Consider the following 72,089-nt stretch of genomic DNA (forward strand, 5'->3'; position numbering starts at 1 on the left):
GTACATTCAGATTTGCTTATCTAACTGTTGCAGTCGCTTAGCAACTTAAGAACTTCAATCAAAATTGAGTGAAGTCTGAGCTGCGTCAGCAATTATGCGTGGGATAGTGCTCTGATGGGAACATTGACAGTGGCGTGATATTTAGGGTGAATTGTTTATGTCTACCAAAGGGGGACAGTTTGATCTTGACCAATGTCGATGTTATCACCAGGCTCTTTGTTTACAATATTAAAAGTGTTTATACTTGTGCTTATGCTTATGTGCTAAGTTATTTTAAAGGGTGGGTGCGACTATGGATATGTCACTCCCCCAACCATTAGAAAAGTGCCTGTCCTCAGGTTTAACATTTTCTTCTTTTACAATTGGTGTATCTCCTAATATTTTTATATTTTATTATTAATTTCTTAGGTATGCTTTTGAACTTATATGTCAAATACAATTAATATGATTACAAATATGGTTATTGTAATTATCTGAAATACATTGTTAAATTTTGTATGTTATTTATAATAAGTTTCGTTTGTACAAACGAAAGTGGTTTTAATTTTATAACATCATTGCTTACGTAAATGCGTTGAGTATAATCTAACATTTTGTTTGAAATTGAAATTTCATTAATTTGCAGTGAGCAATTCTATTTTTATTCCGTTATTTATACAATTATGATTTAATATGGTTTTTGGTAAATTCCAAGTTAAAATTATATATGGTTCTACGTAGTTAGTTTGAAAATTTAGCAAAATTTTAGTATAACTACATTCTGATGTTATTTGGTTTAAAATTCCTGTCAAACATTCATTATTAATTGATTTTTTTGTTTCTTTGCTATAAACTTTTTTGTCTTTAGTAAAATATTTTTCATGAGCTATTTCTGTCAAAATATTATTATTATCATCCGGGTATGGAATTATTTCGAATACCGGCCTTTTTATTATTTCGAGGAATATGGGATATTATCAGTATTTCGTTTGTATCTGATTTAAACCAAGTGGAATTTTTTGTATTCAACAATTTCTCAGATTTCTCTGCCTAATCTTGTGAGCTGCATTCCCATCTCAATGTCTTCTATATATTCTGTAAAGTGTTGTAAGTTAAATATAAGGATATCTAATTTCTTTCCTTTTTGTTTCTCTTGATCTAGTTCGTTCATGATTTCTATTTCTTTGTTTATAGCTTCTATTATGTGATTTAATTCGTTAACCTGAACGCTGATTTCTGCTAAGCTGCTTATTTTTTGTGCATTTTCTGTTATGTCTTCTTGATCTAATGTTCCAAATAAGTATTTACTATGTTAACTAAACCTCCTTTTATTTCTCTGGTTAATTTTTCTACTAAATATTCGATTTGTATTAGGTTAATAAATTCTTTACTTTGTTCAATTAAATTGTTAAACGTTTCTTCGATTTTTGTTATATTAACCGTTAAAGAGTGGAATTCGTAATCTGTCGGAATGTCTATGGTTCCTGTTTTAAATATGAGATATCCGTTATGGGCTTTGATAGGATTAATTTCAATCCTTAGTGCTCTTATATGGCTTAAAGTTATTGATAGTAATATTATAATAATTAGTTTAAGCTGGTGCTTCTATATTTTGATCGCTGTCTGTTGTTGACCTGTAATTGTTATATTTGCTTTGATTAGTCTTCTTTTTCTTTTTGAATTTGATTTTATAATGTGTTATTTTCCTGCCTCTGTTGTTTCCTCAAAATGTTTGTCGTCCATTTGTCTTAGTTCTCCTGTTTTCTTGAACGGGGTTGTCGTCTTTGATTTAACTAATGGTGAATGTTTGTATCTAGTGTCAATTTCATAATTTGTTCGTTTTTTGTTGAGGTTATTTATTACTTTTTCTTTATTAGCTTGAGTGTCATACTCTGGTGTACCTGCGTATATGAATATATCCGCTGGTGTTCTGTTAGTCGTTTTGTGCTTTGTTTTATGATTGTACGTGTAGAGTATAGTTTGAGTCGCTGTTAATGATTCTCAATTTTTCGTTAACTGTCTTATGAAATCGTTCTACGTCGGATATACCATTTTTAATAGTGGTTATATTAATATTTACAGCTTCTGATTTTATTTGGTTGATCACTTGTAATATAACTCGTTTGGTTTCCAACCAGTCTCTACTTTTTATTTCTATTAATGATGCAAATTTTGAATAGATATCAATGCATGATAAAAATTGTTTATCTCCTACTATGTAAAAATCCATTACATATCTTTCTCAGAAATTAGCGATTTCCGGAGTTATTTCGAAAGTTGGTGAGTTTTCTGATTGTCTTCGGACTTATTGTGCTGTTTATTATGTGCGTGATAATTCTGATTCGTGTTGGAATAACCACTTGAACGGGTGGTTGGGTTAACATTTTGCTGATAATTTCCCATGTTCCTACGATTGTTATTTTGATTTCCCTGAACATTATTATTTTTATGGTTTTCACTAACGCTATTTTCATATAATCCCTCTCTTTGAGCTACTTGCTTTAGCTTTTGTGGCGACGTAATGTCGTATCTGGCTTACATCATGAAAAGCTTATCTGGTTATTTTTTTTGTAATTACATCTTTGATTGTGTTATTCATAGCACTTGTATAAAGTGTCGTATTGCTAGGTATATTTTCTAATGATAACTTAGTTAATATAACAAAAGATTTATTTTCGAGATCCTCGATGAAATTACGAACGTTTCCTTGGTAATTCGTGTTGTATAAGGAAGGAGTTCTTCAAATGGTATCTGCACTTTATATTCTTCAATCAATGCGTTTCTCAGCTCCTGAAAAGTGTTGGCTGCTGTCCTTTGTAAAATTCTCTGAGGATCTCCTGTGACTTGCAATTCGATGGCTCGATGCTGTGTTGTCTAACATCTCGGGTTGGATAAAGGTGTAGGATGTAATCGATCCTTTTAATGAAAGCGTTTAGATGATCCGTTGATCCGGCAAAGCACCTGTCTTAGTTGTGAAAGGGCCTGGTTAAGGTGTTGTTCTGATAATTCCATGGTCATCTTGGTGTAATACACGTTAGATGATTTTCTTTGTTTTAAATAGTTTTGAGTTTGTAGGTTTGAACTTTATTGTTCTTTGATTTTGCACTTTTATTTTAGATTATAGTTTGTGATGGATTATTGTTTAAATGTTTTTTTTTTTTTGTGTGTGTGTCTTAAAAAGACCCAGTAATAACGTATTGCAGGGATCAAAAGATATGCAAAGCCAGTCGTTATTAACTGTAGTAGCTTTATTGCGCAAAGGGTCAATGTTATTAGACTACTAGTGACCCGAAGATTCTTGTGCGGATACGTATTCGAGAAAATGTTTATTACACTCCGACAACACTTTCGATCGCGATTGTGCGTTAGATTTGGGAATTAATCATCCTTAAGCGATCTTTCCTTTTTCCCGACGAATCCTACCGGCTGCGCCAATTGAGTTTTACACGTTAAGTTACTATAAAAAAAAATATTTCAATTTATTATTTTCACTAACGGCTACTTTTGTTGAGTACATTCAGATTTGCTTCCCGAATATGAACTGATTTATCTAACTGTTGCGGTCGCTTAGCTAACTTCGCTTTGAGAGAGTTTGAGTCAAAATTGAGTGAAGTTTGATCTGCGTCAGCAATTATGCGTGGGATAGTGCTCTGATGGGAACATTGACAGTGGCGTGATATTTAGGGTGAATTGTTTATGTCTACCAAAGGGGGAAAGTTTGATCTTGACCTATGTCGATGTTATCGCCAGGCTCTTTGTTTACAATACTAGAAATGTTTATACTTGTGCTTATGCTAATGTGCTAAGTTGTGGTAAAGGGTGGGTGCGACTATGGATATGTCACTAAATATATATATATGTATTATTATATAATGTATTATTTAATGTATTATTATATAATTAACAATTTAAATAAAAAAATTCGCAATCAAAAATTAATTACAAATACGGTAAAAAAATATCTATATTTTAAATATTTATCTAATGATTCTTTTGATTTATGTAAATTAATAATTAATAATAATAAATACTATAAATTATTATATATTTATATATTTATATATTTATATTTTGTTGATAATATATTATAAAATATATATCTAGAAACTTTAAATATTTATAAACAAAAACATATTAAATTAAATTTACTACTAAAATGTATTATTTAATTAGAATAAATATAATAATAAAAAATTCAAATATTTTTTAAAAAATATTAGTAAACTACAACAAAAAAAATAGACGGGATTTTATTGTAAATGAATTGCCTGATAAGAAGGATTACCTTGATAGGGTAAATTATGTAGAATTCTACATTCATTGATTGGTTTTATTATTATTTGTAGAAAGATTTTATATTAAATAGAATTAAACTATTACTAAAAGTATCAAAAACTTTAGTGCATCGTACACCATACAAAATATAAAAAATTAAGCTAATTAAGCTACTGGGTTCGTACCCCAATTATAAAGGTTTTAATTCTTTTCATTTTAATTTTTAATAATTCTTCAAAAATTTTATTTATTACAATAATAATTATTGGAACAATAAGTACAGTAACCTCTAATTCTTGGTTAGGACCATGAATAGGTTTAGGAATTAATTTATTATCTTTTATTCCCCCAAAAAGAGATAAAAATAATTTTAAATCAACTGATGCTGTTTTGAGGAGATGCACCCCATTTCGGCCCCCTTTATGTTTTATAAATTTTAATAAAAAACAAAGGAGCCTTTAGACTACTTTTAATGCGTGATTTAATTCTCTAACTTTCAACAATAACTATCGATAGATTAGTGATGAGCAATTTACAAAGGTATTTTATGGTGGTATAAAAATAATAGTATGTGACTTTAATATCGTGATTTGAGAAGTGAAGATATGTTGTAATTCAGATATAATATTATTCAGAGGGCGATCCGCTACGAACATGCTCGCCCCATTGGAAGATACAAGCTTTCAACCGATGTGGTCTCGACTGGCAGAGCGGCGATGTTGGCAATGGCTCTCTTGTGTACGAATGACTGCTACTCTCAGAATGCCGTGGTCACCCGTGTTGATGCCGTCGACTCGACCAAGCGACCACCTGAGTGGTGGTGCATTGTCCTCCTTGAGCAGCATGTGACATATTCGCTGCCAACGGCTGAGGCGACCTATGCTTAGGTGAGTTATGTCTGGCTCGTCGATAGTTGCATTGGCTTTGCCCCAGATGAAGTGCCCAGGCGTGAGTATCTCCAAGTCATTCGGGTTTTCTGTAATAAAACAGAGCGGTCTTGAGTTCAGCATTGCGGATATTTGACAGATGAGGGTTCGGAATTCGTGGAATGAGAGAAGAGAATTTCCAACGAACGGGGCGGAATGAATTACCAGTTAATTCCCAGAGCTAGGCAGTTGCGAACAATCATTCCGCTGGGGATCGCTTATAAACAGGTCGCGCAGTTCCTTCACCTCATTACGAGCACCCACGAAATTTGTGGAGTTGTCTGTCCATTTTGTATGCGGTTTCCCTCGAAGGCTGATGAATCTCTTCAAGGCAGCGATAAACGATGACGTGGACAGGTCCTGCAAAGCATATCAAAATTAAGATGTAGCATTTCGTTGGTGAGCGATTTCTGACCTCTGATTAGAAAGGACCGCAAAAGTCGATGCCAGTTACGTGAAACGTCGGCTTGGCTGCACACGCTCAGCTGGTAGCGGGGCCATGACTTTAGGTCGCAGCGCACGCACCTGTTGATATTTGAGACAGCCTTGAGACCTCCGATGGGCCAGTATCGCTGGCGGAGTGTTGCTAGAAGGAATTGCGGACCAAATGATATGTGATCATACCTGCGGTGACTGGGCGGCGTTTAGGCAACAATAACGGATGCCTTGCTTCATATTCCAAGTTTGAGTTCTGAAGGCGCCCGCCGATGCGCAAGAGTTCCTCAGCGTCCAACAGTGGGCGCAATGAACGAAGTTTGCTTCTTGTTGGAAGCGGCCTTCGGCGAAGTGCGTAAGTTGAATGTTTTTTATAAGTAAATGCGTTCCGCACTTGATATCATCTGGAGTGAGTGGACCTTTTGATCTCGTCGAATCAGATCTTTCTAGCGCTATAAATCGATACACATATGCGAAAGTGCGCTGTAACTTGGCAAATGTGTTGTTGCATTTACAAGATGCCGATAGGTCCGTCTTCGTTGATAGTACCAGCACTTTTTGGCGTTGTTCTGGAAGCTTAAAGGGATAGGCGGCCTGTAAGAATGGGGGTCCATTATGCCATAGCTGTGCATTATGCATTATGCCACGTGATAAAATGTCCGCACGGTTCAGCTGAGAGGGCACATGATGCCCGGTCATACCCTTTGACCGCTCCTGTATTTGTAATACCCTGTTGGCTACAAAGACGTTAAACTTTGAAGGTGAATCACGAATCCATGCAAGCGCTACTGTTGAGTCGGTCCAGCAATGATATCTGAATTCGAACTGATTGCACTTGGCAATGTTTCCTATGAGCTCTGATAATAAAAGTGCAGCTGCCACCTCAAGCTTTGGGATTGTCCGCGTCTTTAATGGAGCGACCCTTGATTTATACCCCTTTCATTTCGGATCTGACAAATTCGCAAGCACCATAAGCGGCTGTGCTGGCGTCGCAAAATCCATGCAGCTTATACGTAGCCAGCGGTATCAATACAAAACGGGAGAATTTCAAGCTGCTGACAAATGAGAGTTGCGATATGAGTTTGATCCATTCGAGGTACAGCGACTGCGACAGGCATTCGTCCCAATTGACCCTTTCCTTCCACAGTGCTTGGAGAAATACCTTTAACCTGGTAACGATGGGCGCGATCAATCCGAGCGGATCGTAAAATCTCGCTATCATGGATAATATGCTCCGCTTTGTGACTGATCCTTCGGGTACGATCTCCGCAAAGTTGAAAAGCAGGCTATCAGAGATAGGGCTGCAAGCTAAAGCAAGCGCCTTTGCAATGTTGGTGCCATCCTTGAACTCCATTAGCTTCTCACAATCGGATTCGCTTTCTACTTTTAATGCATCTGGCTCGTTTGAGTACCACTTTCTGATTAGAAAGCGACCTTTAGACAGTAGCAGTTATACTTGCTGTCGGATCTGAATGGCTTCTTCTGCAGAGCACCCTCCAGAAATTAAATTGTCTACGTAGAAGTCGAGACAAAATATCTTTGCAGCTAGTGGAAAGGTAGGCTCTTCATCGTGGGCCAGCTGCTGCATCGCTCGAATTGCTAGAAACGCAGCGGGTTTGGTTCCATACGTTACTGTATCCAGGGTGTACGTCCGCTTTCATTTTTTTCACGCCATAAGATGCATTACAGAAATTGATCTGGATGCGTTATTCGGACACAGCTGTACATCCTACAGATGTCACCGCACATGGCAACCTTTAAAAAACGAAAATGAATTAGAATGTTGAATAATTTGGGTTGAATTGCCTATTGGCCTGTATGCAAAAGATCATTCAGAGATGCGCCTGATGTGGATTTGGCTGATCCATCAAAAACGACGCGCAATATGGTGGTTGAGATTCTGGTCAGGTATGATCTCATATATCTTTTCTACGCAGTGGTGGGGTAAATATAATTGTGGGACAAGCTGCTGCTTGGAAGCCAAAGACATTTGGCCCAAGTCGATGTATTCGCACATGAATGCAGAGTGGCTCTCCTTCAGCTAGTGATTTATGTCCAATTTGTTTTCGAGCGACTAGAAACGTCATAGAGCACGTTGATATGAGTCTCCTAGCGTGTCGAAGCTGAGCTTTGCTGGAAGCCTAACTGGGCAGTGACTTTAGTCGCGTGGAGCCTTGCAGAAATAGCGTCTTCATCAGAGAGCGCAGGGGCTGTACCGCAGCAATTGTCGACTTCCCAGAATCGTTTTACAATATCTGACAGTGGATTCTCCCATGGATTAGGTTCCTTGTAAAGGGCTGAAAGGGATGTGTGTTTGTTGTGTACGCGAGAGAGCCCGCCAGACGCAATCCATCCGAGCTTGGTCTTTTAGAGCGTTGGTAGGTTATCCGCCATTCGAATTTGGCCGATGCAAATGAGATCGAAAAATAGTCCGGCACCAAGTAATAAATCTATTCTTTGATACGTGAAAAACGTTGGATCCGCGAGCGAATTAGTTTTTGGGGATATTCCACCCAGAGATGCCTAACCCAAAGTGGGGTTGATAATCCGTTATACTGCGAGTAACGGCTGCTGAAAATGATGTGCTGAAGCTCCTGTCACGTGACTGCGCTGATATGTCAGTGGACATGTTAGAAGATAGGGTTGATTCGCCTATACCAGATACTGATACGGCAGCATGATGAATTTTGAGTTGGAGCTGCTTTACTACTAGATTTTTGTAGCCTTGACTGGCTGATATCAAACTCGGCCTTCATGCTCTCCGCAGATTCTTTACGCACCATCGGATCGGCTGAAGAATTCGTTCATTGCTAATAATTGGCGTTGAACAGAAGCGCATTTGGCTTTACAAAAGTCTTTTTCACTTGTCGAATTTTCCATTCTGTTGTTGACGAGGTAATGTTCGGTTGGTACGTTTTGTTGATTGCTCACTGTACTCCGGCCTGTCACAAAAATTCACTTATAGAGAAGAGCTATGCCCTTGACCACTGCGAATATCACAGAGTGAGCAGTGCGAGAATGCGATTACCGTCTTATGTGTGCAGCGGCTTGTGTATGTGTATGTAGCGAGATCAATTAAGGCGGCACTTGCATTCACATTCATATGTATGTATGTAAGTATATAGGTATCTGCTCGACGGCTTCTTTTCTAAGCAAACGGTTATGCTTGTATGCACCAAACAGCTTGATTATATTAGCCGATCTGCTAAATAACACGATAAGATCGTTAGAGAGATGCGCGCACTCGAGCCGGTGTGCGGTGTGTACATGAGTTTAGTGCCTATTCTGCAGCAGCAAAAGAGCGATGAACAACGAATGAAAGATTTGCGGCAAGACGAGAAGCAAGAAAGAAATATCACGTCGGGGTTTTGTTTGTTTTGAGGAGATGCTAGTTTTCACCCCACTTCGGCCCCTCTTATGTTTTATAAATTTCAAAAAAAATCAAAGGAGCCTTTAGATTGCTTGTAATGCGTGATTGACTTCCCGAACTTTCAACAATAACTATCGATAGATTAGTAATGAGTTATTAACAATGGTATTTTATGGTGTTTTCAAAATAATAGTATGTGACTTCAATATCGTGATTTGAGAAGTAAAGATATGTTGCAATTCAGATAAAATATTATTCAGAGGGCTTTCTACTGCGAACAGAAGCTTCTTTAAAATATTTTTTAACCTAAGCTTTAGCCTCAACTGTTTTATTATTTTCAGTAATTTTATTAATATTAAACAATAGAATAACAATTGAAATTAATAATTCATTTACTTCAATAATTATTTTATCAACTTTATTATTAACCATTAAGAGGTTCTAGTCGGGAGCTCCCGACCAAGGGATACCCTGAACCCTCTTCTTCCAACATCAAGTGCATATATAAGGTGCGTAACGAAATTATACGAAACTTTTTATTTCTTAACTTTTTTTTGTTTGAGTAATCTTAGAAGTATAGTAATGCTTTATTTTCGAAAATGTATATGAAAGCAACATTATATAATAACATAGGCATTTAAATGTTCATAGGTTTTAAAATATTTGAAAAAATAAGAAAAATTACACTTTTCGAGTGTAACGATATTATACGAAAACTCGTTTTTTTAGCTTATAAAACCATTTGAAGTAGAAACAGAAAACATAACATACGACTACAAGCAAAACTCAATATTTAAATAATTAAAATCAAGAGAAATCTGTACTATTTATAACAATTTGAATTTCATATATAATATCACAAGTTGGAAGAATGGAAATAGCTTAATTCAGTTTGTAAACTGTGAAATTGAATTGTTAGAATAAACATTTTCCAACGAAAAAATTAAATACTATGACAGGTTTTATTATCCAACCAAATTTTGAAAATTTAAAAGAAACAACAGAGCTAAGATTCGAAAAAAAATAACATATGGGTTATTCACTATATTTTTTATTAATCTTTGTAGCTGCAATCATTTTGATATGTTTATACTTAAAGGGGAAGAATTACGGCCTTGACGGCACCACCCCATTCACACCAATATAATGTCGAGTTCAAACCAGTTGAGCTTGTAAGCCCTGTATCCGCTGGACTAAAATCCAATTTAATGTAAGCACAATCCAACTCTTGAAGATCTAAGTGTTATAAAATATTTTGACACATAAATGCGACGCAACTTCTTTGGAAATAGATTCCATTATTAATTCAGTTAAATCGCCACAACAGCTTCACTAATGGTGACCACTTTTTATAAACAATTCCTAATCAATCAGCCCAGAGCCTCGCAGAATTTCTGTTAAGTGGCTATGGCGAAACATAAAACAAAGCCTCAGTTGCTCTCTGCAGCTTCTCTGCTTGGCGCTCTCTATAAACAATAGCCCCAAATCACCAACTGAGCCTTTGCACTCTTTTGTCTTAGAATTATAATTCACTTTTAAGAAAACCACAAATCTAACCAGTACGAATAAACGCAAAATTAAAAGTTAAATTCGAGTGTAGTATTATTTCTTGGTATACATCTAAAAAATATATAATTCACGAGTGCACAATAATATAAACATAGAACATAGAAACATAGAATATGAACATAGAACACGACTGTGTTTGCTGCATATATACCGGGATGAATTTCCTGGTTCGGAATAAGAATGTTATTTTTATTTGAAGCTAGCTCGATTTTTCGGACTACTTCGGATGTCGGATGTTAGCGGAGCTGTAAGTTATGAGCAGATCTTTTGAAGGTGTCAAATCTAATTGACAATTATATTTTTTAATAAAATCTATGCCTAAAATTCCATCACACGGTACAGAAAAAATTCAAACGACAATATGGAAGTTGTGGGGAATTAAATATTTAGTTGCTTGTATTTCTAAAGATGTTAGTCCTTTGGATTGAATCAATGCTTAATTGATTTGAATATTAACTTGATTATTAACGTCTATATCATTGAAAGGGTCGGAACTTTCTTTGAACAAAGATATATCTGCACCAGTATATATCAAAAATATTAGTTCCTTGCCTTTATTTACATTTTCGAATGTTACGAATATATTTTCATTAAGATTAACCGAATGAACCTTTTTAAACCCTGAACCCATTGAAAATGGAAAGAAAGGCCATATTGTATTTGTGTAAAAGCAAATGTATGTAGCAGACAGAAGGAAGCATCTCCGACCCCATAAAATATATATATTCTTAATCAGCATCAATAGCCGAGTCGATCTAGCCGTGTCCGTCTGCCAGTCCGTCCGTCCGTATGTATGAACGCAAGGATCTCAGAACCTATAAGAGTTAGAGAAATTTTAGAAATTTTAGAAGTAGGTGCTCCTAGTGCCTGCGCAGATCGAGTTTGTTTCCGATAATCAATAACTTACTCCGTGTCTAAGCAAACGATAAAAATCGATATCGACATCCTGTTTTTTGAGCAAATTGGGTAAATAAGAAGAGCTAGAATAATCAAACATGTAGCTTCTAAAGTATTATATATATGTTAAGTATTTTTCATTTTACACATATCTCCACCTCCCCGCTTACACTACACAGCTATAAATCAAGTTAATAACTCAACATTTATTGCCAACCAATTTAAGCCACAATTCAAATGTAATTGAATTTTTCAGAATAAGCAAATATTCTATGGTACAATAGGATATACTGTAGAAAATTTCATAAAGTTCACCAAAGTTATATGCGACTACGCTATTGGATGAGGAGCAGCTTCAGGATTTTCTGTATACTTATACACACACACATTCATGCGCGTCTGCTTCGCATTCTGACAGCATGGTAATTTCGGTTTTTTCGTCTTTTTTCTGTAATGCTATTTAAGTTCCTTTTTATCATAAGCACTTAATTATTGGTATGGCTGTTGAGTAGAGTCGACAGCAAGTAATGCAGGCAGTTTCGAGTTTAGGCCGGCCAATGGAATATTTTTTGAAATTTATTTGGTGTTGGAATAAGAGGGTTCAGGGTATTCCCTAGTCGGGAATTCCCGATTAGAGCCTCTTACTTTTTAATATCTATTGTTGTGTACCTAAGCGCTATTGGGTCTTTCCCAAAGTATTTTGGGCAACTCTCACGTTATTGTTATTGTTTTGACCTCTGCTTGAGTTACCACGTCCTCTAGAGTTTCGTCTAAATTGGCCTCTCTGTCCATTGCTGCCATTATTATTGTCACCTATTACCATTATATTGGTAATTTCCGCGGTTGTTTCCGCGGTTATTGGCTTGGCTGGGTATATTTCTCTGATGCTGCGCAGCGTATAGGACTGTTTGGATGTCCTATTGTGTCTGAGCAGCTATCCACAAAGACAAAGACCTCAGTCATGCTATGAAAATTTCGTGATTTCATTACAGACCCAACTTCGTCAATTGTGCAGTTTGTTTGGATATTTCAGCAACTTGTAGGCTAGTTCTTCAGCGATTCACCGATTACCATATGTACTGCTTGCAAATCCTTTGTTAACAGTTCAACTTGTTGAATATGTTGACTTGCTGTCTTTTGCTTGTATAAAGCTTTAGCTCATTCGCCTTTTATTATATCATAATTGTTTGTTCTGTATTGATAAGGTTTCGAACATGGCCTTTGAGTCCACTTTTTATTAGGCTTAGTGCTGTAGTTTCATGTGTTCCTTTTAGTGAATCTACTAAATTAAAAGCATCAATGAAAACTTGTAAATTCTCAGACTTTCCACTAATCTCAGGTAGAGTGAAAAGGTTAGTATGAGGAATTCTACTTGCGTCAGGGCCATATTTACAGTTTTGTCTTCTATTCCAAAGTCTTGTTCAGACTCAGATAGCTCGGGTAAAGTGATTACCGCTTGTATCGTAACATCGTGTAGATCTTCTCCTCTTAAATATTTGTCTGGACCGCTTGCGATTTCAGAATCGCTTAATGTCTTTATGTCTGTGTTTGTATCTTCTTCAACTAATACTGGGGTATTCAAAATCGAAGGTATTGCTGTCTAGTGTATATCATGATTAAATGCTATTTAGGTTTGTTTTCAGCCTATGCAAAAGTCTTGATTACGACCAATGTTGGGTATTTAATTTTTCTTTATTGTCGTGTATCAGTGAACGTGCTTGGTGAAAACATGCAACAAGTGTTGTTGCGTGTCAACTTATAGTCTCATTAGAAGTATTCCTATTTTGTGCTAAACACCTGTATGATTTGTCGAATTTTTCTATAATATCAATTAATTCGGTATTTATCTTTTGCCATTCCACTTTATTTTTAAACAAGTAAGAGGTTCTAGTCGGGAGCTTCCGACGAGGGGATACCCTGAACCTTCTTCTTCCAACTAGCTCACCTACATCTAATTTTCAAGTTTCTAGCTCTAATAGGCTCTGAGATCCTTGCGTTCATACATACGGACGGACGGACAGACAGACGGACATGGCTAGATCGATTCGGCTATTGATGCTGATCAAGAATATATATACCTTATGAGGTGCTTCCTTCTGCCTGTTACATACATTAGGACTTTGCACAAATAATATGTACACTTATTTTTTGACCCTCCCGGTTGAGGAGACCCAATTCTATACCAACATTAATTCTGATTTTTTTGTCAGAAGTTTATATATTAATTTTAGCTGGATTCGGAATGATTTCTCATATTATTAGTCAAAAATCAGGTAAAAAGGAAACTTTTGGATCTTTAGGAATAATTTACGCAATACTAGCAATTAGATTATTAGAATTTATTGTATGAGCTCACCATATATTTACGGTTGGGATAGACGTAGATACCCGAGCTTATCAGCAACACTAATTATTGCGGTACCCACAAGTATTAAAATTTTTAGTTTACTTGCTACACTTCATGGAACACATAACTTTCTTATTCACCTGCTATTCTAAGAGCTTTAGGATTTGTATTTTTATTCACAGTTGGAGGATTAACTGGAGTTGTTTTAGCAAATTCATCTTTTGATATTATTTTACATGATACATATTATGTAATTGCTCACTTTCATTATATTATCAATAGGAACCGTATTTGCTATCGTTTGTGGGGGTGGCGCCAGATAAATAATCCTCAGGTTAGTGAAGGATACCAGTGGTTATTTCGTATTAATACTTTATTAGAAAAACTTCGGCTGCATGTAACAAACTCTGAATATTGAGTGGTTTTACATATCTTTGGTTGGCGTTATGGGTGTGGAAAGGAGACCACAAGAAGAGTGCTGAGCGCATCTGGGATCGTATTAGTGAGTGAGTCTGTCTCAGTGAGTGAGTTTGTCTCTCTGAGTGACTCTCTCATACTGAGAGAGGCTCAGTCAATGCTGTGTTCAGACTTACAATGAACTGGAATGAACATTCTCTCCCTCCTGGAAATATGCAGAATGCAAGGATTCCTATTGGGTGCATGTGGCAGAGAGTATCCATCCAAACTTTTAAGCTATCGGCAGACCGCCTTGGCTCGGGAGGATACCTGGTACGATGATGTCTGGGTAGACGTCGGCGCCGAGTACCAAAGGTACTTTGGACCGCAGCACGGCTGTGCACGCTCCTTCTGCGCCAATGCGTGTGACGGAAAAGTCATAGGCCCTTGCCACGGTTGCATTAATGCGGCTTACTGAACTACATGGATCGATCAGAGCCCGAGTCTCAAGGGTCTTTTTCCCGGTGTCGAGCAGCAGTATGGCGGTGGGCAGTATACAGACCCCCTTGTGCTGGAGTAGGGAGGTAAGCGACGTCCTTATAGTAGCACGTCTCGGGCTTGTGGGTGATGTGCCGCTGGACGGCGAGGAGCCAGAAGCTCTTCGTGTGGGCCTGTTGGCTGGCCGAGAGGGTCGAGCGCTACGGGGATCACGCATGTGGGGAGAGGTGTGGTGGTCCTTTTTGCAAATTTTGCACTTGGCTCCACTGCGACCTGACACCGCTGAATGCTGATGAGCCAGGCAGTTGGCGAAATATTTGTTAATCAAAACGGCTCGGAGACGCTTCTCGGGTGTGAGCTTCAAGAAACGCTGGCACTTGCGTAGCGCATGGATGCCTCTACACACCTGGCATCTAAAGAAGTCCGTTCCTTGGCGTTGATTGGATGCCTACCAGGTATCCTCCCGAGGCAAGGCGGTCTGCCGATGGCTCATAATACTAAGTTTGGATGGATACTCTCTGCCACATGCACGCTGTAGGAATCCTTGCAATCTGCATATTGCCGGGGGGGGGAGAATGTTTATGCCAACAAGTCTGAACTCAGCATTGACTGAGCCTCACGCAGTGTGAGAGAGTCACTCAGTGAGACAGACTCACTCACTGAGAGAGACTCACTCACTAATACGATCCCAGACGCGCTCAGCTTTCTCCTTGTGGTCTCCACCTCCATAACTCCAACCAAAAATATGTAAAATCACTTAATATTCAGAGTTTGTTACATTTTCTCGTGGGAATTCTTCTAGCTCGTTAACTTAAATCTATTTTTCACTACGAGTTTCTTTAATCCGCTTCCCAATCATTTTCTGGGCCCATAACCTGTTGAGGGGAGGTATCCCAATCAACGCACAGATAAAGGATTGGAGCGGATAAAAACACGTCTGTTCAGTTTCGTAGCTTATTCGCAAGAGAACAAGATTGACAAAGATTCTGCTGTTAGCAGCTGTATTCAGTTATCGATTCATCGATTAGTTATATGACATGGTTGCACTGATACAGATAGTTTTATATATTATTAATAAACTGAATAAGAACATTTTTAGGTCTTTTAATAATTCCTTCTATTTATTGATTAAAACGTTCCCGTTATAATATTTTTTTAACACAATTTTATGACTATCCTTTATCATTTATGGATGAATTAACTGTACTCAACACATATTCGCTCATCTTGTACCTCAAAGAACTCCAGCAGTCCTAATACCTTTATAGTTTGTATTGAAACAATTAGAAATGTAATTCCATAAACCAGGAACTTTGACAGTTGGATTAAATGCTAATATAATTGCAAGTCATTTATTATTAACTTTATTAGGAAATACCGGACCTTCTATATCTTACATATTATCACTTATTTATTAGTAGCTCAAATTGTTTTATAAGTTCTTGAATCAGCTGTAGCTATAAACAATCTTACGTACAAACCATGACCATTAAATGGGGCAATTGGTGCTATAACTACTGTTTCAGGAATAATGAAATGATTTCATCAATATGACACAATATTATTTTTTTCTAGGAAATATTACAATTTTAACTGTTTACCAATGGTGTCGAGAAGGAACATATCAAGGATTGCATATTTATCCAGTACCTATTGGCTTACGATGAGGTATAATTTTATTTATTTTATTGAAATATGCATAAGTTTCTCAGCAACAACTAATATTTGAATCCTGGTCACACTTACGTCTTTTGTTTTGCTTTGTGCTTATTCGTAATCATAAGTATATCATTGGCTGTCGCTTATGAACTACCGAACAATGTAGACGTACAGATAGAGATAAAAAGAAAAACCTATTAATCCGGTTCAGTTTCCTGTTCCACTTTAAAAACATTATATAACCAACATTTATTAACTAATCAATTTTTTAATATGGCAGATTAGTGCAATGGATTTAATCTCCATATATAAAGGATATTTACTTTTATTAGAAAATAAATGTCAACATGAGCTAATTTGGGTCTTCAAGATAGAGCTTTTCCTTTTATAGAACAATTAATTTTTTTTCATGATCATGCCCTACTGATTTTAGAAATAATTACTGTTTTAGTTGGATACTTAATATTTATATTATTTTTTTAATAATTATATTAATTGATTTCTCTAACATGGAAAACTAATTGAAATAATTAAAACAATTTTACCGGCTATTAATTTATTATTTATTGCATTTCCATCTTTAAGTTTATTATATTTACTATATGAAATTAATGAACCTTCAGTAACTTTAAAAAGAATTGGTCGTCAATGATACTGAAGTAACGAATATTTCAAATGATGGATTTGGTTTATTAGATGTAGATAACCGAATTATTTTACCTATAAATTCTCAAATTCGAGTGTTAGTGACAGCCGCTGACATAATTCATTCATGAACAATCCCAACTTTAGAAGTAAAAGTTGATGAAACCCCCTGGACATTTAAACAAAACTAATTTTTTTACCGTCCAGTATTATTTGATGGTCAATGCTCAGAAATTTGTGGAGCTAACCATAGTTTTAAAACAATTGTAATTAAAAGAGTGCCTGTAAATTATTTTATTAAATGAATTTCTAATAATGTAAATTCTTCATTAGATGACTGAAAGCAAGTCTTAAACCATTTTATAGTAAATTTGCACTTACTTCTAATGAATTATAAAAAATTAGTTAAAATTATAGCATTAGTATGTCGACCTAAAATTATTAAACTATTAATATTTCTTAACTGCACACATCGCATCAATTATATGATTAACTTTATTTTTTATATTGTTCCATAAATTATTACGCTTATATGCCTTCTTCCCCTAAATCAAATGAATTAAAATATATTAATTTAAATTCAATAAATTGAAAATGATAACAAATTTATTTTCTGTATTTGATCCAGCAATTTTTGGTTTATCAATAAACTGAATAAGAACATTTTTAGGTCTTTTAATAATTCCTTCTATTTATTGATTAAAACCATCCCGTTATAATATTTTTTGAAACACAATTTTATCAACTTTACACAAAGAATTTAAAACTCTTTTAGGACCTTCGGGCCACAATGGGTCAACTTTCATTTTTATTTCTTTATTTTCTCTTATTCTTTTTAATAATATTATAGGTTCATTTCTTTATATTTTTACAAGAAAAAGTCATTTAACACTAACACTATCATTAGCTTTACCTTTATGACCATCCCTTATAATTTATGCATGAATTAACCATACTCAACACATATTCGCTCATCTTGGAACTCCAGCAGTCCTAATACCTTTATAGTTTGTTTTGAAACAATTAGAAATGTAATTCGACCAGGAATTAACTTCTAATATAATTGCAGGTCATTTATTATTAACTTTGTTATGAAATACCGGACCTTCTATACCTTACATATAAGTTCTTAGTAGCTCAAATTGCCTAATTAGTTCTTGAATCAGCTGTAGCTATAATCACTAACCAAACAACATAAAGACTGGACATCACATTGAAGAAACGTTGGCACAAAAACTCTTCTTACTCTCAGTTCTCAATGCTCTCTCCTTGTTTAGGGATCGGTTAAATGTGTCCGACAAGCAAAAATTCAATTTTTCCCAAATGCTGAGGCATTTCTACCCTTTTGAAGGCACGAGTAATATGAAATAGAGAAAGGGTTTGCCACGTCGATGCGAAATTCTTGCATTTTAGCTCGCTATCGTTGGTAAGGGTACCCAGGCGTTGCCATGAGTGCATTTAAAATATTTTGGACTTTCTATTCACGCATACTTCATGTTTTGTATATGGATAGAAGCATTTATGCGCTTGTGTGCCTCTCGCTTGCCTGCCTGCCTGTCACCGATGCAAATATAACAAGATTTTAGGATTTCTTATTTTCTACCTCTATACATAGACACACACATACAAATGCCTGTGAATTGGCAGATCATGGGCGCAAAAGAAAATACATATCATTATTGGCACACGAATGAATGTTGATCCCTTATTCCCTGCAGCAGCCCGTTGGGCCGAATGGGTCAACTTTTGGCAAGCACCTGCTTATGGAGGTCAAGTGACTGATCACCAAAATTATTAAAACTATAAATATATAATCGCTTCTTTTTTTTTAATTTGGTATATTTTTATATTTTAAAGATTCTAATTTTTACACAAATTCCCACTGATCATAAAATTATTTAGGTGATCAGTCACTTGACCTCCATATGCAGGTGCTTGCCAAAAATTCAATACATCTGAATTGTTCGGGGTGTATGTTTATGACATTCAATCGTACTACACCTTATCTTGTCAGTTATACAATCGACAATATCCCTTTGCAACGTATACTAACAGCTAAGGATTTAGGCGTTATATTTTATACCCTGAACCCATTAAAAATGCGTAAAAAGGGTATATTGTATTTGTGCAAAATGCAATTGTATGTAACAGGCAGAAGGAATCATCTCCTACCCTACAAAGTATATTTACTCTTGATCAGCAACAATAGCCGAGTCGATCTAGCCTTGTCCGATTGTCTGTCCCTCCGTCCGTATGTATGAGAGCTAGAGAAATTTTAGATGTAGGTGCTCCTAGTGCCTGCGCCGATCGAGTTTGTTTTCGATACTCGATAACGTCCTCTGTTTCCTAGCAATCGATAAAAATCGTTATCGACATCCTGTTTTTTGAGCAAATTGGGTAAGTTATAAGAGCTAGAGTCACCATATGTTGCTACTAGAATATTATATATATGTCAAGTACATTTCATTTTATTCCTATCGCCACCTCCCCGCTACCACCACACAGCTATAAATCAAGTTAATAGCCCAACTTTTATCGCCAACCAATTTAAGCCACAATTTAAATGCAATTGACTTTTTCAGAATACACTAATACTCTATATTTAAATAAAATATATTGTATTTTCATAAAGATCGGTTAAATGAAATCCAAAGTTATATGCAACTGCGCAATTGGATGGGGCATCAGCCTTAAGAATTTCTGTATACATGAACACACATTCATGCGCGTCTGCTTCGCATTCTAACAGCATGGTAATTTCGACTTTTTTCTGTAATGCTATTTAAGTTATTTTTTTGTTTTCATAGTAAATGACATTAGTTTCCATTTTCCAAAGGAATGCATAATTTACCAATGTAATAAACTCAATCAGATTGGTCGTAGTTGACCGATTCTTTACGAATCCATTTTATACAGGAAAAACACAACTGATTATATTTTGTGATTATATTTTTTAAATATTTTAGGATTAGAGAAATAACTTTTAATTTAATACCATAAGCGCTTATACAAGAACGAAGGCCCATTCTCTTCGGAACTCTGTAATTGCTCGGTCCCTTTAATCTTTTGTTATGATTAAAATCTGTTCTGTAAGCTGTATCTCAGAAATTAGTCGTGTTGCTCATCAATTGGTTAAGTCTTTATTATTAGATTCTATTCCTATTTGTGATTAGATTCTCAAAAGGTCAAAAAACCAACAAATATATAAGTTAACAACAAATAAATTCGTACAGTCCCAATAAGAAGCATTGCAACACCTCATAAGAAGCGCAGCAAAATTCTGACTTAGTGTCTATGCCATTGAAGAATTGCCCAACGGGCCAACATCATCAGCAGCGACGCCGCTGCCAACGCCGCTGCAGCTAAGCCACAGGTTACTAGGGCTAGAATAGATTTAATTTTATTTAGTTGCAAATTAACATCAAATAAAGGAAGTTGTGCTTCCCCAAAAATTATAATTTTTTCATCGTTTAATAAACCTTGGAATTAACTGGCTCCCGAGCAGGGATCGGCTCGTGTTACAACAGAACATAACGCTTCTACGTGCGCGTTAGTCGGTTATATCGCGAAAACAAAACCAGTGCAACTCTCGTCGATTAAATTCAACGATTGGTGAAATTCGCGAAAGGCAATTGGAACTTAATTGTTGAATTTTGCCCATCGGTGGACAACGCATCCTGTAAGGCCCGCCCGCAGGATACTCTCAATGAATACTGGTCGCAGGATCCCCAGTAGATACACAAAGGCTTCAAAAAGGATAAATCCAGACCGGCAGGGGAGGTTGCCACATCAGGAATAGTACTGTAAGTTAGAATCACAAAGAAAACTAAGGAACAACTAACACAAAAGTGAAATAGAATTATAAGAATAATAAATACTAAGCAAGATAAAGAAGTGTAAAACGATAAACAAATATAAAGACTACGAACGTAGTATAAATTATTTCCAACTTTGCGACCCCCAAGGGACCCTCCAAAGTAGAAGGAAGAAACCAGCCACTGGTTTTAAAAAGAATACAAAAACGATCAAAAATGCAATCAAAATATAGAGTAAAAAATTAACACTAGATTTAAATATACTTTGAAATTATCTTTAAATATACAATATAAATAATATATCTCGTTTATGGCAAATGAAAGCAATTTAGTTAGGCCCCCAATAGTATCAGATCAACCACAGGTAGGCGGACATAACTGGAACAGACAGCAACAACGACATATCGACAGACAACACGAACATTTACAAAATAGAGTCATCGCGAATAACGAAGAGCAGATGATAGCAGCCACGGTTAGCCAGATTTTGGCACAACAACTGCCGACATTAGTAAAGCAATTAGTCAACCCCTCTAGGGAGTTTAGTGACGTAGACGACCAAACAATAACTGCCAACCACAATTTGAATGACTTAGACAGAGTTCCGGAACTTAGCTCATGGAAGAAGAGTGTAGATCGTATACTCTCAGCCTATGCAGCTGAGGCAGGTTCGCCAAAATACTTTGGCATATTGCATACAGTGAGAAACAAAATCACTGAAAATGCCGACACGGCCCTCGAGTCGTATAATGTTCCCCTAATTTGGAGCGCTATCTCCAAATGTCTCACGCTGCACTACGCAGACACAAGAATTGTGAGAACGTTAGAATATCAGATGACAATGTTAGTGCAAGGTAACAACCAAACAGTAGAAGAATTCTACCAGGTCGTTTACAACCACTTGTCGCTGATATTAAATAAAGTAGGCTGCATGGAATTAAATAGGGAATCCGAAACCCTTATTACAAAAATATACCGAGATAAAGCATTAGATACCTTCATTAGAGGTTTGAAGGGAGATTTACCACGGATTCTCGGAATAAAGGAGCCCGCAGATCTACCTTCAGCCCTTCACTATTGTTTAAAACTGGAGAATTAAAATTCGAAAAGAAATCAACAGCAAACCCAAATAGAAATATACCACCACCTACACTGCCACCCCGAACAGCTCAGCCCTCTTTCGCCCAAAACTTATAGGCCACCACCCATTAGCTTCAGGCCCCAACTCCCGATCCCTACACCTTGGCCAACCAATACCAACCATGGACCACCGACTTACAACAATAATGGACTTACAACAATAATGGAACGATTCCACAATACCCCAACCAACGAACCTACCAGACACAACCACAACAGGTATACGTACCCAATAGACCTTCTGCACCAAAACCCCAACCAAGTCCTGAGCCAATGAACGTAGACCAAAGCATCCGCACGAGGATGATAAATTACATGAACAGACCCAATTTTGAAGTAGGGAAAAGACCTCCACCACCAGTAAAACAAAGAAATTTCAACATACAAACAGGAGAAAAACAGACCGAGACAGAAGACACTGACAACTGTGTGACCATGGAGGAATACGTACAATCAATGCTAAATCGAACAGCAGACTGAATACGAGCAGTCATTAAACGAATACGTCCAACAAATTGAAGAAACAGATGACGGACGAAATACCCAATACGAACACTCAGACATTCTATTTTCAGGATAGAGAGCTCCTCTCTTCCTTACATATCATGTAAGATGGGGAGCTTAAAATTACTCAAAATACTAATAGATACAGGATCAAACTGAAATTATGTCCAACCGAATTTCGTGTCCGAAACTATTCCAAACGAAAAACCCTTCGAAGCCGTCACAGTCGGCGGAAGCATTAAAATTACACACCACAAGTTCGTTAATCTTTTCAATAGAAACGATATAAAAATAAAATTCTCCTACCCACCCTAAAATCATTCGACGCCATATTAGGTAACGATAGTCTAAAGGAACTGGATGCTGTGATACAAAGCAGCAAGAATCTACTAATAATCAAGAACAATATTTGCTAACACGGTAATACCAAAGACAATATAAACACTAAGATGAGTAACGTCCATACATTTGAATGCAACGCAAAATATCTGGCCTGGCCTTTCATCTGGCCTTTGAGGCTTCGTACGGCATGCCTGCCGACTTGTAGTTCGTTCTCCAAAGACCAGACGAACGAATGCCGCGGCTTGCTGATGCTGACACGAGCTACGAAGTTAGTCGCCAGCCTGTCTTCAGCAAAGCTGGTCGATGCTGCTTTGCGTCGCTTTGTTTTCGAAGTACATTCAGTGAAAAAGTTTAGAACTTACGATCGACGCAAAGTGCTTGTGCTTTATCCATGAAATGCATGCTTTACTTAAATGATATAGATATTAACGATTAATATTACAGGAAAATTTGAGAACTTATATAATTTTTACACAAGGCGCTTCTTGCGTAATAACTATGTTAAGAAAATAGCACACACTTTTCTTTTTGGACAGTGTATGGTCGAGAAAAGTTCTTGTCTCAGCCAATAGCGTGCGTGCACCTTTCGTTGTATGCGTGAATTATACCTGCATAAGATCTTTAATGTATGTATGTATGTGTTGTTATTCAATGCTCTGGCTTTAGCTGGCAAGAAATTAATTTTGTTAGTTTTCTAGCGCAGATCATGACCTATCCCGAATTTGTGTTGATATATGAATGCATTTTGTGTACAGAGGTTGGCTCCGCAGAAAATATGTATTTCTAAGTCGCTAAAAAAATAAGAAAATTGTTTCCTTGCCAGCCAGAGACTTTGCCAGAGCAGTGGATAACAACACATTCAAATATGCTGTTATGTATGTATATTCACACGCATACCAACATAATTGCTTGCACGGCCCTCATAGAGCCGAAGTTGAGAGCAAATTCTATTTTTAGCTTTTTCATTCTCTCGGCTGTGAGAGCGCAATGCTACAGATTTCGTTTTCGTTCTCAATTTTCAAAAAATTAAGCTGCATAGTAGCATTTTGTTGTATTGCGTTACTCATCTTAGTGTTTATATTGTCTTTGGTAATACCACGGACAGAACATATGACACACGTACAAAAAAATAGCCTTAATCAACTAGTTAAAATGCACCCACACCTATTCGCCAATCCTGACGAAAAACTGACATACACAACCAACGTCAGAGCAGAGATTCGAACAAAAACCGACTCTCCATATATTAAAAATTTTACCAATTTCCAATGTCTTTAAAAGACACAGTACACAACCAAATCAAAGCACTTTTAGAGGACGGAATCATCCGACCCTTCCGATCCCTTCCGATCCAATTGTGTGGATTGTTCCGAAAAAATTAGTTGCCTCCGGGCAAAAAAAAAATCGCATGGTTATAGACTACAGGAAACTAAATAGAGAAACTACCGTAGAAAAATACCCAATACCCGAAATCAACGAGGTACTAGCACAGCTAGGCAATAACAAAGTTTCTCTGTCTTAGATTTGAAAAGTGGCTTCATCAAATACCCCTTAAGGAGTCAGACATAGAAAAAACTGCCTTCTCCGTTAACAACTGAAAATACGAGTTTACACGACAACCATTCGGTCTCAAGAATGCGCCCTCAATTTTCCAGAGAGCTCTTGACGACATCCTTCGTGAGCATATTGGAAAAATATGCTTCATTTATATTGACGATATCATTATCTTTAGCAAGAATTCGTGCGATTTGTCATCTCAGACAAGGGGATAGATACTAATGCAAACAAAATTGAGACAATAAATACCCACTTCCAAAAACAATCAAAGATTTAAGATCGTTTATTGTCCTCGCCAGCTATTATAGGAGGTTTATAAAAGACTTCGCTAAGCTGGCAAAGCCCCTTAACTCTCTTTTCGAATGAGGTAATACTCCATTACCCGGACTTCAGCAAAGAATTTCATCTGACAACAGATGCATCCAACTTTGCTATTGGGGCTGTCGTATCCCAGAACAAGCGACCCATTTGTTTCCTATCTAGAACTCTCTCTAAAACAGAGGAGAACTACGCCACCAATGAAATCAAAATGTTGGTCAATAATTTGGGCCTTAAAAGCCCTCAAGAATTACCTCTACGGTAAAGCGAGTGTAAAAATATACACCGACCATCAACCCTTAACCCACTCTCTTAGCAGTTGGAACGGCAACGCTAGGATAAAGAGGTGGAAAGGTTACGAACTCCTCTATAAGCCAGTTAGGGATAACATTGTAGCCGATGCGCTATCACGTATCCCTGTGATCAATAATATTGGATCAGTAGCCTCCACCCAGCACAGTGCAGACAGTTCAAGCCACAACTTAATTCCGAGCATAGAAGCTCCAATTAACGTATTCAAAAACCAGATCTCTCTCAGTAGAGCCAACGAAAAAATTACGAATTCCATATCCCATTGCCAACACAGGAATACAATTACTCGACCAAATTTCTCAGAACACGACCTTACGCAAATACTGAAAGGTCATCTAAACCCATCCGTAATCAACGGAATAATAACCTCAGAAGAATATACCGAACATTTTTGTAACTTCAAGATTAGATTCACACAGTCTCAAGTAAAAGATTTAACTAATGAAACAGAACAAGATGAGAAGATATTGGTTACACACAACTGAGCCCACCGCAACGCACTAGAAAACAAAATGCAATTATCCGAAAGATTATATTACCCAAAAATGAAGCAACGAATAACAAAATTAGTCAAACAGTGTCAGGTTTGTAAAGAAGAAAAATACGATAGGCAACCCAAAACTCAATGAAACACCAATCTCCGAATACCCAGGACATACAATACACATCGACATATACACGACAGAAAAAAACTAAGTACTAATGGCAGTAGACAAATTTTCGAAATTAGCTCAGGGACGAATAATCAAATCTAGGGCAATAGAAGACATTAAAAAACCACTTCATGAACTCCTTTTTTATTTTGGCGTACCTAAAACCGATGTAATAGATAACGAAAGATCCCTTAATTCAGCCTCAATCACTTTTATGATGCAGGACCAATAAAATATAGTAGAATATAAATCACCACCTTACAAAAGCACAGTAAATGGTCAGGTACAAAGATTTCATTCAACACTATAAGATATAATGGGATGCAACAAAAGAATAGAACATTCGAAGAACTAGTTAACAAATCAATATACGACTACAACTACACTATACACTCGATAACTAACAAGAGACCATTAGACATATTCTTCGGCAGAAACGTGACTACAGACCCAGACCAATACGAAAAAGCTAGGAAGGAGAACATTGACTGACTTAAACAGAAACAATCGACCGACATGCAGAATCATAACAAAAAACGTAACGACATACGAACTTATATACCAGGTCAAGAAATATTCGTCAAAGTCACTACCAGGTTAGGTACCTAACTGTCACCCAGATACAAAAAGGAAATAGTTAAAGAAAATAGAACCGTACTAACAACAACTGACAAAATAATACCTAAAGCAATATAAAAAACACATAAAAATTACAGATTCCTATTAATGATGACAATAAAAGAAACAGAAGGACACTTGGAAATATTGAACTACACAGACGCACAAACAATTACAATTTTAAAAGAAATAGGGAAACTACAGACATCGACAACACGAATCATACAAGTCATAGAGCTAGAACAGATCAAAAATGCATTATATAATCTCCTTTTTTACACCAAAAAAGGTTTAAGAACCAATACTTTATACCACACTTTACGTCACGAAATAACGCGAGCTATTGTCACTTTCGACACAATATCACTTTTCCATAAACGAAAGACTAGAGCGATCAACATTATAGGCACAGCTTGGAAGTATGTAGCCGGCAGCCCGGACAACGACAACTTAATAATGCTTACCGACAACATAAACAATCTTATAGAAAACGACAATAAACAAATTATCATAAACAGGCAATTAGAAGATCGAATTAATAAACTCTCGAAAATCTCATATGATTTAACCAATAGCATAAGAAAGGAATCTCTCTTAAGTGATGAGATAGCTATAAGCTTACAAAATCAAATTAGGCTGACAAAAGAAGAAATAATTAATATTAAGTACGTACACGTAAGCTTCAACAATAATAATTGTATACCCAAGTTAGTTAGTGGAGAGCAAGCGCTCTGTGGCTTTAGCAATGCAGATCATATCCCGGATATCGAGAAAATCGACGATGAACTTATACAAGTGAACGACTTCAACGGCACTATTAGATGGCAAGAAGAAAAGAAACGCGTGAGCGGCACCTACATGATTAACTTCTGGAACGAAACCGTATTCATCAACAAACAAGAGTTCAGCAACCTAGAGGTCACCGTCATGACCCCAGGAAACCCAACAATACAAGTAACCCCAATAGAAAAGGAAAGAATAAAGATTCTTTCTCTGGAAGCATTAGAAGAATTGCACATCAACAACATAAAAAACATGCAAAAACTTTTTACGCACTCTATAGCCATCATTCTTACCTGTGTATTACACGTAATGAAGAAAAATAAGAAAAATATAATACTGGAACTGAACAAAGAATAAGACAGATCCAAAAAAGAACCAGCACTTATCCAATAACCTCAGGTTCAACAACATACCTTTCTTCTGATGATCGCTTGAGGACAAGCTTGAATCAAAGGGGGAAGAGTTAACAACAAATGAATTCATACAGTCGCAATAAGAAGCATTGCAACACCTCATAAGAAGTGCAGCAAAATGCTGACTTGGTGTCTGTTCCATTTCCTCCACGCGCCGACTGGCAACCGCCGAAAATTCCAAGAAGAATTGCCCAACGGGCCAACAACATCAGCAGCGACGCCGCTGCCAACGCTGCTGCCGCTAAGCCACAGGTTACTGGGGCTAGAATTGATTTCAGTTTATTTAGTTGCAAATTAACATCAAATAAAGGAAGTCTTGCTTCCCCAAAAAATTCTAATTTTTTCATCGTTTAATAAACCTTGGAATTAACTTATATATCCCAAATGTCATAGTAAACAAATTAATAAAAATGTTGCTCCAATAAGAACATGAATACAATGAAATCCTGTGGCCATAAAAAATGTTGAACCATAAACTTAGTCTGCAATTGTAAATGGAGCTTCAATATATTCATAAGCTTGTAGTATTGTAAAGTAACTTCCTAAAAGAACGGTAAAAAATAAAAGGGAAGGGTTAGAAGTAATAATTCCAGCAGGTGGTTATCATGCTCCTAGTTCAATTGCTGGTGATAGGCTTCTCTAAAAAAATTTTCAAAATCACTTAAAACCAATAGTTACCGGATAAGTATGAAATCCTTGATATGTTCCTTGTCAAGAAACATATCGTAATTGGTAAACAGTTAAAATTGTAATATTTCATTAAAAAAAAATGTGTTATATTGATGAAATCATTTAATTATTTCCCTGCAGCAGCCCGTTGGGCCGAATGGGTCAACTTTTGGCAAGCACCTGCATATGGAGGTCATGTAACTGATCACCTACATAAACGAATAGGGAAAGTCTATCCGAGTATATCATTCAAACAGTAAGATCAAATGAGTTTTTCGAATCATAAGCTGTATTGTAGTCACCAACGTGCGGATATACAATCAGGGAATTCGTTCCCTTTCAATACGTCAGCATGTCCATGCGCTCCCATGCTCAGTTTTACTCTCCTACGCAAAAACAACTGCATGCACCACCGCTATCCTCGCTCTAACGGTCCGTATGTCCGCCCCACACTTCTAGAACTTTCTACAATCGCATTATCGAATAAGGTAGAAGTGTCGATTATCAATTGCACAACTTAGTGGATTGAAACAGTGTTTCGTTATGTAAGACCCCGTTCGTTTATTAAAAGATAAGCTAATTTTCTCTAATCACAATACAGCTACAAAGCGATCGTTTCCAAATTGGAGAAGCATTGAGTGGCAAGCCGAATAAATAGTGAAAGTGATTTTGGGATGTGAATCTAAGTAATATTAGAGTTAACTAAAATTTTTATTACAGTGGTGAAAACTAAGTCATGCGACCGACCGGCTTCTGCAAGCACATTCACGCTGCCATGTGCTTGCACATTTGCGGATGAGACCGGCCGGCCAACTAATTCCACCATAGTTTTTTTTTTTTTTGGAAGAGCCACGGAAAAACTGTTCAGGCAGGCGTAACACGAAGGGTGTGTCCTACAAGCCCTAACTTGATGCTATTGGCAACAACACCCTAGCCGTCGCCACCAGCTTTCCGTCCTGCGCAGCCGCCACGTTACCGACGCTGGCTAGGGCTTGCGAGCGCCTTCCATAAGCTCCTGTGGCACAAAGTGAACAAAGTGACTTGACCATTCAAATTCTAAGATGGCGCTTCTTCCGATATATCTTCATTGCCGATACCACGAAAATGTATCGGCAGATTTTTGTGCATGCCAAACACTCCCTACCACAGAATTCTGTTCCAAACAAATGACAACGAGCTTCGTTACTTCGAGCTGAAAACTGCCACGTTTAGAGTTAACTGTGCCACCTTTTAACACTTTCTGTATTGGCTCCGGCTCGTATTTTGCAGCGCTTATTGCGCATTTCATGAGCAATGTATATATGTTCATTGACACAGGCATATGCAAGCTACACACTCTCTCTCTCTCTCTCTCGCTTTGTAGCTGTTAATCAATAACACCATAAGTATATTCATGTTTAGATAGGTTAAGAATGAATCTTAAAACGAAAATAAAGCTTTTTCAAAAGAACAGCACTGACGTGATTCTGCCTAAAGCAATACGTGTGTTATAAATCAAATTAATACATTTAAATGGCTGCGGTAACCACAGTATTTTGTGCGACCGTTTGCAATTGCTCCATGTAGGCAAAGCCAGCGAGTGCCAGGAGTTTTGAAAGAAGTTCGAAGATATAGAAACCGAGATGGATATATGCGAAGCCATAAGCCCCTAACGCCAAGGAGATAGGGAAGCTTTCAAGGAATTTCAATTCGAGGTTGAAAAGCTCGTAAGCTCTCTATATAATCCAATAAATGCAGAGTCATTAGTTCATCTTTTTGAGCGCTTGGTACTTCGCATAAATGGTATGCCTAGCCCAACGGCTAGTACAAGCCAAGCGGTGGTCCACTGGGCCTAGGCACATACCTACGCACATACTACACATACACATATTACACATACTACACAAATTGTAAATTCGACTATTTCGCGTCTGTTAAAATAAAGTTATATATTTTACTAACAACGCGTGGTAACTTATTTTTGGTCAGTTGAATTCACTTTTTCACTTCGAGCAGCGAGTCCGGCGTCTTTTTTGGTGGCATTATAACTGGTTTACTATTTTCGGGATGAGAAAGCACGTCTGTTCGCTCCGACCATTCACTTTCGTCTGTGCAAATAAATTACTTTTCTCGCATCTCAACAAATATCCACGAAAACCAGCGGTAACCGCTACTCGTTCTTGCAACGCACCGAAAGCCAGTGATAACCGCTTTTCGTTATTGCAACGTAACGAACTCCAGATATAACCGCTTTTACTTCTGGCAACGTTTTCTTCGTGTCCTAACACGAATCAGCCGCCAAAGAGCTGCATGCACACCAACAACACTATGCACGGGCCACACTCAGCGAGGAAGAGGAAGAATCGAAGAATCACCGACTCTGATTGATACGAACTCTCCACACATGACTATGATAACTTTTGTTCTTGTCTTCTTTATTTTTTTGTGTACATATTCACCACTTAAATATTATGGTGCTGTCTTATTACAATTACTAATTGATTCCCCTTTGGTACATACACTTGTCGACACGGCCAACCTTGACGCTCACATCACCTCGTGTATGAATTCAGCAATTTGCGTTGACATGCACCTCTCAAGTTTCTGTTTCATAAACAATGCTCAAAATAAAATTAAAAAAAAAACATTTAAAATTGATGAATATTTTGAAACCTCTCCCTATGTTTTTCAGACTGACTTCGATAGTAAATGCTTATGCGTCTGTTTCATCGCCACAATCTTTATTAGCACCCTCACTGGTTCTACCAGTTGCGTTTGTTTCAATGCCACCATATTCATTAGCACCCTCACTGGTTCTACCATTTGCGTCTCTTTCAACGCCACCACACATCTCTGTACCACTTCTGGTACCACCATTTGCGTCTGTTTCAACGCCACAATTATCATAGCTTCGTCTATTTCTGCAGAAACTGTCTCGACTGGTAACGCTCTCAAACATTCATGTGAGAATTTAAAAGTCCGTTTACTGTTTAATGACTTCAGACCATATCGATCCCCATCCAATAGTTCCGATATTACAAACGGTCCTCCTGAATTTAGGATATAATTTGGTTTGATTCCTCTCTCCACACTTGAGTAGAACATAATCACCCACTTTATGCCTTACAATTTTCACTTTGACTTTATAGCTTCTTTTTTTGTCATAGTGCGCATTCTTTATCATGTTACTTTTAGCTTCTGCCTTTAGATCTAATTAACTTGCATCTTTTTCATTGAAAATTATTGATAGCATCCCTAACGACCTTACATCTTTTCCAATAGTAGTGGACTTGATTTGGTAGCACGATTGAATGTGCACTTTTTTAACCAGTTGAACCTCTTTTAATGTGTCTTGCCATGAACGTTAACCTATCTCCACATCTGTTAGCAAACTTTTAAGTGTACTCATCACAGATTCAACCTGCCTATTGCCGCGACTAGCTCCTGTGGCGATAAAATGCTATTCAATATCATGTGCACAACAAAATTCTTTAAATCCAGACAAAACATCAGCCCAGATCAGCTATAATACGGCTTGGCACACCGAACAAAGATATATCTGTTTTATATCTGTGCAAATACACGTACTTTGTAAACGCATCTATAAGATTAATGACATATTGCTTTTTGTCCTTTTTTTATCTTATTTTCCAGTAATGTCTACATCCATTGTGTGCCATAGTATTTTAACCTTGGGTATCGGATTCATTATTTGTTGAATTTTCCAGGAAGGTGGTTCGATAGTTTACACGTTATGCAATTGGTAACGAATTTTCGGACATATTTTGACATACTGGCAAACCAATAGCAACTATACAGTTTATCGAGGGTCATTCCCAACCAAGGTGCATTATAGACTCGTGAATATGATCAATAACGGCCCATATATTTGCCCACGGAAGTAGTGGAAACCATCGGGCTCTACCATTTCGTTGAATTTTTCGATAAAGCAAGCCTTACTTCAATTCATATGTATTTGCAATATTTTCGTTAATTTTATTGTTTTGTAATTTAAATATTAAAGCTAATATTTCGGGGTCTCGTTGCTGTTCAGCTATAAACCAGGTGTCCCCAAGTTCAGTTAAGTTAACTCATTTTCAGTGGATTTATTTACGAGCTGGGGCTTCTCTGAAACTGGGTTTCGAGAAAAGAAATCTACGTGCGCCATGCATTTTCCTTTCCTATAAACAACATCAAACGCAAATTTTTGCAAATATAACCACTATCGATATACCTTGTCAGCTAGCTCGATATTTTGTTGACTTTCCTTTAAAGAGTAACAGTCTGTGGACACTGTAAATTTAGTACTATTGAAATAATGTTAAAAATTTTTACTGCGCTGACAACTGCCAAATTTTCCAAAAGATATGAATTATACCACGGCTCAGCTGGAGTTCTGCATTTGCTGCAATACTCAACGAGAAAGAAGGGCTATCGGCACGCCAAAGATCTAATACCCTTGCAGACCCAACATTTTCATAAGGGAAAATTGTAAATGCCGAGCTTGGTCAAGATATCGATAATCAAAATGTTTTTTCATACGACTTGATTTTCGACCAATCGTTACTATGGCAGCTATATGATAGAGTGGTCCGATCTTAATAGGCTTTTGCATATATATGAGGAGCATAGTAAAACTAATAAATGCCGAGTTTGGTCAAGATATCTTGAAAAACAAAATGTTTTTTCATCCAAAAACTTAATTTTCGACCGATCATTCCTATGGCAGCTATATGATATAGTTATCCGATATTAATAGGAATTTGCATATATATGAGGAGCATAGTAAAACTAATAAATGCCGAGTTTGGTCAAGATATCTTGAAAACCAAAATGTTTTTTCATCCAAAAACTTAATTTTCGACCGATCATTCCTATGGCAGCTATATGAAATAGTAGTCCGATCTTAATAGGATTTTGCATATATATGAGGAGTAAAGTAAAACTTATAAATGCCGAGTTTGGTCAAGATATCTCGAAAAACAAAATGTTTTTTCATACAAAAACTTAATTTTCGACCGATCGTTCCTATGGCAGCTATATGATATAGTGGTCCGATCTTAATAGGATTTTGTATATATATGAGGAGTAAAGTAAAACTAACTAAGTTAGTTAGTGGAGAGCAAGCGCTCTGTGGCTTTAGCAATGCAGATCATATCCCGGAGATCGAGGAAATTGACGATGAACTTATACTAGTGAACTACTTCAACTGCACTATTAGATGGCAAGAAGAGATGAAACGCGTGAGAGGCACCTACATGATTAACTTTTGGAACGAAACCGTATTCATCAACAAACAAGAGTTCAGCAACCTAGAGGTCACCGTCATGACCCCAGGAAAGCCAACAATACAAATAACCCCAATAGAAAACGAAAGAATAAAGATTCTTTCTCTGGAAGCATTAGAAGAATTGCACATCAACAACATAAAAAACATGCAAAAACTTTTTACGCACTCGTAATGAAGAAAAATAAGAAAAATATAATACTGGAACTGAACAACGAATAAGACAGATCCAAAAAAGAACCAGCACTTATCCAATAACCTCAGGTTCAACAACATACCTTTCTTCTGATGATCGCTTGAGGACAAGCTTAAATCAAAGGGGGAAGAGTTAACAACAAATAAATTCATACATACATATAGCTGCCATAGGATCGATCGGTCGAAAATTAAGTTTTTGTATGGAAAAACATTTTGTTTTTCAAGATATCGATATCTTGACCAAACTCAGCATTTATTAGTTTTACTTTACTCCTCATATATGTGCAAAATCCTATTAAGATCGGACCACTATATCATATAGCTGCCATAGGAATGATCGGTCGAAAATTAAGTTGTAAGAAAAAACATGTTGTTTATCAAGATATCTTGACCAAAATCGGCATTTACTATTTTCCCGGTACTTCTTAGATAGGGGCAAGGCACTATGAGCATTATGAAAAGGTTGGGTCTGCTAGGGTATTAGATCTTTGGCGTCCCGAAGATAGCCCTTCTTTCTCGTTTATATTGCTTTTATGTTTTATTTTGTCAGTTGTTGTTAGTACGGTTGCGTATCTATTTTCATTAACTATTTCCTTTTTGTATCTGGGTGACAGTTTGGTACCTAATCTGGTATTGACTTTGACGAATATTTCTTGACCTGGTATTTAAGTTCGTATGTCGTTACTTTTTTTGTTATGATTCTGCATGTCGGTCGATTGTTTCTGTTTGAGTCAGTCAATGTTATCCTTCCTAGCTTTTCGTGTTGGTCTGGGTCTGTAGTCACGTTTCTGCCAAAGAATATGTCTAATAGTCTCTTGTTAGTTGTCGAGTGTATAGCGTAGTTGTACTCGTATATTGATTTGTTAAGTAGTTCTTCCAATGTTCTGTGTTCCTGTTTTCTTTTGTTGCATCTCATAATATCTGATAGTGTTGAATGAAATCTTTCTACCTGACTATTCACTGCGCTTTTGTAGAGTGGTGTTTTATAAACTTCTATATTTAATTGGTCCTGCATTATAAAAGTGATTGAGGCTGAATTAAGGGATTTTTCGTTATCTATTACAACGGCTTTAGGTACGCCAAAATAAAAAGGATTTCATGAAGTGGTTTTTTAATGTCTTCTATTGCCCTAGATTTAATTATTAGTTCCTTTTTTATCATAAGTTCTTAATTATTAGTGTGGCTGCTGAGTAGAGACATATCAAGTGGTACGGTCTGCCGCGAGTTCGGGCCCTACCGGGGATTATTTTTATTTTGTTCTGGTGTGGCTGTTGAGTAGAGTCGACAGCATGTAATGCTGTCAGTTGCGAGTTAATAGCCTGTCAAGGGAACTTTTTTTTAAATTTATTTGGTGTTGGAATAAGAGTGTTCAGGGCATTCCCAGTCGGGAGCTCCCGACTACAACCTCTCACTTGTTTTCTTTTTGCTTGATCCGCTTCCACTACACGCCCGCCTTTTCAAAAAAAAAAATTATTTATATTCTCTGTTTCAATAAATTAATTTCGTTAAATTTTTAGTAAAATAATTAATATTGCCGAGTTTTCCAATTTCGTCATTCAATTTATTCTGATGTCTCGATTCCATTGATTCTGTGTCATTTCTCACTCCGTTTTCGCTCGGCTGATTCCATTTTTTTTATCACATCTTACTCGATTACTACATTTTTGCTCTGTGAAGAGCCTAGTGAGCCAATCGGTGTTGATCAAAACCGTCAAAAACGACTCACAACACCGTCCGATAAGGAGTCAAAGCGACCTTTAACTACACCTAGACCGGTTTTTGGGAAAGTCGTTGTTGAGGGTATCAGCACAACCGTCCGCAAGACCGTCCGCAAGTCCGCAAGATTCCAACAAGAGATAATCCCAAAAATTACTCGTGAAGCTACGCAATAGATGCGAAATCACTGAACGACTTCGTTTCGATAACTGATCGACTAGGCCAATTTAAAGTAAAGATCGATGAAGCGGCGGACAGTGACGAATCTCTGTTCACGCTCCAAGCTCCAAACACCACTAAAAAAGATAAAAACGGCAGATACCTGGTCACACTGCCATACAAGAACTTCGATCACATCCAGTTTGGCCAATCAAGGTCCATCGCACCAGCTCAATTTCTTCGAAACGAGAATCGTTTAGCAAAAAATGGCCCATTAGGAGCAGTACAATGTGGTAATCCAGGAATACCTGGACTCACATGCGAAAAGTCCCTCCAAGCAATGGTTCAGATAACTTTTATCTACCACACCTTGCTGTTCACAAGCCTGACAACAAGACCAAGCACCGCGTAGTATTTAACGCCTCCCACCCGTTATCGAATGGTAAACGTCTGAACGATGTGCTACATTTAGGGCCCGTTCTACAATCTGACTTGACCATTCAAATTCTAACATGGCGCTTCTTCCGATGTATCTTCATTGCCGATATCACGGCAGATCCTTGTGCACTCCCTACCAGAGAATTCTGTTCCAAGCAAATGACAACGACCTTCGTGACATCGAGCTCAACACAGTCACTTTTAGAGTTAACTGTGCCCCCTTTTTGGCACTTTCTGTATTGGCTCCGGCTCGTATATTGCAGCGCATATTGCGCATGTCATGAGCAATGTATACATGTTCATTGACACAGGCATATGCAAGCTACACACTCTCTCTCTCTTTGTAGCTGTTAATCAATAACATTATAAGTAAATTCATGTTTAGATAGGTTAAGAATGAATCTTAAAACGAAAATAAAGCTTTTTCAAAAGAACTACGCAGAACAGCACTGACGTGATTCTGCCTAAAGCAATCGGTGTATTATAAATTAAATGAATACATTTATATATGTCCATTGACACAGGCATATGCAAGCTACACACTCTCTCTAAGGTTATAGTTGTTAATCAATAACATTATAAGTATATTCATGTATGACTGTATGACTGTTTGCGAACACATAATCCTAAGCACGAAAGTGGTCTAGAAATATGGGCGGGTTAAGACGGCTTGTATGTACCGCCAATGTAGGGTGGGTAGAGCACAGGGTTCTACAAACACCTTCAGTACTCTAATTGATTAATATTAGTTTGACAACTATTAATTCGTTTAAGTGGAAGAAGCAAAATGAAAAACAAAAACGCCTAGCCCAACGGCTAGTTCAAGCCAAGCGGTGGTCCACAGGGACTCATACTACATGCACAAATTGTAAATTCCACTATTTCGCATCTGTTAAAATAAAGTTATATATTTTTCTAACAACGCGTGATAACTTATTTAATTATATTTGTCGGATGGTCAGGTGAATTCATGGGTTTTTCACTTCGAGCAGCGAGTCCCGGGTTCTTTTTTGGTGGCATTATAGCTGTTTTACTATTTTCAAGGTGAGCAATCACGTCTGTTCGCTCCGACCATTCACTTTCGTCTGTGCAAATAAATTATTTTCCTCGCATCTCAGCGAATGTAAACGAAAACCAGCGGTAACCGCTTTTCGTTATTGCAACGTAACGAATTCCAGATATAACCGCTTTTGCTTCTGGCAACGTTTTCTTCGTGTCCTAACACGAATCAGCCGCCAAAGAGCTGCATGCACACCAACAACACTATGCACGGGCCACACTCAGCGAGGAAGAGGAAGAATCGAAGAATCACCGACTCTGATTGATACGAACTCTCCACACATGACTATGATAACTTTTGTTCTTGTCTTCTTTATTTTTTTGTGTACATATTCACCACTTAAATATTATGGTGCTGTCTTATTACAATTACTAATTGATTCCCCTTTGGTACATACACTTGTCGACACGGCCAACCTTGACGCTCACATCACCTCGTGTATGAATTCAGCAATTTGCGTTGACATGCACCTCTCAAGTTTCTGTTTCATAAACAATGCTCAAAATAAAATTAAAAAAAAAACATTTAAAATTGATGAATATTTTGAAACCTCTCCCTATGTTTTTCAGACTTACTTTGATAGTAAATGCTTATGCGTCTGTTTCATCGCCACAATCTTTATTAGCACCCTCACTGGTTCTACCAGTTGCGTTTGTTTCAATGCCACCATATTCATTAGCACCCTCACTGGTTCTACCATTTGCGTCTCTTTCAACGCCACCACACATCTCTGTACCACTTCTGGTACCATCATTTGCGTCTGTTTCAACGCCACAATTATCATAGCTTCGTCTATTTCTGCAGAAACTGTCTCGACTGGTAACGCTCTCAAACATTCATGTGAGAATTTAAAAGTCCGTTTACTGTTTAATGACTTCAGACCATATCGAACCCCATCCAATAGTTCCGATATTACAAACGGTCCTCCTGAATTTAGGATATAATTTGGTTTGATTCCTCTCTCCACACTTGAGTAGAACATAATCACCCACTTTATGCCTTACAACTTTCACTTTGACTTTATAGCTTCTTTTTTTGTCATAGTGCGCATTCTTTATCATGTTACTTTTAGCTTCTGCCTTTAGATCTAATTAACTTGCATCTTTTTCATTGAAAATTATTGATAGCATCCCTAACGACCTTACATCTTTTCCAATAGTAGTGGACTTGATTTGGTAGCACGATTGAATGTGCACTTTTTTAACCTCTTTTAATGTGTCTTGCCATGAACGTTAACCTATCTCCACATCTGTTAGCAAACTTTTAAGTGTACTCATCACAGATTCAACCTGCCTATTGCCGCGACTAGCTCCTGTGGCGATAAAATGCTATTCAATATCATGTGCACAACAAAATTCTTTAAATCCAGACAAAACATCAGCCCAGATCAGCTATAATACGGCTTGGCACACCGAACAAAGATATATCTGTTTTATATCTGTGCAAATACACGTACTTTGTAAACGCATCTATAAGATTAATGACATATTTTTGTCCTTTTTTTATCTTATTTTCCAGCAATGTCTACATCCATTGTGTGCCATAGTATTTTAACCTTGGGTATCGGATGCATTATTTGTTGAATTTTCCAGGAAGGTGGTTCGATAGTTTACACGTTATGCAATTGGTAACGAATTTTCGGACATATTTTGACATACTGGCAAACCAATAGCAACTATACAGTTTATCGAGGGTCATTCCCAACCAAGGTGCATTATAGACTCGTGAATATGATCAATAACGGCCCATATATTTGCCCACGGAAGTAGTGGAAACCATCGGGCTCTACCATTTCGTTGAATTTTTCGATAAAGCAAGCCTTACTTCAATTCATATGTATTTGCAATATTTTCGTTAATTTTATTGTTTTGTAATTTAAATATTAAAGCCAATATTTCGGGGTCTCGTTGCTGTTCAGCTATAAACCAGGTGTCCCCAAGTTCAGTTAAGTTAACTCATTTTCAGTGGATTTATTTACGAGCTGGGGCTTCTCTGAAACTGGGTTTCGAGAAAAGAAATCTACGTGCGCCATGCATTTTCCTTTCCTATAAACAACATCAAACGCAAATTTTTGCAAATATAACCACTATCGATATACCTTGTCAGCTAGCTCGATATTTTGTTGACTTTCCTTTAAAGAGTAACAGTCTGTGGACACTGTAAATTTAGTACTATTGAAATAATGTTAAAAATTTTTACTACGCTGACAACTGCCAAATTTTCCAAAAGATATGAATTATACCACGGCTCAGCTGGAGTTCTGCATTTGCTGCAATACTCAACGAGAAAGAAGGGCTATCGGCACGCCAAAGATCTAATACCCTTGCAGACCCAACATTTTCATAAGGGAAAATTGTAAATGCCGAGCTTGGTCAAGATATCGATAATCAAAATGTTTTTTCATACGACTTGATTTTCGACCAATCGTTACTATGGCAGCTATATGATAGAGTGGTCCGATCTTAATAGGCTTTTGCATATATATGAGGAGCATAGTAAAACTAATAAATGCCGAGTTTGGTCAAGATATCTTGAAAAACAAAATGTTTTTTCATACAAAAAATTAATTTTCGACCGATCGATCCTATGGCAGCTATATGATATAGTGGTCCGATCTTAATAGGATTTTGTATATATATGAGGAGTAAAGTAAAACTAACTAAGTTAGTTAGTGGAGAGCAAGCGCTCTGTGGCTTTAGCAATGCAGATCATATCCCGGAGATCGAGGAAATTGACGATGGACTTATACTAGTGAACTACTTCAACTGCACTATTAGATGGCAAGAAGAGATGAAACACGTGAGAGGCACCTACATGATTAACTTTTGGAACGAAACCGTATTCATCAACAAACAAGAGTTCAGCAACCTAAAGGTCACCGTCATGACCCCAGGAAAGCCAACAATACAAATAACCCCAATAGAAAACGAAAGAATAAAGATTCTTTCTCTGGAAGCATTAGAAGAATTGCACATCAACAACATAAAAAACATGCAAAAACTTTTTACGCACTCTATAGCCATCATTCTTACCTGTGTATTACACGTAATGAAGAAAAATAAGAAAAATATAATACTGGAACTGAACAAAGAATAAGACAGATCCAAAAAAGAACCAGCACTTATCCAATAACCTCAGGTTCAACAACATACCTTTCTTCTGATGATCGCTTGAGGACAAGCTTAAATCAAAGGGGGAAGAGTTAACAACAAATAAATTCATACATACATATAGCTGCCATAGGATCGATCAGTCGAAAATTAAGTTTTTGTATGGAAAAACATTTTGTTTTTCAAGATATCGATATCTTGACCAAACTCAGCATTTATTAGTTTTACTTTACTCCTCATATATATGCAAAATCCCATTAAGATCGGACTACTATATCATATAGCTGCCATAGGATCGATCGGTCAAAAATTCAGTTTTTGTATGAAAAAACATGTTTTTTTTTTCAAGATATCTTGACCAAACTCGGCATTTATTAGTTTTACTTCACTCCTCATATATGTGCAAAATCCTATTAAGATCGGACCACTATATCATATAGCTGCCATAGGAATGATCGGTCGAAAATTAAGTTGTAAGAAAAAACATGTTGTTTATCAAGATATCTTGACCAAAATCGGCATTTACTATTTTCCCGGTACTTCTTAGATAGGGGCAAAGCACTATGAGCATTATGAAAAGGTTGGGTCTGCTAGGGTATTAGATCTTTGGCGTCCCGAAGATAGCCCTTCTTTCTCGTTTATATTGCTTTTATGTTTTATTTTGTCAGATGTTGTTAGTACGGTTGCGTATCTATTTTCATTAACTATTTCCTTTTTGTAGCTGGGTGACAGTTTGGTACCTAATTTGGTATTGACTTTGACGAATATTTCTTGACCTGGTATTTAAGTTCGTATGTCGTTACTTTTTTTGTTATGATTCTGCATGTCGGTCGATTGTTTCTGTTTGAGTCTGTCAATGTTATCCTTCCTAGCTTTTCGTGTTGGTCTGGGTCTGTAGTCACGTTTCTGCCAAAGAATATGTCTAATAGTCTCTTGTTAGTTGTCGAGTGTATAGCGTAGTTGTAGTCGTATATTGATTTGTTAAGTAGTTCTTCGAATGTTCTGTGTTCCTGTTTTCTTTTGTTGCATCTCATAATATCTGATAGTGTTGAATGAAATCTTTCTACCTGACTATTCACTGTGCTTTTGTAGAGTGGTGTTTTATAAACTTCTATATTTAATTGGTCCTGCATTATAAAAGTGATTGAGGCTGAATTAAGGGATTTTTCGTTATCTATTACAACGGCTTTAGGTACGCCAAAATAAAAAGGATTTCATGAAGTGGTTTTTTAATGTCTTCTATTGCCCTAGATTTAATTATTAGTTCCTTTTTTATCATAAGTTCTTAATTATTAGTGTGGCTGCTGAGTAGAGACATATCAAGTGGTACGGTCTGCCGCGAGTTCGGGCCCTACCGGGGATTATTTTTATTTTGTTCTGGTGTGGCTGTTGAGTAGAGTCGACAGCATGTAATGCTGTCAGTTGCGAGTTAATAGCCTGTCAAGGGAACTTTTTTTTAAATTTATTTGGTGTTGGAATAAGAGTGTTCAGGGCATTCCCAGTCGGGAGCTCCCGACTACAACCTCTCACTTGTTTTCTTTTTGCTTGATCCGCTTCCACTACACGCCCGCCTTTTCAAAAAAAAAAAATTATTTATATTCTCTGTTTCAATAAATTAATTTCGTTAAATTTTTAGTAAAATAATTAATATTGCCGAGTTTTCCAATTTCGTCATTCAATTTATTCTGATGTCTCGATTCCATTGATTCTGTGTCATTTCTCACTCCGTTTTCGCTCGGCTGATTCCATTTTTTTCATCACATCTTACTCGATTACTACATTTTTGCTCTGTGAAGAGCCTAGTGAGCCAATCGGTGTTGATCAAAACCGTCAAAAACGACTCACAACACCGTCCGATAAGGAGTCAAAGCGACCTTTAACTACACCTAGACCGGTTTTTGGGAAAGTCGTTGTTGAGGGTATCAGCACAACCGTCCGCAAACCAATGATTAAGATTCCAACAAGAGATAATCCCAAAAATTACTCGTGAAGCTACGCAATAGATGCGAAATCACTGAACGACTTCGTTTCGATAACTGATCGACTTGGCCAATTTAAAGTAAAGATCGATGAAGCGGCGGACAGTGACGAATCTCTGTTCACGCTCCAAGCTCCAAACACCACTAAAAAAGATAAAAACGGCAGATACCTGGTCACACTGCCATACAAGAACTTCGATCACATCCAGTTTGGCCAATCAAGGTCCATCGCACCAGCTCAATTTCTTCGAAACGAGAATCGTTTAGCAAAAAATGGCCCATTAGGAGCAGTACAATGTGGTAATCCAGGAATACCTGGACTCACATGCGAAAAGTCCCTCCAAGCAATGGTTCAGATAACTTTTATCTACCACACCTTGCTGTTCACAAGCCTGACAACAAGACCAAGCACCGCGTAGTATTTAACGCCTCCCACCCGTTATCGAATGGTAAACGTCTGAACGATGTGCTACATTTAGGGCCCGTTCTACAATCTGACTTGACCATTCAAATTCTAACATGGCGCTTCTTCCGATGTATCTTCATTGCCGATATCACGGCAGATCCTTGTGCATCCCAAACACTCCCTACCAGAGAATTCTGTTCCAAGCAAATGACAACGACCTTCGTGACATCGAGCTCAACACAGTCACGTTTAGAGTTAACTGTGCCCCCTTTTTGGCACTTTCTGTATTGGCTCCGGCTCGTATATTGCAGCGCATATTGCGCATGTCATGAGCAATGTATACATGTTCATTGACACAGGCATATGCAAGCTACACACTCTCTCTCTCTTTGTAGCTGTTAATCAATAACATTATAAGTAAATTCATGTTTAGATAGGTTAAGAATGAATCTTAAAACGAAAATAAAGCTTTTTCAAAAGAACTACGCAGAACAGCACTGACGTGATTCTGCCTAAAGCAATCGGTGTGTTATAAATTAAATGAATACATTTATATATGTCCATTGACACAGGCATATGCAAGCTACACACTCTCTCTAAGGTTATAGTTGTTAATCAATAACATTATAAGTATATTCATGTATGACTGTATGACTGTTTGCGAACACATAATCCTAAGCACGAAAGTGGTCTAGAAATATGGGCGGCTTAAGACGGCTTGTATGTACCGCCAATGTAGGGTGGGTAGAGCACAGGGTTCTACAAACACCTTCAGTACTCTAATTGATTAATATTAGTTTGACAACTATTAATTCGTTTAAGTGGAAGAAGCAAAATGAAAAACAAAAACGCCTAGCCCAACGGCTAGTTCAAGCCAAGCGGTGGTCCACAGGGACTAGGCAAACATTACGCTCATACTACATGCACAAATTGTAAATTCCACTATTTCGCATCTGTTAAAATAAAGTTATATATTTTTCTAACAACGCGTGATAACTTATTTAATTATATTTGTCGGATGGTCAGGTGAATTCATGGGTTTTTCACTTCGAGCAGCGAGTCCCGGGTTCTTTTTTGGTGGCATTATAGCTGTTTTACTATTTTCAAGGTGAGCAATCACGTCTGTTCGCTCCGACCATTCACTTTCGTCTGTGCAAATAAATTATTTTCCTCGCATCTCAGCGAATATAAACGAAAACCAGCGGTAACCGCTTTTCGTTCTTGCAACGTAACGAATTCCAGATATAACCGCTTTTACTTCTGGCACTGTTTTCTTCGTGTCCTTACACGAATCAGCCGCCAAAGAGCTGCATGCACACCAACAACACTATGCACGGGACACACTCAGCGAGGAAGAGTAAGAATCGTAACAATTACCGACTCTGATTGATAAGAATTCACCACACAAGACTATGATAACTTTTGTTCTTCTCTTCTTTATTTTTTTTGCGTACATATTCACCACTTAAATATTATGGTGCTGTCTTATTACAATTACTAATTGATTCCCTCTTTAGTACATACACTCTTCGACACGTCAAAGCTTGACGCTTACACGACCTCGAGTATGAATGCACTGCTCAAGTTTCTATTTCATAAGCAATGCTCAAAATAAAATTTAGCAAAATAACATTTAAAGTTGATGAATATTTTGAAACGCACCACGTCTACACTACCTATGTTTTTCAGAAAGGCTTCGATAGTACATGGTCTGTTTCAACGCCACTATCTTCATTAGCACCCTCACCATTTGCGTCTCTTTCAACGCCACCACACATTTCTGTACCACTTCTGGTACCACCATTTGCGTCTGTTTCAACGCCACAACTTATCATAGCTTCGTCCATTTCTGCAGCTTTCTCGACCGGTAACGCTCTCAAACAATCAGAGGACCGTTTGTTATAACGGAACTCAAACATTCAATAGTTCCGTTATTACAAACGGTCCCTTGCATTTAGGATCTAATTTGGTTTGATTTCTCTCTTCACACTTGAGCAGAACATCATCACCCACTTTATGCTTTACAATTTTCGCTTTGTCTTTATCGCTTCTTCTTTTGTCATAGTGCGCATTCTTTATCATCTTACTTTTAGCTTGTGCCTTTAGATCTAATTAATTTCTATCTTTTTCATTGACAATTTTTGACAGCATCCCTAACGGTCTTACATATTTTCCAATTAGAAGTTGTAGTGGACTAGATTTGGTAGCACTCTTGAATGTGCACTTTTTTAACCAGTTGAACCCCTTTTATTGTGTCTGGCCATGAACGGTAACCTGTCTCCACATTTGTTAGCAAACTTTTGAGTGTACTCATCACAGGCTCAACCTGCCCATTCGCGCGACTAGCTCCTGTGGCGAACAAATGCAATTCAATATCATGTGCACAACAAAATTCTTTAAATCTAGACCCCACAAAACATCGGTAAAACACGTACTTTGAAAACGCATCTATAAGAACAATGACATATTCCGTTTGGTCCTATTTTAACTTAGCTTTCCAGTAATGTCTTCATCCATTGTGTGCCATGGTATTTTAACCTTGGGTATCGGGTGCATTTCTTGTTGAATTTTCCCGGAAGGTGATTCGATAGTCTACACGTTATGCAATTGTTAACGAATTTTCGGACATATTTTGACATACGGGCGAACCAATAGCAACTATACACCTTATCGAGATACATTATAGACTCGTGAATATGATTAATAACGGCCCATCTATTTGCCCTCGGAACTAGTGGTAATCATCGTTAATTTTATTGTTTTTTAATTTAAATATTAAAGCTGTTATTTCGGGGTCTCGTTGCTGTTCAGCTATAAGCCAGGTGTCCCCAAGTTCAGTTAAGATTACTCGTTTTCAGTGGTTTTATTTACGAGCTGGAGCCTCTCGAAAATTGGGTTTAGAGAAAAGAAATCTACGTGCGCCATGCATTTTCCTTTCCTATAAACAACATCAAACTCAAAAGATTGCAAATTCAACCACAATCGATATACCTTGTCAGCTAGCTCGATCTTTAGTTGACTTTTAAAGAGTTACAGACAGTGTTGAAAAAATGTTACTGCGCTGATAACTGCCAAATTATCCAAAAGATATGAATTATACCACGGCTCAGCTGGAGTTGTGCATTTCCTGTAATACTCAATTACATGGTTTTTTTCTTTTATTTTATGCAAGAGTATCGCACAATAACCGACAGAGCTGGCATCTGTGAGTAGCTCTACTGGATATTATGGATCAAAAATTGTTAATACCGGACTATGGATCAGCACAAAAATTATCTTCTGTCTCACAACTTCATAGCTTTTATTCCAATCAAAGCTATTATTATCTTTGAACACAAGGCAGTACAGAGGCTTTAACGTTTCAGAAAACATCGGCACGAACTGTCTTAAGTAGGATGCCAGACCACAGCTGTGTTATTGTTCCCGGCGGCGGCAATCCGACTAATACCTGCATTTTTCTTGGGTTAGATCTAAGTTCACCCGACTCTACTTCGCATCCTAAATATTTTATTTTTGACTTAAAAATGTACATTTATCGTTATTAAATGAAAATCCCGCTCTTATTAGGGTTTCAATTACTTTTAGCGATCTTGAAATTGCCTCATCTTTGTTCCTGTCGGTACCCTTTTTTGTAAAGCGGCAAGCAATCAGGCGAATTCGTTCGCTTTCAATACGTCAACATGTCCATGCGCTCCCATGCTAATTTTTACTGTCCTACGCACAAGCAACTTCATGCACCACATAGCAGACGAATGAACAATCACGCCAGTTTACCGCTATCCTCGCTCTAACGGTCTGTATGTCTGCCCTACACTTCTAGAACAATCGACAATTGCATCACCGAAGAAGGTAGAAGTGTCGATTAGCAATTGCACAATTAAGTAGATTGGAACAGCAAAGAATGCAAAAACAAAGCAAAGCTAAAGTTCGCTAATTACAAGACAGTCACACAGCGATCGTTTCCAAATTGGAGAAGCATTGAGTGGAACGCCGAATAAATAGTGAAAGTGATATTGGGATGGGAATCTAAGTGATATTGGAGTTAACCAAAATTTATATTACAGTGGTGAAAACTAAGTCATGCGATCAGCCGGCTTCTGCAAGAACATTCACATTCACACAGATAAGACCGGCCTGCCAACTAATCCCACCATAGTTTTTTTTTGAAGAGCCACGGATCCAGTGAACTGTTCACGCAGGCGTCACACGAAGGGTGTGACCTACACGCCCTAGCTTGATGCTAGGGCTTTCCGTCCTGCGCAGCCGCCACGTTACCCATGCTGGCTAGGGCTTGCGAGCGCCTTTCATAAGCTCCTGTGGCACAAATGAACTGAGACTGGCCGGAGGGTGTGACTTAAGGCGTCATATCCGTAAGCCATTCTTTGAGTATAGCATCCGTTACCTTGACATTAAATTCAACATATACATATTTTATCCATATTGATAATAGTCCATCTTCTACTTAAATTAAAAACACGCACACCATATTTGTAAAATTGCCATATCTGTCATATCGTGCCGCATAATCATATGAATTTCAACATATATTTAATTAAGTTTTAGACGTTAAGTTACTTAAAAAAAATATATTTCAATTTATTATTTTCACTAACGGCTACTTCTTTTGAGTACATTCAGATTAGCCTCCCGAATATACACTGATTTATCTAACTGTTGCGGTCGCTTAGCAAGCTTCGCTTTGAGAGAGCTTGAGTCAAAATTGAGTGAAGTTTGACCTTAGTCAGCAATTAAACGTGGGATTATGCTCTGGAGGGAACATTGAGAGTGGCATATCACGCCATTGTTTATGTTTATGTTTATGTCTACCAAATCATGAGTTCAAGCCTAAAAAGCGTAACCAGCCTGTCACCCTTCCAGTCCCTTCAATACATGGTACCATTTCTGCCCCAAAAAACTAGCTTCATCTTCTGACCAAATCTTTATTCATTATCAGAATGTCAGAGGTCTCACTTCAAAGCTAAAAAATCTTTTTATTGCCAGCACTTCCTTCGATTCGGACATAATAGCATTTTCAGAAACATGGTTAAACTCAACCATATCTGATTTTGAGATATTACCGAATAACTTTATTTTGTTTAGAAATGATCGGCCGACTCGAGGTGGTGGGGTGTTAATTGCCGTTAAAGCCACTCTCCAGTCTGAACTTTTCTGTTTTAGTACGCCTACTGACGCTGAGATTGTCTCAGTTAAGGTGTCTTTTCCTACACGGAATATCTATGTAACATGCTCTTATGTCCCACCTTCTTCTGATATTCAAGTTTATATGAATCATATTACTTGTATTAAAGAAGTTTCTTTACACGTGCGGGATAATGACCTATTATTGGTGTTGGGTGATTTTAATTTGCCGAACATCTCTTGGTCATTATTCACTGCTGAAAATTATCTAGTGCCCTCAGCACAGCACGATTTTTTAGACTGCATGCTTGATCTTTCGTTGTTTCAAATCAATTCAATTTCTAATCATATGAATAGAACACTTGACCTTGTATTTGTTAACGACTACCTTATTTCTAATGTGTCTAGGTCACCTCCTTTATCTCTTCCTGAGGATGTCTATCATCCAACTTTAGAGATTGCAATGCTAAATTGTAATCCTTCCATTTCGTGCTCATCAGCCAATAAGCCCCGCTATTGCTTTCGCAAAGGAAATTATTCCTTGCTGAATCAGCTTATTTATTCAACCGATTGGTCTTTCCTATATGACTCAGTTGATATGAATACAGCCATTAATTCTTTTTATATCACCCTAAACTCCCTCTTAGATGTGTGTATTCCTAAGTCAATTCCTTCGACTACTTTTTCAAAACCACCCTGGCTTACTCCCAGATTATCACATCTAAAAAATGTAAAATCCAAATATTTTAAAAAGTTTAAAAAGTCTGGTTCGTGTACAGACTTGGCTAAATATTCCATAGCCAAGTCGAACTTCTTTCTTCTTAATTCTCAATGCTATGAGAATTATCTAATTCGTTGTAAAAGGCAATTCGCCCGAAATCGGAGACAGTTTTATAATTTTGTAAACTTGAAGCGTAAGTCTTCAAGTTTGCCATCTTCTTTTTTTCTTGGGATGGATAAAGCTAGCAATGACACTGATTCTGCTAACCTCTTTGCTAATTTTTTCCAATCAACTTACTCTTCAGTCTGTCCTAATACTAATTCTTACCCTTATACTATTTCCTCCGCTAGTTCTATACCTCCCCCCATTATTTCACACTCCTCTCTCCTATTAGCTATAAACTCTCTAAAATCTTCTTACTCTCCTGGGCCGGACAATATTCCTAGTTGTCTACTCAAGGAGTGTAGTTCTTCCCTTTTCTATCCATTGCTAAAGCTTTTTAATCTATCCCTTGAAACTTCTGTCTTTCCATCTCTTTGGAAAGAATCTTATATCATTCCTCTTCACAAGAAAGGTGGGAAGTCTGATATACAAAATTACAGGGGCATTGCAAAACTGTCTGCTATTCCTAAATTATTTGAAAAAATAATCACTTCGAATTTGCAGCATTTCTGCAAATCAGTTGTTTCCCCTGTTCAACATGGATTCGTAAAGAATCGGTCAACTACGACCAATCTGCTTGAGTTTACTTCCTTGGTAAATGATGCTTTCCTTTCGAAAATGCAAACTGATGTCATTTACACTGACTTCAGTAAGGCGTTTGACTCTGTGCACCATGACATTTTACTTTTTAAACTTGACCGAATAGGTTTCCCTCTGTCCCTTTTACTTTGGATTAATTCTTATTTAAAAGGTAGGACCCAAAGAGTAATACTGAGGTTGACTACCTCTAAAAGGGTTCACGTTACTTCTGGTGTTCCTCAAGGTAGTCATCTTGGACCTTTACTCTTTACACTTTTTATAAATGATCTTCCCTCTGTTATATCACATGCCCGTGTACTCATGTATGCGGACGATGTCAAACTTTTTCTATCATACACTAACCCCCTACATCATTCTCGTCTACAAGACGATTTGAACGCTATGCAACTTTGGTGTTCGGCCAATCAATTGCATCTAAATTGTTCAAAGTGTATGTTTATGACTTTTAATCGTACTACACCTTATCTTGTTAGTTATACAATCGACAATATCCCTTTGCAACGTATACTAACAGTTAAGGATCTAGGCGTTATTTTTGATTCTAAACTCTGTTTCAATCTTCATATAGATACCATTGTTAATGAGGCAAAAGGTGTACTTGGATTCATTAAACGATGGTCTAAAGAGTTTAACGATCCTTTTATAACAAAACTTCTGTACATCTCTCTTGTTCGCCCTATCCTTGAATACTGCTCTTGCATCTGGTCTCCACAGTATATCAACAGCCAGGATCGTATTGAATCTGTTCAGAAGCAATTTCTGCTTTTTGCCTTACGAGGTTTAAATTGGGACCCTAATCTTCGGTTGCCGTCCTACTCCAGCAGACTGCTTCTTCTCAACCTTCCGTCGTTAATCAACCGTAGGACAATTCTCGGTGTTGTCCTTCTACATAAGTTGATTATTGGCGACATTGATTCTCCTTTTCTGCTAGGGCGTCTTCAATTCTCTGTTCCGGCTAGACCAACCAGAAATTATCGCCCCTTATTACAATCTACGTGCACAACTGATTACGCTATGCACAATTCTTTTCGCGTGCTATGTAAAAATTATAATAGTTTGCATCACGTTTTCTTTACCGAACTGTCTCTACCCCTAATAAAATCGTTGCTTTCAGGATACCTTCGGGAAGTCGCTGACCATTCCCAGCTATGAGCAGGGGCATAGCTAGCCGGACAGGCTGAAAAAATTTCCCCCACCGTGTCGGTGATTTCCCATTACTTTTCTCTTTGTCCTATCCACTTAACACTCTTTATCTAACTTACATTGCTTTACTTTATTAACAATTTTCTTACTTTCTTTTTTTCCTATTTATTGTATTTTCTTTATTAATATAGCAAATTAAGACTATTTTTAATTTCACTTAGATCACTTTTTTCCTACTTACAACCTTCTGCTTAGATGTAGGATCTAATAGCGCCACTGACAAAATTAGCTGTGAAAAGGGGCACAGCTGGCCGGACTGGCAAATAAAACACCTCCATCGGTCGGTGATGCTATTTAGAAAATTGTATCCTTTAACTAGGCTTTTAGCATATAATTATATTGTACAATCTTTTGAATAATGAGGAAGACACTCGTTTTGTCGACCATTAATAAATAAATAAATAAAGGGGACAGTTGGAACTTGGCAAATGTCGATGTTATCACCAGGCTCTTTGTTTACAAGATTGGCAATGTTTATACTTGTGCTAATGTGCTAAGTTAGATTATTTTCTTTGTTTTAAATAGTTTTGAGTTTGTAGGTTTGAACTTTATTGTAATCTGATTTTGCACTTATATTTCTTTGCACTTTCTTTTAGATTATAGTTTGTGTCTTAACGAGACCCAGTAATAACGTATTGCTGGGATCAAACGATATGCAAAGCCAGTCGTTATTAACTGTAGTAGCTTTATTGCCCAAAGGGTCAATGTTATTAGGCTACTAGTGACCCGAAGGTTCTTGTGCGGATACGTATTCGAGAAAATGTTTGTTACACTCCGACAACACTTTCGGTGGCGATTGTGCGTTAGATCTGGGAATTAATCATCCTTTAGCGATCTTTACTTTTTCCCGACGTATGCTACCGGCTGCGCCAATTAAGTTTTACACGTTAAGTTACTATAAAAAAATATATTTCAATATATTATTTTCACCAACGGCTACTTTTGTTGAGTACATTTAGATTTGCTTCCCGAAAATGAACTTATTTATCTAACTGTTGCGGTCGCTTAGAAAACTTCGCTTTGAGAGAGTTTTAGTCAAAATTGAGTGAAGTTTGAGCTGCGTCAGCAATTATGCGTGGGATAGTGCTCTGATGGGAACATTGACAGTGGCGTAATATTTAGGGTGAATTGTTTATGTCTACCAAAGGGGGAAAGTTTGATCTTGACCAATGTCGATGTTATCACCAGGCTCTTTGTTTACAATATTGAAAGTGTTTATACTTGTCCTTATGCTTATGTGCTAAGTTATGTTAAAGGGCGACTATGGATATGTCACTCCCCCAACCATTAGAAGAGTGCCTGTCCTCAGGTGTTTAAGTTTGGGTACAGTGTAACATTTCCTTATCTATATCTTCTATTATTGTAGGTATTTCTTCTACTTTTGTTTTTTTATATTTTCTGTAATAATTTCTTAGGTATGCTTTTGAACTTATATGTCAAATACAGTGTTAAACTTAATGATATGATTACAAATATAGTTATTGTAATTCTCTGGAATACATTGTTAAATTTTGTGTGTTCATTTATAATTTGTTTCGTTTGTAGAATCGAAAGTGTTTCTTATTTTATAACATCATTGCTTATGTAAATGCTTTGAGTATAATCTAACATATTGTTTGAAATTTAAACTTCATTAATTTGCAGTGAGCAATTAAAATTTGCATTATATTGTTTCCTTCTATTGTTATTTCGTTTTTGGTAATTTCCAAGCTAAAATTATATTTGGTTCTACATAGTTGATTTGAAAATTTTGCAAAGCTTTAGTATAACTACATTCTTATATAATGTGGTTTAAAAATCCTGTCAAACAGTCATAATTAATTAATTTTGTTGTTTCTTTGGCAAAAAATCTTTTATCTTGGTAAAATATTTTTCAAGCGTTATATCTGTCAAAATTTTATTATTATCTAGGCATCAAATTATTTCGAATACCTGGTGTTTTCTTATTTCTCGAGGAATGCGGGATATTATTATTATTTCGTTTGTATCTGATTTAAACCAAGTGGAAGTTTTTATGTTCAACAATTTCTCAGAATTAACATGTTACAAATAATTATGTGTTAGTAATTTCCATCTCAATGTCTTCTATATATTCTGTAAAGTGTTGTAAGATAAATATAAGGATATTTAATTTCTTTCCTTTTTGTGTTAGTTCATGATTTCTATTCCTTTGTTTATAGCTTCTATTATGTGATTTAATTCGTTAATTTTAATTTTCCAAATAAGTATTTAAATACTGTTCCTACTATGTTAACTTAAACCTCTTTTAGTGTGCTTAGCTATTTTTAAGCCGTTTTTTTCTCTGTTTAATTTTTCTACTAGGAGTTCGCGATTTGTATTAGTGTAATAGATCCAAAAAGTTCAATACATGGGCACTTAAGTGACGTTTGACTTTAGTTTTCAGAATGTTTTATTCAATATATTCTTATGGCTAAGACCGGTTAAGCCAGCAGCGGACGGCTTCATACATATGTTGTCTTATCAGCATAATCGGTAGAGAGAGTATTATGGACATATATGTATATATATATATAGTGACATATCCATAGACGCACCCACCCTTTAACATAACTTAGCACATAAGCACAAGTATAAACATTTATAATATTGTAAACAAAGAGCCTGGTGATAACATCGACATTGGTCAAGATCAAACTGTCCCCCTTTGGTAGACATAAACAATTCACCCTAAATATCACGCCACTGTCAATGTTCCCATCAGAGCACTATCCCACGCATAATTGCTGACGCAGCTCAAACTTGTGCCTTTAGATCTAATTAATTTCTATCTTTTTCATTGACAATTATTGACAGCATCCCTAACGGTCTTACATATTTTCCAATTAGAAGTTGTAGTGGACTAGATTTGGTAGCACTATTGAATGTGCACTTTTTTAACCAGTTGAACCCCTTTTATCGTGTCTTGCCATGAACGGTAACCTGTCTCCACATCTGTTAGCAAACTTTTAAGTGTACTCATCAGAGGCTCAACCTGCCCATTCGCGCGACTAGCTCCTGTGGCGAACAAATGCAATTCAATATCATGTGCACAACAAAATTCTTTAAATCCAGATCCCACAAAACATCGGTAATACACGTACTTTGAAAACGCATCTATAAGAACAATGACATATTCCGTTTGGTCCTATTTTAACTTAGTTTTCCAGTAATGTCTTCATCCATTGTGTGCCATGGTATTTTAACCTTGGGTATCGGATGCATTTCTTGTTGAATTTTCCCGGAAGGTGGTTCGATAGTCTACACGTTATGCAATTGTTAACGAATTTTCGGACATATTTTGACATACGGGCGAACCAATAGCAACTATACACCTTATCGAGGTACATTATAGACTCGTGAATATGATTAATAACGGCCCATCTATTTGCCCTCGGAACTAGTGGTAATCATCGTTAATTTTATTGTTTTTTAATTTAAATATTAAAGCTGTTATTTCGGGGTCTCGTTGCTGTTCAGCTATAAGCCAGGTGTCCCCAAGTTCAGTTAAGATTACTCGTTTTCAGTGGTTTTATTTACGAGCTGGGGCCTCTCTAAAATTGGGTTTAGAGAAAAGAAATCTACGTGCGCCATGCATTTTCCTTTCCTATAAACAACATCAAACTCAAAAGATTGCAAATTCATCCACCATCGATATACCTTGTCAGCTAGCTCGATCTTTAGTTGACTTTTAAAGAGTTACAGACAGTGTTGAAAAAATATTACTGCGCTGATAACTGCCAAATTATCCAAAAGATATGAATTATAACACGGCTCAGCTGGAGTTGTGCATTTCTTGTAATACTCAATTACATGGTTTTTGTCTTTTATTTTATGCAAGAGTATCGCACAATAACCGACAGAGCTGGCATCTGTGAGTAGCTCTACTGGATATTATGGATCAAAAATTGTTAATACCGGACTATGGGTCAGCACAAAAAATAATCTTCTGTCTCACAACTTCATAGCTTTTATTCCAATCAAAGCTATTATTATCTTTGAACACAAGGCAGTACAGAGGCTTTAACGTTTCAGAAAACATCGGCACGAACTGTCTTAAGTAGGATGCCAGACCACAGCTATGTTATTGTTCGCGGCGGCGGCAATCCGACTAATACCTGCATTTTTCTTGGGTTAGATCTAAGTTCACCCGACTCTACTTCGCATCCTAAATATTTTATTTTTGACCTAAAAATGTACATTTCTCGTTATTAAATGAAAATCCCGCTCTTATTAGGGTTTCAATTACTTTTAGCGATCTTGAAATTGCCTCATCTTTGCTTTCGGCGACAACCAATACATCCTCTATGAAAACAACAACATACGAGTTCGCAAGGGGACCCAAAGCATTTATTATTGCTCGCTGAAAGACTGATGGAACGTTTTTTAACACAAATGGCATTGCCAAGAACTTATACTGTCCCTCTGGTGTAACAAACGCTATAAGTTCGATAGATTCTGGGTTAATTGGTATTTGGTAGAATCCACTGGCCATTCCCAGACAATAGAAATACTTTGCCTCACGTAATCTCGCAATTGGGTCAGAAATTAGAGGCAGTGGATACTTATCGGAGACTGTGTTGGCATTTAATTCTCTTTTCTTTCTGACCAATAAAATCGGACTCGCAAATGGTGAGCAGCTAGGCACCGTAGAGGCACAGAGAATGTTGTGGCAGATACTCTAACGCGTCGAGATTAAAACAAAATTAGCAAATTCTCCAAATCTGGACCAACAGTCGACTTGATCTCTTAAGAATTCGTTTCAGCTGATTATCTCAACTAAAGAATCGCATTAAGGAGTACATATCCAGACCAGCAGATTTAACGGTTATCGATAATCTATTTTACAGGCGTACCGTACGAGCGGAAACCTTAAGCAGGAGTTTGACTCTTGGAAGCTCTGGATTCCAGATAACCTTAGAGCTGACTTATTGCATCTGGCGCACAATCCAACTGACTCGGCACATTGTGGTACAGGCAAGATGATCGAGAATCTAAATTGGTATGTTTATTGGCCTGGCATGGTTACCAATATTCAAAACTACGATTCTAATTGTTCTACTTGCCAAAAGTCCGAATGCAATTTGAGACCGCCAATAAGCAAACCAATAACGTCGGATAGGCCCTTTCAAAAGCTTTATATCGATATTTTAGGCCCGTACCCACGTTCCAAAAAAGGGAATGTAGGTCTGATTATCGAGCAACATCGAAAAAAATCTGTGAGTACCTTCTATACCTTAGGAGTTCCAGAAACAGCTCAGATCTCGATAGATCAAAGCCTTTCTTACTCGATTTGGAATATCGTAGATATGCACTGCAGGCCAACGCTAGGGAACGTCTTAATCGATCAGTGCTGGCAGCTATCAGAGCGTATCTTGAAAAGATCATACGTACTGGAACGAAAATCTAAGCGAAATTAGTGGCTCGCTGAGAGCTACTATACATCGTCGCACAGGGAATTCACCATACTTAAGTTGTCACCATTAAGTTCTCCCGATGTAGAACAGCTTGTACGTACCAAAGCCAAATAGAATGTGAGCGTCTCTCATGAGAAGAATGCGAGTAGATAGAATCTACGAAGTAGAACCCTTGCAGATTGTCTGTGCCCATAATTTCTCGAAAAGCAATGCTGGCACCGGTACTCCTTAAAGCCAAAGTAATTAAAAAACTTAATTCTAACTATTACAATCTTTTAAATAAATCAGGAAAGTCTATGGGAGTCTATCATTCAAACAGTAAGAGCAAATTGGGAATGACTTCGGTCTTCTTCAGCTTTTGAGTTCCTGGAACTTTCGAATCATAAGCTGTGTTGTAGTGACCAATGGCCAAGCTGGTTAGTGTGTGGATATACCTGTCGGTACCCTTTTTTGTAAAGCGGCAAGCAATCAGGCGAATTCGTTCGCTTTCAATACGTCAACATGTCCATGCGCTCCCATGCTAATTTTTACTGTCCTACGCACAAGCAACTTCATGCACCACATAGCAGACGAATGAACAATCACGCCAGTTTACCGCTATCCTCGCTCTAACGGTCTGTATGTCTGCCCTACACTTCTAGAACAATCGACAATTGCATCACCGAAGAAGGTAGAAGTGTCGATTAGCAATTGCACAATTAAGTAGATTGGAACAGCAAAGAATGCAAAAAGAAAGCAAAGCTAAAGTTCGCTAATTACAAGACAGTCACACAGCGATCGTTTCCAAATTGGAGAAGCATTGAGTATTGGAGTTAACCAAAATTTATATTACAGTGGTGAAAACTAAGTCATGCGATCAGCCGGCTTCTGCAAGAACATTCACATTCACACAGATAAGACCGGCCTGCCAACTAATCCCACCATAGTTTTTTTTGAAGAGCCACGGATCCAGTGAACTGTTCACGCAGGCGTCACACGAAGGGTGTGACCTACACGCCCTAGCTTGATGCTAGGGCTTTCCGTCCTGCGCAGCCGCCACGTTACCCATGCTGGCTAGGGCTTGCGAGCGCCTTTCATAAGCTCCTGTGGCACAAATGAACTGAGACTGGCCGGAGGGTGTGACTTAAGGCGTCATGTCCGTAAGCCATTCTTTGAGTATAGCATCCGTTACCTTGACATTAAATTCAACATATACATATTCTATCCATATTGATAATAGTCCATCTTCTACTTAAATTAAAAACACGCACACCATATTTGTAAAATTGCCAATTCTGTCATATCGTGCCGCATAATCATATGAATTTCAACATATATTTAATTAAGTTTTAGACGTTAAGTTACTTAAAAAAAATATATTTCAATTTATTATTTTCACTAACGGCTACTTCTTTTGAGTACATTCAGATTAGCCTCCCGAATATACACTGATTTATCTAACTGTTGCGGTCGCTTAGCAAGCTTCGCTTTGAGAGAGCTTGAGTCAAAATTGAGTGAAGTTTGACCTTAGTCAGCAATTAAACGTGGGATTATGCTCTGGGGGGAACATTGACAGTGGCGTATCACGCCATTGTTTATGTTCATGTTTATGTCTACCAAAGGGGACAGTTGGAACTTGGCAAATGTCGATGTTATCACCAGGCTCTTTGTTTACAATATTGAAAATGTTTATACTTGTCCTTATGCTTATGTGCTAAGTTATGTTAAAGGGTGGGTGCGACTATGGATATGTCACTCCCCCAACCATTAGAAGAGTGCCTGTCCTCAGGTGCTTAAGTTTGGGTACAGTCTTCTATTATTGTAGGTATTTCTTCTACTTTTGGTTTTTTATATTTTCTGTAAGAATTTCTTAGGTATGCTTTTGAACTTATATGTCAAATACAGTGTTAAACTTAATGATATGATTACAAATATAGTTATTGTAATTCTCTGGAATACATTGTTAAATTTTGTGTGTTCATTTATAATTTGTTTCGTTTGTAGAATCGAAAGTGGTTCTTATTTTATAACATCATTGCTTATGTAAATGCTTTGAGTATAATCTAACATATTGTTTGAAATTTAAACTTCATTAATTTGCAGTGAGCAATTAAAATTTGCATTATATTGTTTCCTTCTATTGTTATTTCGTTTTTGGTAATTTCCAAGCTAAAATTATATTTGGTTCTACATAGTTGATTTGAAAATTTTGCAAAGTTTTAGTATAACTACATTCTTATATAATGTGTTTTAAAAATCCTGTCAAACATTCATAATTAATTAATTTTGTTGTTTCTTTGGTAAAAAATCTTTTATCTTGGTAAAATATTTTTCAAGCGTTATATCTGTCAAAATTTTATTATATTCTAGGTATCAAATTATTTCGAATACCTGGTGTTTTATTATTTCTCGAGGAATGTGGGATATTATTAGTATTTCGTTTGTATCTGATTTAAACCAAGTGGAAGTTTTTATGTTCAACAACTCAGAATTAACATGTTACAAATAATTATGTGTTAGTAATTTCCATCTCAATGTGTTCTATATATTCTGTAAAGTGTTGTAAGATAAATATAAGGATATTTAATTTCTTTCCTTTTTGTGTCTCGTGATTTAGTTAGTTCATGATTTCTATTCCTTTGTTTATAGCTTCTATTATGTGATTTAATTCGTTAATTTTAATTTTTCAAATAAGTATTTAAATACTGTTCCTACTATGTTAACTAAACCTCTTTTACTGTGCTTAGCTATTTTTAAACCGTTTTTTTCTCTGTTTAATTTTTCTACTAGGAGTTCGCGATTTGTATTAGTGTAATAGATCCAAAAAGTTCAATACATTGGCACATAAGAGCTGTTTGACTTTAGTTTTCAGAATGTTTTATTCAATATATTCTTATGGCTAAGACCGGTTAAGCCAGCAGCGGACGGCTTCATACATAAGTTGTCTTATCAGCATAATCGGTAGAGAGAGTATTATGTACATATATGTATATATATAGTGACATATCCATAGACGCACCCTTTAACATAACTTAGCACATAAGCATAAGCACAAGTATAAACATTTCTAATATTGTAAACAAAGAGCCTGGTGATAACATCGACATTGGTCAAGATCAAACTGTCCCCCTTTGGTAGACATAAACAATTCACCCTAAATATCACGCCACTGTCAATGTTCCCATCAGAACACTATCCCACGCATAAATGCTGATGCAGCTTAATCTTCACTCAATTTTGACTCAAACTCTCTCAAAGCGAAGTTTGCTAAGCGACCGCAACAGTTCGATAAATCAGTTCATATTCGGGAAGCAAATCTGACTGTACTCAACAAAAGTAGCCGTTAAGTGAAAATAATAAATTGAAATATATTCTTTTATAGTAACCTAACGTGTAAAACTTAATTGGCGCAGCCGGTAGGATACGTCGGAAATAGTAAAGATCGCTAAAGGATAATTAATTCCCAGATCTAACGCACAATCGCGACCGAAAGTGTTGTCGGAGTGTAATAAACATTTTCTCGAATACGTATCCGCACAAGAACCTTCGGGTCCCTAGTAGCTTAATAATATTGACCCTTTGGGCAATAAAGCTACTACAGTTAATAACGACTGTCTTTGCATATCGTTTGATCCCTGCAATACGTTATTACTGAGTCTTTTTAAGACACACACAAAAAAAAAAACATTTAAACAATAATCCATCACAAACTATAATCTAAAATAAAAGTGCAAAATCAAAGAACAATAAAGGTCAAACCTACAAACTCAAAACTATTTAAAAACAAAGATTATCATTTAACGAAAAAAAAGTGTATTACACCAAGATGACCATGGAATTATCAGAACAACACCTCAACCAGGCCCTTTCACAACTTAGACAGGTGCCAAGCTTTGACGGATCAACGGATCAACTTAACGCCTTCATTAAAAGGATAGATTACATCCTAAACCTTTATCCAACCCGAGATATTAGACAACACAGCATCTTATACGGAGCCATCGAATTGCAAGTCACAGGAGATGCTCAGAGAATTTCACAAAGGACAGCAGCCAACACTTGGCAGGAGAAACGCATTGATTGAAGAATACAAAGTCCAGACACCATTTGAAGAACTCCTTCGACGCTTATACAATACGAATTACCAAGGAAACGTCCGTAAGTTCATCGAGGATCTCGAAAATAAATTTTTTGTTATATTAAATAAGTTAGCATTAGAAAATATACCTAGCAATACAACCCTTTATACAAATGCTATGAATAACACAATCAAAGATGTTATTACAAAAAAATTACCAGATAGGCTTTTCATGATGTTAGCCAGATACGACATTACGTCGACACAAAAACTAAAGCAAGTAGCTCAAAGAGAGGGATTATATGAAAATAGCGTTACTGAAAAACCTAAAAATAATAATGTTCAGGGAAATCAAAATAACAATCGTAAGAACATGGGAAATTATCGGCAAAATGCTAACCCAACCACCATTTCAAGTGGTTATTCCAACACGAATCCGAGTTATCACACACAAAATAAACAGCACAATAAGTCTGAAGACAATCAGAAAGCTCACCACGAGTTCCAACAGAAATTAAGTCAAGGTAGATACCAAAATCCTTTAAACTATCAAAATCAGTCCCATTAACGCTTGAATGCGCCAAGCCCTCCGACTAAACTTCAAAGAGATAGTAACAGTGGGCAGATGAAAATGGATACATCCGAAAATCCGACATCATCAGCAAGCCTCGGAACAAACAGAAGAAATCCATTCATAAAATTGATTATGAATGACGAAGTTCTAAAATGTGACACAGGTTCAACCATAAATCTAATGAAAACAAACCGCTTAAATTTTCCAGTTTACAACGAAACATTAAAGGCTCATACCATAAATGGTGTTATTGAATTAAAACAAAGTATACGATTAGGAGCAAGCAAAATTTTACCGAGCAAACAAAAATTCTATATTCACGACTTCTCAGAGCATTATGATGTTCTGATTGGGAGAGAATACCTTGAAGCATGTCAAGCAAAAATAGACTATGCACAAGGATCCGTAACCTTAGGAGAATTTAACTTTTGTTTTAGATATAATGATGAAGAGGTCGAAGAGCACATGACCGCACAAGAGTGCCTTGATCCACCCTCAACAGAGGACAGACCATTTAACTTCGCTATTAATAATGAATTAATAGAAAACAATGAGTTTAGGCTAGAGCACCTAAACTCAGAAGAAAAAGAAAAAATTAAAAAAGGTGAGAATTTGACTTTCACTAGTACAATTAAACACAAAATTCTAACAAAACATGAGGACCCAATTTACAAGCGTCCATACAAATATCCTCAAATATACGATGAGGAAGTAAATAAACAAATAAGCGATATGATAAAACAGAATATCATACGTAAATCCAAATCCCCTTACTGCTCACCAGTAATAATCGTTCCAAATAAAAACGATGCATCTGGAAAGCAAAAGTTCCGGTTAGTCATAGATTACCGCCATCTCAAAGAATTAACTAATAGTGATAAATACCCTATCTCGATCATGGATGAAATATTAGACAAACTTGGAAAATGTCAATATTTCACAACCATTGATTTAGCCTAAGGCTTCCACCAAATCCAAATGGATCCTGGTTCAATACCCAAGACCACATTTTCGACTAAACATGGCCATTACGAGTACACTCGCTTGCCATTTGGTCTTAAGAATGCATCTGCAACGTTCCAACGTTGTATGAACAATCTCTTAGAAGATTTAATTTTTAAGGATTGTCTGGTCTACTTAGACGACATTATTATTTTTTCTAATTCATTGGAGGAACACATTTTGTCGCTACAACAAGTATTTAAGAAGCTTAGAGAAGCTAACTTAAAACTACAATTGGATAAATGCGAGTATAAAACCAAATCCCAACAAGATACAAGCAATTGTCAAATTCCCAATTCCAAAAACCCCAAAAGAAATTAAATCATTTCTAGGATTATGTGGTTTCTATAGGAAGTTTATACCAAATTTCGCTAATATAGTAAAACCATTAATACTTAAATTAAAAAAAGGAGCAAAAATCAATATAAATGACAGAGACTACGAACTAGCGTTTAAAAAGCTAAAAGTACTCATAACATCCGACCCAATTTTAATATACCCTAACTTTGAAAAACCATTTTCATGAACTACAGACGCGAGTAATATGGCAATAGGGGCCGTCCTTTCGCAAGAGCATAAGCCTATATGCTATGCAAGTAGAACTCTCAACGAGCATGAGTAAAATTATTCAACGATTGAAAAAGAATTATTAGCAATCGTTTGGGCCACTAAATACTTTAGGTCCCATCTCTTTGGTCGACAATTTCAAATCCTTAGTGATCACAGACCACTCGTCTGGTTAAATAATATGAAAGAACCTAACATAAAATTACAAAGATGGAAAATCAAGCTAAATGAGTTTGATTTCCAAATTAAATACGTCCCAGGAAAAGAAAATGATGTGGCAGAACCTCTGTCTAGAATTCAATTAAACGAAAACTTCTTAGGCGAAGATACAATTAGCACAAGAGCAACAATACATAGTGCTCAAGAAGACAACAGTAACCATTTACAAATCACAGAAAGACCTCTTTATAATTATAATCGGAAAATAGAATTTGAAAAAGCAACCGAGAAAGAAACAAAAGTTACGAATTACTTTCACAAAACCAACATAAAAATTACGTACAAAAACATGACTAACGTGCATGCCAAAGAATTAATAAAAGAATACTTATGCACAAAGAAAAGTGTGCTATACTTCCACAACGAAGCAGATTTTCCAATTTTTCAAGAAGCCTACTTAGAAATAATAAGTCCGAATAATTCAACAAAGGCAATGAAAACTAGTACAAAATTAATAGACCTTCAAACATACGCAGAATTCAAAGAACTAATATTGAAAAAGCACAAAGAATTATTACATCCAGGAATTGAAAAAACTATCAATTGGTTCAAAGAAACCCACTATTTCCCAGATTATCAAAATTTAATTCAAAATCTAATAAATAAGTGTGAGATTTGCAACATCGCAAAAACAGAACACAGAGATACAAAATTAACTTTCGAAATAACTCCGGAAATCGCTAATATCCGAGAAAAATATGTAATCGATTTTTACATAGTAGGAGATAAACAATTTTTATCTTGCATTGATATCTATTCAAAATTTGCATCATTAATAGAAATAAAAAGTAGAGACTGGCTAGAAACCAAACGAGCTATATTACAAGTGTTCAACCAAATGGGTAAACCCATCGAAATAAAAGCAGACAAAGACAAAGTAAATATTAATATAACCACTAGTAAAAATGGTATATCCGACGTAGACGTCGGACTGAGACGTCGATAATAAACTTACAAAATTTGAAACTATTCTCTACACGTACAATCATAAAACAAAGCACAAAACGACTAACAGAACACCAGCGGACATATTCATATACGCAGGTACACCAGAGTATGAGACTCAAGCTAATAAAGAAAAACTAATAAATAACCTCAATAAAAAACGAACAAATTATGAAATTGACAGTAGATACAAGCACTCACCATTAGTTAAATCAAAGACGACAACCCCGTTCAAGAAAACAGGAGAACTAAGACAAATCGACGACAAACATTTTGAGGAAACTAACAGAGGCAGGAAAATAACACATTACAAAACCAAATTCAAAAAGAAAAAGATGACTAATCAAAGCAAACAACAGACAGCGATCAAAACATACAAGCACCAGCTTATACTAATTATAATATTACTATCAATAACTGTAAACCATATAAATGCATAAAGTATTGAAATTAATCCTATCAAAGCCCATAACGGATATCTCATATTTAAAACAGGAACCATAGAAATTCCGACAGATTACGAATTCCACTTTTTAACGGTTAATATAACAAAATCCGAAGAAACTTTTAACAATTTAATTGAACAAAATAAGAATTCAATAACCTTATACAAATCGAATACCTAGTAGAAAAATTAAACAGAGAAATAAACGGCTTAAAAATAGCCAATAGCAACGTATATAAATACTTATTTGGAACATTAGATCAAAAAGACAAAACAGAAATTGAACAAAAAATAAGCAACTTAGCAGAAAACAGCGTTCAGGTTAACAAATTAAATTACATAATAGAAGCTATAAACAAAGGAATAGAAATCATGAACGAACTAGATCAAGAGAAACAAAAAGGAAAGAAATTATATATCCTTATATTTAACTAACAACACTTTACTGAATATATAGAAGACATTGAGATGGGAATGCAGCTCACAAGACTAGCCATTTTTAATCCAAAATAACTAAAATATGACTATTTGTTGCATGGTAATTCTGAGAAATTGTTGGATACAAAAACTTCCACTTGGTTTAAATCAGATACAAACGAAATACTGATAATATCACATTTACCCAAGATAAAAAAGTTTATAGCAAAGAAACAAAAAAATTAATTAATAATGAATGTTTGACAGGAATTTTAAACCAAATAACATCAGAATGAAGTTATACTAAAATTTTCCAAATTTTCAAATCAACTACGTAGAACCAAATATAATTTTAACTTGGGATTTACCAAAAACTATATTAAATCATAATTGTATAAATAACGAAATAACAATAGAAGGAAACAAAATAATAAAAATCTTTAATTGTTCACTGCAAATTATTGAAATTTCAATTTCAAACAATATGTTAGATTATACTCAAAGCATTTACGTAAGCAATGATGTTATAAAATTAGAACCACTTTCGTTTGTACAAACGAAACAAATTATAAATGAACATACAAAATTTAACAATGTATTCCAGATAATTACAATAACCATATTTGTAATCATATTAATAATTTTAACACTGTATTTGACATATAAGTTCAAAAGCATACCTAAGAAATTAATTATAAAATATAAAAAAGCCAAGGTAGAAGAAATACAATAATAGGAGATACACCAATTGTACAAGAAGGAAATATTACACTATATCCAAACTTAAACACCTGAGGACAGGCACTTTTCTAATGGTTGGGGGAGTGACATATCCATAGTCGCACCCACCCTTTAACATAACTTAGCACATAAGCATAAGCACAAGTATAAACATTTCTAATATTGTAAACAAAGAGCTTGGTGATAAAATCGACATTGGTCAAGATCAAACTTTCCCCCTTTGGTAGACATAAACAATTCACCCTAAATATCACGCCACTGTCAATGTTCCCAACAGAGCACTTTCCCACGCATAATTGCTGACACAGCTCAAACTTCACTCAATTTTGACTCAAACTCTGTCAAAACGAAGTTTGCTAAGCGACCGCAACAGTTAGATAAATCAGTTCATATTCGGGAAGAAAATCTGAATGTACTCAACAAGTAAGTGAGAATAAATAATTGAAATATATTCTTTTATAGTAACCTAACGTGTAAAACTTAATTATATATATATAAGTTAACACATAACACTTAATATAGGATATTTCATAAGTTTATAATCAACCCTCGTTATCGCGTGTTTCATAAGTTAAGGAACAGCCCTCGCAATTGCGACACTGCATACTTTGTATCAGCGCGCTATAGCTGCAGTGGTCAGCGTCGGTAATCGGACACTTTTGTTTTGCTGCAGCAGTTTCCGTATTGCCTAAGATTTTGCTGAGTCGGCTTGCCGACCATGACATTGTGGCGTGATGCGAGTTTTGGCTTAGCTTAAGTGAAATATTCTGTGCATTAAGAAATTAGTTTTTAATGCGGCTGAGGCACATCGGCACACTCACTCACTACGTCGTATCGGCCTAGTGTTTTATAAATAACCAAAATAAAGTCTTATGACGAAAATCCGCGAAGACCTTATTATTTAAATAAAAATTTTTATATATATATATATATATATACTACAAGTGGTCAGCGTGGGACTGTTGTCTTAGCTTAGCTCATAAGCGGGTGATTGTGGCGGTGGCGTCAGATAAAAAATCCCCAGGTTAGTCCAAACTTAGTATTTTGAGCCATCGGCAGACCGCCTTGGCTTTGGAGTATACCTGGTAGGATGATGTCTGCGTAGGCGTCGGCGACGAGTTCCAAAAGGTACTGGTGATGGGTGGAACCAGTCGTTGTCCGCCAAAGCGATGTTGCTAAACGGGTCCTTCATGTCCGATCTGATAGCTCGGGCTGGAGTTATACAGCTGAGTTGCAGGTCAGCCACTAAGACCACCTCTCGAGACATCTGAGTTGTCTTGGAGCGCAGCACGGCTGTGCTGGAACGGAAAGGCAGTTGCCACGATTGCATTAATGCGGCTTACTGAACAACATGGCGTCGTTGACGGTGCCATGCTGGTTCTCTACAGAGGAGTGAACTGGAGATGTAGGAGAGGTGTTATTATGTGATGGTTTTGGCTTGAAAGAGGGATTAGTTGCTTTTAGGGATTAGTCGGTAGGAAGAAGGACCAATTCGGTTATTGGTCTTCGGATGACACCACGAGCGGTAAGCACGTCCATTACGCGGACCTTGTCATCTGTGGCTGGGCAAGCCAACTGGACTCCTCCAAGGCACCATTCATTTATTGGTAGGTTATCTTCCTTGATAATCACCATATCACCGACTTGGAGGTCCTCTGTAGGGGACTGCCATTTGTTTTGCTTATGGAGCTCCTTTAAATACTCATTCTTCCACCGGAAGCAGAATTGCTGATGGAGCGATTTGAGTCGCTGCCATCGGTTAACTGGCTCGTTAGTTGACAGAAGAGGGCCACCAACTAGGAAGTGGCCTGGAGTTAGACCCAATAAATCAGTCGGATCTTTCGATATTGGAGAGATTGGCCTGGAGTTAAGGCAGGCTTCAATCTTGGAGAGGAGAGTCGCTAATTCCTCAAAGGTATATTTTGAGGATGCGGTGGATTTGTAGAAGTGGCTCTTAAAGCTTTTGACAAGTGCTGCCCATGTGCGGAGCGCCACGAGGATTGAAATGCCAACACAAGCTTTGATGACTATGCTTGGATAATATGAGCTCTTTGGCCGCTTGCAAGAAATCTCTCGAAAGAACGGATGACGCTCCCACAAACGTTTTCCCATTATCTGAGTACATCTGTTGTGGAAGGCCACGTCTTGCTATAAATCGCGCAAATGCGGCCAGGAATCTCTCCGTGGTTCGATCTGTGGTGGCTTCTAAATGGCATGCTCGACCAATGTAGCTTTTAATATCGAAAGGTCCGGCAAAGTCTATACCCGTGTGTGTGAAGGGTCGGGAAAAGGTTGATCTCGCCCTCGGGAGCTGGCCCATAAGTTGGGTCTGGAGTCGTCTACGGTGTATTACACACACCTTGCAGGAGTTTATGGTAGATTTTACCAAGACCTTGAGCTTTGGGATCCAGTATTTGGCTTTTATGAGGCGCATTACCAACTGATTCCCTCCGTGTAAACAAATGAGGTGGGTAAATCGGACCAGGAGGCGTGAAAAATCACAATTGGCCGGGGGGGTCGCTCATCATAGCCTAACGAGGTTGACGCTCTCACCCGTCCACAGGATCGCAGAATACCCCTTTGATCGATGAAAGTCGAATTGAATTGGCTTCTTCTCGAGCAAACAGCTATACTTCTTAGGATAAGCTTGACGTTGAGTATGCTCGATAAGTCGGAACTGAACTCTCGTAAGTTCTTCATTACGGAGCTCGGCGGGAAAGTGGATCGCTGGATTTCTACAGCGCTGGATAAATCGACAGACATATGCGATAACTCGCAATGCCTTTTCGAATCTGGAGAATCATTCCAGAAGGTTATTGGAGGGTAGCTGTGAGACATCGCACTTCACTGCGCGTTGTTCAATCTCTGTCTCAAGTACCGTAACAGGAACCATTGGTTTTGTGGTAGTCGTAACCATTCCGGTGCATGCCACCAAAGTGCTGCCCAATAGGTCCCGAGGAGAAACCCCCCGACTAGCTAGGTCAGCTGGGTTATGTTCGGATCGGGACCAGTTGCCATTGGTTGATGTTACCTTGGCTACCCGGTTAACCACAAAGGTAGACCATTTGCATGGATGTTTATCCAACCAGGCAAGAACAATAGTGGAGTCTGTCCAATTGAAATTTTCATTACTCTGGATGGGGAGCTGAAGAACGGCGCCACATAGCTCTAAGCGTGGTAGTGATACCGTCTTAATTGATGCATCCGTTGATCTCGACGCGCAAATAAAGTGCAGCACCATATGCGCGCAGAAGCCGTCAAACTGCACCTTTGCCTTCTGTTGAAAATCGACCCATCTTGGAATACGGATCTCTTCGAGAGAGGGATAGTCGGTTAGGAAGTCATGCCAACGTTGAACGAATCATCCCACCCCCAGCCAGATCTCTTGCATGAGAATCTTTGCTCGAACTATGACAGGTGCTAGCCATGCAGCAGGATCGAACAATTTCGCAACCTATGATAGTACTTCACGTTTAGTGAGCGAAGGCTGAGATACCATGTTGGACGCAGCAAAAAAAAGCTGGTCTGTTGTGGCTTGCCATCGAATGCCTATCGTTTTAGCGACGGTGGGTTCTCCGATTTCTAAGAAATCCGCAAACACAGTAAGTGGTCTCTTGGTATTCCTTTTAACACTTCCTTTGTGTTGGATGTCCACTTTCTCAGAGGGAACCCGGCTCTGTCGACTGCCATGCGGAGTTCTGCAATGGCTGAAATTGCTTGTTGCTTCGTGTGTGCCCCTGTTAGAACATCATCGACATACATATAATTTTCAATTATATCAGATGCGATAGGACATTGTTCTCGTATATCACGAGCGAGGTATGGTGTGCGGAGTGCGAGGTATGCTGCACAGTTTACCCCAAAGGTAACTGTATTGAGTTCGAACTCTCAAAGTTCTTCGTTCTTATTGCGAAATAGTATTCGTTGGTATGGGGTATGTCTTGGATCGACCTGGATTCGCCGATATATCTTAGTTATATCGGCATTAAAAACGTAGCGGTAGAATCGACACTTTAGTATCTGAATCGTCAGATCAGATGGGAGTACTGGTGGTGTGCTGTCGGGCTTAAAAACAGCATGATGCGGCAAGTAAAAATTATTGGGGTTGCTGTTTGAAGAGACTTGTGTTATATGACCTAAGTCGAAGTATTACCGAATCACGGAGTCGTACTGCTCTTTCAAAGGAAGGTTTCTTTTTAGATAGATAGATCTTGAATGTCCTAAGTCTATGTGATTAGGTTCTTGGAAAGGTAGGGTGACTACATATCTGCCACTTTTGTTCCTTGTTGTTGCTCGGATGAAATTACTCTCACAGAAAGAGTCGGAGCTCCTTACCAGTTTGACTGGAATGTCCTCCGCCTCCCAAAATTTTGTGAGAATGACGTCTAATTGCTCTTCTGGAGAGACAGATATTCGAGTCGAGAATGACAAGATTGCGGTGGATGCGGTCTTTGAAACTGGGCCTGCTAAAATCCACCCGAAAAGAGTTTTCTGGCCCAGCGACGTGCCACATATATTTGGATGGGAGCCGCCTGTTAGTATGGACGGTAGGATATCAGCGCCAATCAGCACATATAACTGGAGTTTTGGCAGGGTTGTCAATAAACTTTGGGGGATCGAACATGATGGTAGATTCCCTGCCAAATGTGGTAGGACGTAGGCTGATGCCTCGATATGGATACGAGGCTTGGAAGGAGAGCCAATATTAAAATGGCAGAGCTTGCGAGGCTGGGCTGCAACAGCTTGATTTAATCCTGATACTTGTGCCTGTACGGATTTGTACGGCAGCTTTATCAGGTCGCTCAGAAATAAATGTTGCCTCTGATCCCGAGTCGATCAGTGCACGAGCTGTATAATTTACACCCAAATGGCGAACATATATAACAGCCGTGCTTAGGAGAACACCGTGGGCGTTAATTGCAGCATATATGTGAACGTTCGCTTGTTGGGATGAAGTGGACAGTATGGATTGATTGGAGGGAGCTGTTGCTTGTGGCATGCGGACTACCGCAGGGCCCAATTGTAGAGAGAGTCATTACGTTGCAAGAGCGTATTGTGACGACCTTTGCATGTAAAACAATTGTGAGCACTTGTGCAATCCTTTAACTGATGACCCCTAGCGAAACAGTTCAAACATAGTTTTTGCTGTTTGATGTAAGTTGCTCGTTCGCTGACGGGCGTTTGGAGAAATCGTGGGCACAGACGGATAGGGTGATTCTCCCTGGAGTATAATTAGCAGGCTTGCGGCTTGTTAGCAACCTTATTCTCAAATGAGTTAAGCCTTCTAGAGTGCGATAGCGTTCTAAGAGAAAGGCGTTCATCTCAAGCCAAGATAAGATGTCGTTTTTTCTCGAGATGGACTGTTCCCATAAGGAGAGTGTTATTTTTGAGTAATTTGGAGGAACATAGGAACACGATTTATTTCGGATAACTCCAGAGCTGTTAAGCAACCTTGAATGGTGCTCTGAATGTCCTTAATTGCCGCTCCAGACTCTTGGGAGATTGGCTGCAGGTTGAAAAGAATCTTGAGCTGGCTATTGACTAACAATTTTCGGTTCTCAAAGTGCTCAGTCAGATTGGCCCAGGCTGATCGGAAGCCATCGTTAGTAAAAGGTGACTTCGATACAATCGCCTGAACCTCACCGCTGGTTTTCGCACTGAGATGGAATAATTTCTCGACCTGGGATAACCTAGGATTATTTATGTAAATTGCAGTAAAGAGGTCTCGAAATGTGGGCCAACGTATGTAATCTCTGCTGAAGATTTCTGTGTCGCAAGGAAGTAAGCGACACCCGGTGCGAACATATGCCGGAATGGTGGACTGAGCGGATGGCTTATTTTGGACGTTAGCTGTATCGATTTGCTCGCTAAGTTTAGCGGCGCATCTCTTATATACCAAGTAACAATAGTCGTACTTGGACTGCATGACTGAAATGGTTTCCATTGAACCGGCTTCCGAGATTATTGTTGAGCCGACCTCGTACTCTTTTTCAACCTTGTCTCACAAGGCTCGCACTTGGTCCCGACCGACCTGGCATGTATAGAGAGACGGGTCAGAGCCTCCAGGAGTGTTTAGTTTTGCCTCAAACTAACTTAGACGATCAGTGACAGCAATAAACTTGATTAAGGTCGCGTCATATTTTCTGCCGTTTTGGTATTAGCTCGCGTGGAAATCGGACTAGATCTTGTGCTAATGGTTGCCTTAGTGCGTCCGACTGCAGTGGTCAGGAATGCTTCGCTTTTAGCTTTGGACGGCGGTCGACTGATTTTTATCAGTGGACTTGGCCTCGAACTAAGAGGTGCCGTAACAATTCCCCTTGTCTTGGACGCGGATAATTCGCTTTTAGTCCGGGACGATGTTACCCCTTCGCCTCTCAGGGCTGCTGTTGGAGACGGAGAACTTCTGGAGGTGCTTGCGGACGGAACTGCTAAGTGATGCTTTGTTTCTTCCCCTTTGCCAGTTGGCATACTAAGCGGAAGCGATTGGGTAGGAAAACAAAGGTGCTCGCTTCTAGCAGTAGATCATATCACACGCTGACCTGAAATGGTTTTGTTTGTGTACTGCAATAATATGTTGCTGATATATTTATCTTAACCGATGTTACTTTATTGGTACAGTGTACCCTCAATATATGCACATACTATATCTCCCTCCTTTTGAAAAATAAGTGGAGTTATTTTACATAAATTTATTTAATTTGAATATTTATTATATTTGTAATGCACTAATAATGTATTTAATGTATTTTAAAATATTTTTTTTTTTCAATATTGTGAGGCGGCTAAAGAGACCAGCCACCCCACAGTTTTCACGGCAAGGAGCCGTCATCCCTTTGGCCAAATTACGGCAAGCAGCCGGTGGCGGGACAGCGCATTAATTTTCTTTAGTTATAAGTATTAATTATATTAGGTTAAGATCTTAATGAAATAAGAGGCAAGGAGCCATCAGTAATATAAGCAGTTCGATTAGTAGCAAAGAGGCAAGGAGCCGCGAATATTATAATTGATTTAAATAGTGAATTTGAATTTAACCGCCGGCCGCCGCTGCAACCGTGCGTTGTCGATCGGTTGCTAACACCGTCTTTGAGAGCGCAACTTCAATTCGGCGGCAAAGAGCGAAAGCTCCGAGGCGAAGTTGCGAAAGCTCGCGGCGAAATTGAGCAGCCGAAGCGAGCGCATGGCTTGCCGGCGAGCGTGCCGGCACTTGTAATCGAACGTTAAGGGTGAGTAGAAGTGCTGCGCGAGATAAACGAAATCATAGATGGTATAGTGGAGCGCTAGGGCTCCAGACTCCAGGCGTCGGCTGCATGTAACAAACTCTGAATATTAAGTGTTTTACATATCTTTGGTTGGAGTTATAGGGGTGGAAAGGAGACCACAAGGAGAGTGCTGAGCGCATCTGGGATCGTATTAGTGAGTGAGTCTCTCTCA

At 37.5% G+C, this 72,089-nt stretch overlaps 1 protein-coding gene and 2 pseudogenes across 2 annotated transcripts; 1 reads left to right on the forward strand and 2 right to left on the reverse strand.

The window, feature by feature from the left end:
* Positions 1–4,774: 4,774 nt before the first annotated feature.
* LOC116650083 (uncharacterized) lies at positions 4,775–9,075 on the reverse strand. 2 transcript variants are annotated; one of them, XR_004303088.2, is made up of 3 exons: positions 5,596–9,075; positions 5,346–5,540; positions 4,775–5,230 (listed from the first exon to the last, which is right to left on the reverse strand). XR_004303088.2 is itself a non-coding variant. In XM_032433428.2 (3 exons), exons 1-2 carry the CDS (start codon positions 6,312–6,314, stop codon positions 5,349–5,351), a joined length of 702 nt encoding a protein of 233 aa, XP_032289319.1. In that variant the 5' UTR covers positions 6,315–9,075; the 3' UTR covers positions 4,775–5,230; positions 5,346–5,348. The 2 variants fall into 2 exon arrangements, 1 of the variants encoding a protein (XP_032289319.1); XM_032433428.2 differs by having other exon boundaries at positions 5,805–9,075.
* A 7,615-nt stretch (positions 9,076–16,690) lies between these two features.
* Positions 16,691–17,337, forward strand: LOC138911659 (cytochrome c oxidase subunit 2-like; annotated as a pseudogene).
* Positions 17,338–27,838: 10,501 nt separating this feature from the next.
* Positions 27,839–28,198, reverse strand: LOC138911655 (cytochrome c oxidase subunit 3-like; annotated as a pseudogene).
* Between the last annotated feature and the right edge of the window lie 43,891 nt (positions 28,199–72,089).

The sequence above is a fragment of the Drosophila virilis genome, unplaced genomic scaffold (genome assembly GCF_030788295.1).
Source record: "Drosophila virilis strain 15010-1051.87 unplaced genomic scaffold, Dvir_AGI_RSII-ME tig00001840, whole genome shotgun sequence".
Classification (NCBI taxonomy): Eukaryota; Metazoa; Arthropoda; class Insecta; order Diptera; family Drosophilidae; genus Drosophila; species Drosophila virilis.

Bases quoted from the DNA above. Each gene is read 5' to 3' on its own strand.
- LOC116650083 (XM_032433428.2), bottom strand. From the start codon at position 6,314: ATGACCGGGCATCATGTGCCCTCTCAGCTGAACCGTGCGGACATTTTA. The intron at 5,541-5,804 runs GTATGATCACAT...TATGCTTTGCAG, and splicing joins ACGCCGCCCAGTCACCGCAG to GACCTGTCCACGTCATCGTT.